General features: G+C 44.8%; 5 protein-coding genes, 1 non-coding gene and 1 pseudogene across 8 annotated transcripts in view; 2 read left to right on the top strand and 5 right to left on the bottom strand.

The window, feature by feature from the left end:
* The window catches only part of LOC133908552 (mitogen-activated protein kinase kinase kinase 17-like), a 1,550-nt gene extending 43 nt beyond the window's left edge, over positions 1-1,507 (bottom strand). The window contains exon 1 of the mRNA XM_062350627.1: positions 1-1,507. This exon is cut by the window's left edge and continues 43 nt beyond it. Coding sequence (XP_062206611.1) covers positions 1-1,406 — 1,406 coding nt within the window. The 5' untranslated portion in view covers positions 1,407-1,507.
* A 9,421-nt stretch (positions 1,508-10,928) lies between these two features.
* LOC133908553 (mitogen-activated protein kinase kinase kinase 17-like) lies at positions 10,929-13,061 on the bottom strand. Its single transcript, XM_062350628.1, has one exon. The coding sequence runs from the start codon at positions 12,715-12,717 to the stop codon at positions 11,320-11,322; it is 1,398 nt and encodes a 465-aa protein (XP_062206612.1). The 5' UTR covers positions 12,718-13,061; the 3' UTR covers positions 10,929-11,319.
* A 13,468-nt stretch (positions 13,062-26,529) lies between these two features.
* LOC133910036 (uncharacterized) lies at positions 26,530-27,599 on the top strand. The gene is made up of 2 exons (XM_062352560.1): positions 26,530-26,709; positions 26,842-27,599. Exons 1-2 carry the CDS (start codon positions 26,631-26,633, stop codon positions 27,273-27,275), a joined length of 513 nt encoding a protein of 170 aa, XP_062208544.1. The 5' UTR covers positions 26,530-26,630; the 3' UTR covers positions 27,276-27,599.
* A 24,717-nt stretch (positions 27,600-52,316) lies between these two features.
* LOC133908551 (zinc finger BED domain-containing protein RICESLEEPER 1-like) lies at positions 52,317-55,766 on the bottom strand. Of its 3 annotated transcripts, none has more exons than XM_062350623.1 (3): positions 55,608-55,766; positions 52,906-54,976; positions 52,317-52,815 (listed from the first exon to the last, which is right to left on the bottom strand). In XM_062350623.1, exons 1-3 carry the CDS (start codon positions 55,737-55,739, stop codon positions 52,745-52,747), a joined length of 2,274 nt encoding a protein of 757 aa, XP_062206607.1. In that variant the 5' UTR covers positions 55,740-55,766; the 3' UTR covers positions 52,317-52,744. The 3 variants fall into 3 exon arrangements, with proteins under 3 accessions (XP_062206607.1, XP_062206610.1, XP_062206608.1); XM_062350626.1 differs by having other exon boundaries at positions 52,906-54,957; positions 55,608-55,718; XM_062350624.1 differs by lacking the exon at positions 55,608-55,766 and adding an exon at positions 55,084-55,571 and having other exon boundaries at positions 52,906-54,957.
* Positions 55,767-56,385: 619 nt separating this feature from the next.
* On the bottom strand, positions 56,386-61,287 carry LOC133908550 (uncharacterized; annotated as a pseudogene).
* On the bottom strand, positions 58,401-58,464 carry LOC133910375 (small nucleolar RNA snoR101). Its single transcript, XR_009908542.1, has one exon. It is a non-coding gene; the product is annotated as a small nucleolar RNA snoR101 (small nucleolar RNA).
* A 6,074-nt stretch (positions 61,288-67,361) lies between the features above and the next one.
* Positions 67,362-68,452, top strand: LOC133908549 (uncharacterized). Its single transcript, XM_062350622.1, has one exon. It carries the CDS (start codon positions 67,453-67,455, stop codon positions 68,176-68,178), a length of 726 nt encoding a protein of 241 aa, XP_062206606.1. The 5' UTR covers positions 67,362-67,452; the 3' UTR covers positions 68,179-68,452.
* The last annotated feature ends 2,895 nt before the right edge of the window (positions 68,453-71,347 follow it).

Here is a 71,347-nt window from a genome sequence, read left to right as displayed (position 1 = left end):
ACGTTTCTGGAATCGTCGCATCGTATCAGTTCGGGAGTTCTAGATTTTGCCAGATCAATGTGAATCAGATAATCATTTTGCAAGACAAATGGAACAGAAGAACGAGTAACTGAAAGGAGACAATTTAGCCGTAACAAAGACTTTGACATTTTTTTAATTTCATGACAAGTATCAACTGGAAATACTGATGGATTACTGGAAAGGTCCCAACACGGCCCTTCCTGCCGCCCAATCGACACAGCAGTTAATCCTACAGCTACAGTACGCTCAGGATCGCCACCCTCTGCATCGACATCGCAGAGCTCAGCCTCTGTTTCAAACACTTCACTAAGGACACATTCGTCCTCGCCGGCCATCTCCTCGGCCGCCTCTTTTGTTGGTACCAAACTGCAGGCTTCACATTGCTCATTGAGCACTTCGATCCAGTCGTCGTCGGAATCCCAGTCCGGCAAGGCCGAGCAGGGCCCTGACAATGCTTTGATTCTCTGGGCGGGGCTCTCTGACACGTCGTCATCCTCCTCGTCATCATCGTCGGTGTCGGACTCCCAGAGTACGGCATCCAGCATGCTCTTGGGGGACACCCATTTCGCCGCCACCTCCTCTGCCTTTACGCCGCAGCCGGCTGACGCCAAGAATGGGTGCTCCAAGAGCTGCGCTGCCGTGCACCGGTCGCGTGGGTTCCTCGCGAAACACCGGGCCAAGAAGTCCTTGGCCTCCGCCGACATCCACCCGGGCACCTCCGGCGCGGCATCGGTGTACCCAATCCGGTGCACCGCCGCGAGGACATCGTCCATGTCGCTCCACGGGGCGCGGCCCGTGGCCATCTCGACGACGGTGCATCCCAGTGCCCAGACATCGGCCGCCGGGCCCTGCTCCTCCCCGCGCGCCACCTCCGGCGCCATGAACGCCGGCGTGCCGCCGATCGGGCGCGCGGAGCCCACCTCCCTCGCGCACCCAAAGTCAGCGAGCTTGGCCCGGCCGTCGGCGCCGACCACTACATTCCTCCCCTTGACGTCCCCGTGCACGAGCGACCTCCCGTGGAGGTACGCCAGGCCGCTCGCCACGTCCGCCGCGTAAGCCCTGATGGCGCTCTCCTCGAGCCGCCCGCCGCTCCTCGCCGCCACGTCGGCAAGCGAGCCGCCGGGCGCGAACTCGAGGAACAGCTGGCACTCCGCGGCGCCGGCGCGGAAGCCGAGGCAAGGGAGGACGTGCGGGGATCGGAGCGCGGACAGGATGCTCCCCTCGCGCTGCAGCTGCTCCGTGGCCCCCGCGGCGCCGGCCGAGGCGGACTTGACGGCAAAGAGCGCGCCCGAGGCGTCGTCGGCGGCGAGGGAGACCACCGCGCCGGACGCGCCCCGGCCGAGCGTGCGGACTCGTGTCCACCGGCCGCTGACCGCTGTTGCCATGGCCCTCTTTCTCTGTCTCTCCGTTTCTCGGCGCTCGCTTGTTCGAATTGGTTTTGTGCGATTTGCCGCTGTGTGCGTCTCGGCCGTGTTCGAAGTGAAGCGCGCGTATTTATAAGTCGGGCCACGAAAGATGTCGAAGGCTCGAAGCTGCCGTGGTAGCGATTCCTCCGCGCCGCGGTGTGGCGTGGAAAGCATGCGACGGGAGGGGCTGGCGTGTGGGCCGCTGCAACGGGCGGCATGGCAAGGCTGCGGTGCGGGGGCTGACCGGTCGGGCGATGGGCAACGTGGCTGGTGGTGAAGCACGTGGGGATTTCCGGTTTTGCGCGGGGGAATTGGGAAAACGAGGTCAATTTGGGCGTGAGAGCGGGAGCACTCGTCTCCGCTATCCGCGGACCGCGGGGAAGCTTCTTTCGATAAAGCCGCGTCATCGCTGCCCTCGCCTCGCCTCGCCTGTGTCTTGTAGGTTCGTACTGGTTGATGGTTCACTGAAATACGCCTGGCAGCACAAGGGAGAGAGCACCTGTGAACATTATCAAGTCCTGTTGCATGCTTTAATACGGAAAAGTTAGTCATATACAATGGTTTCATGTCATCGCAGTCAGATTGAGCCACGCGGATAATCACCAATACTAACGGGCAGACAATTTTGAACAACCCTCACAGCCAATGAACACTTGTACAGTGTATCTATTAATGTATCACCAGCGGCTAATCAGAGATTCAAGAGTCATCGCGCGAGCATGTCCGTGTCAAAACTCAAAATGATAGTAGCATGTCTCCTTCCACCCATCAGATCAGATCGTTAATGATTTTTTGGAAAAAATGTAAAACCTCTAAAAATCACTTAAATTTTGACTTTCCCTCCAAAAATTGTTTGGTTAAAAAACCCCCTAAAGGTTTAGTTTTGTTGCAAAAATACCTCTAAAAATTCAAAAAAAATTAAAAAAGTCACAAAAAATTCTAAAAAACTACAGACAATTCTAAGACCTTTTGTAAATTTGTTTTCAAAAATAATATCCTTTGCATCATATTTCATGGAGAGTAAGTTTGAAAAAAAGAAAAACGTGTAGCTCATTTATTAATTCAAGTTAAATGCATAATTAATTATTTACTAATTCAAAAATCATGAAACAAATTTTTTAGTCTTCTTATATGATCCTCTATCTTCTAAAAATACATGAAATCTTGAAATAGTTATTATAACGTGCAGAATTGAGTAAATATGTTGTAGATAGATTAATTCATAACTAATACATAACATCCTAAAATTAGTGAAACCACTTTTATTAGTTTACTTAAACAATTATTTGTGTAGGAAAATTAATGGTAGACATGACAAAGTTAAAATAACATGAGTTAATAAATGAGCTGCATATTTTTCTTTTTTTCCAAACTTCCTCTCTATAAAATATGATGCAAAGGATATTATTTTTGAAAACAAATTTCACAGAATGTCTTAGAATTGTCTCTAGTTTGTTTTCAAATTTTTTATGATTTTTTTATTTTTTTAATTTTTGAGGGGGTTTTCAACAAAGTTAAACTTTTGAGAGTTTTTTACAACAAAATAATTTTTTGGAGAAAAATCAAAATTCAAATAACTTTTAGGAGTTTTGTATTTTTCCCATGATTTTTCGACAGCCACCTGCGTTTCCCGAGAGGCGAGCCCGTGAGCAAACCACGTTAGCCGCCTGTGCTGTTTACCTGCGAGCTGGCAGATGCCGTCAGTTGGCATCAGGAATTCAGGATACACCTGTTGTGGTTGGGACCCTGGGACAAGTGTCAAATCCACGTGTTCCCTTTGTTTATCATGTGTTCTCCTTCTGGAAAGCATACTTCGGTGCTCGGCTAATGCCAAATGACGTTAGCAGTGGTTTATGCCCAATTGATGCCTTCATTTAGGTGAAACCGGCAGGGCTGGTTGTTCAATAACTGTAAAGATTTCTAGAAATAGTACTATTGCTACCATTGAGAAGGTTGCGTCCGGTCCAGGGTAAAGACGACGACGTGGGCTAGAGGTTACCCCACTGAACTGAACACCGAACCAAAACGAGGCGCTGGAAGAATGGGAGACGAGCAGAGAGTACGCGCCAAGTCACGCTTGGACGCGTTGGAGTTTATTCTGGCGAGCCGAACGCACCGATGCGTTCCATGCGGCCACGCGCGTGGCGTGCAAGAGCAGACGGAACGGTACACGTATCCGCCCGGCGCGAGATTTATCGGGTCCGCAGAGCCTCCGCCTGGCGTGCCGGACGAGGACACGGCGAGGAAGAGTTCGGTGCGCTCAGTGCTGCACATATGTCAGTTGGACGTTTGGTCGAACACCGGCTCATTTCATATATCCACAGGCAGGCGGCGCCTGCAGCCTCATCGCATTCGGTTGCGCTGGCCAGGAAGGATACGTAGAGCCCCTCTCTGACCCTCCGGCACTGGGGCCGTGTGGCAGTTGGAAACTCCAAATTCTAGCATATGTAGGTGGAGCCATCCACTGAATGTGCATCTCCAATCCCTCCGGTGGCCATCTAGTAAATAGCAAATGATACTTCCTCCAATCAAAAATAGTAGTTTTTTAATCTTCGAAGTTAGATTTTAATTAAGATTTTCTCATAAAATATATTATTTATAATTACAAAACCTATATAAGTACATGTGAAATTATTTTGAATCATGAACTAATGTATACGGAAGTTTACATGCTACGGTGTCTACTGATTTCTACTACAGTACATTTCAGTTCCTTTTTAGTTGATGGCATCAACTTTTATGGTTTCTAGATGTAACTCTAATAAAAAAAAATTGTAAATTTATATCAACACTCTATACTAACAAAAATATTAAAATGCCTTGATGACTTATTTTGGTATTTCTGAATAATTAACAATTAGATGAAATTCAACCATTTTTTGCACACAACATTACATGTCTTTTTAGACAACAATACATGGCTTCAGTACACATTACATTAATTTGCCAATTTGATCCTAATTTGACTCATTTTTTCATTATTTAGACACAGTGCTACCAATCAGACTTGATACACACACAACAAAACCATCATTTAAATAAAAAATAGAGAAAAAAGAAAGAAAAATCCCTCCAAGCCTACACTCAACCACTGCCTACTCGTAGCTGGTAGATTGAAGGCGACATTGGGGCTAGAGGCGGCGCCTGGGCTGAAGAAGAAGAAGACGGGTTAAGGGGATCAAGAGAAGGAGAGAGGGGGTGTAGGTCTAGACAAATGGCGCCATAAAACCGGATGCCAACGCCCCCAAATAGCACATCTGGAGGTAGGGAGGTGGTGCTGATGATGGCTCTAACCGCCGTCGACGTGATCTGTGTGATGCACAACTTAGAGAGGTAGATGGAGGAGGACATCACCGTGGAGCTCCAGCCAGGAGCGATGCTACTCGAGGCGTTTAGGGAAGGTGGGAGCTCTTCGATGATAAAATGGAGAGAGACACGACGCGAGTGTTGTAACAACCCGAGGACCACCACAAATTTGGAGTGCTACCAACCTACCTATAGGACCGTCGAACAAGAAAATTTCGGCATCATCTCCTCTATAATTTAAAGTTTAACTGACACCTCAACACAGGTAGATAGATAAGAATCATCACACTAATAGTATATCAAACATCCTAGCAACGGAGGTCAAGACGCCATCATACATCACCACCATGACGATACACACGTACAACAAAAACATCCAAAGGTTGACAAGCTGACATTACAACACAACTAAACAAAAGATGAAAGTGAACATGCAAAAGACGTGCTTCTATCCATCTTGCTGTTCGTCAGCTCAAGGCAAACCTAGGTAGAGAGATAAAACAGTGAGATAAAATCTTAGCAAGCAAATTGCTATAACAAACTATTTAAATTATAAGTTGATTAAGTGACATCTTAAACACATTTTGGCTTTATTACCATTATGATCATCATGCTAACCGTTTTCACATGAGTAATCTTTTTTAGACTACATGATGCAATTACCCAAAACTACTCATACGATAAAAATATGGGTATCAGCATTATCATAAATATAAAGCTTACCAAACTATTATATTGAACATCATCTTAACACATCCTGGATCATATGGCATCATGAACCAAAATAAAATCTCTGTGAGATCACATGGCCAACTCCACAAGTTTAAACAATGCATAGCCATGTATCGTGAACAAGCAGAAAAATTATTCAAATAATCAGCATATGATACCTCATCCACCATTCCACTGCATAAGTACTGTTGTATTGAAAAGATGCATTTAGTCTACATTCCTAATGCAAAAAATGTTGTTGCATTGCAAAGATGCATTCATTCCACAATTCCAACATAAAAATACTGTTGTATTGCAAGGATGTATATGAATATGCATAGCATGATCTTTCTCACCCTTACCCTTTAGGATGTGCACCGTACCTTTTCTTGAGTAACATACAGTATCGTACCGGTACGATTGCAAATGTTGTGCGATAAAAACTTTCAATACATGAGATGCATATGTCAAGCGTCATGCATAAATGAAAAATATTACTTCCAACATAAGTATATACTTCAAGAATTACATACAAAGATAAAGAACAACCGTAAAATGGCATAACATGTTTCCTCTACCTCATAATTTGAGAAATCATTAAATCTTCAAAAGGTAGAAAGTAAGTAACATGCTCATGTTCAATTTAATAGATTAATAGAACAACAACAAATAAACGATAAAGATAACCAAATAATAAATTAAAGCGTAGCACTTGTATAAGAATGGCTAAGCAAGTGCATAAAACATACTCCATTTTAATAGTACTTCACAAAACATATTCTGATCTTCATCTTTTCTATGTGAATGAAATATTAGCAACCAGCCTCATCAATGAAAGACATCATAAAAGTATGAGTCTCAAATGTAAGTGCTACGCACATGGTATGCTTCATATGACAACTATAAATGATGCATAATTTGGACTCCAATAATTTCATATGTGAACAATAAGTAAACTCCGTTTTCTATGCAGGGCGTAGTAGCGACAAATACTTCTCCCACATTTAACTTCAAGAACATCATTAAAAGTAGTAATGATGCTAGAGAAAGAAACTCATCATATTCCAATTATTAAGATCATCATGTGTGCTTTATTTTAAAGTGAAGGTAGAAAAAGTAAAAAGTTATAGCTATAGTAACCACCGCTATGTTTATTAGTCTTTTACCAAAGATGATAAAGAAAACTTGCCTAAGCACAATCAGAGGCACTACCACCTATACAAGTATATTATCAGCACCGAAATACAACAACTACCGCACAAACCAAATGCATGCTCCCTACGTCCAAAAACCCCACATACAAGGCATTACCGAAGTTCACAAAAGATTATCTACCACTTTGCTTGCAAGACATTGGGCGTGAACTTTCTCTAGATAGGTCAAAGAATGATGAAAAAAAAATTGCACAAAAGCTTGTCAGACAACATCACTGTTATATCGATTACTACTAAATTGTTTATCCAAAAGGAACAAGACCAATTTCATTGGAAAGAAATCGATGAGATACACAACTTTCTCTTATGTTTATGGATGAATTTGACACCAACTAATCTAAATTTTTAACTCAAGCCGCTACACACTAAACAGACCATCCAATCTAGAACTCCGAAGGCAAATCCTCCATCCAACTTAATCTACCATCAACTAGGAGCTAATTAGAGATCACCCTCATAGGGAGATCATAAATCAACCACGATTTTGGCCAATTACACAAAATTCCCCTTTCCCCTTTGTTGTTCTCCTCCTCTTCTTTCTCCTTTCTTTTCCCACTCTTCTTTTCTTCCTCTTCTTCCTTCTATTCTTTTCCTTTTTTTTTCCATTCTCTCTCTCCTTCCCTTGCCTTCAACTGCCCCTGTCTTGGCTCCTCGCCGACTGGCGGTGCTTTGGCGAGAGACAACAACGACCGGGTGAGCGATGAGATGCAGCACGGACGTGTCTATCGGTGACTAGGCTAGGGTTTGGTAAGTGCGGTCGGGCGGCAGGCTAGTGGATGGCAAGAGCAGCCATTTTATTTATTTTTCTTTCCTATCCAACGGTCTAGATGTCTTGCACTCGCTACGGGTTCACCAGTTGTCCAAATAGAACATTTTGATAGCGAAACAGAATTGTCTCGACATAATTTACACATCCACGGTCTCGAATAGTCCATCTGAAAAACAGAATAAAAAGTCAAAAAATTGCACTTCTACGAGTCACGCGGGCAACGCCCTATTTGCAAATATTCAGGTATTTCAGGTGTGTAGATCTGGATGGAGGGCAGCGGTTCTGGCCATTGGAGACGAGATTAGGGTGCCCTTTTATACTGTGGCATTGCTGGGTAAATAAGCTGAACTTTGATGACAATGCGCAAAATTATGAACGCGCAAAATTATGAAAAGCAGTCCAAGCCGGATTTTACGCTTCTTCGCTTATAGTTGTTGTGTGGATATCGTGTCCGGCGGAATCCATTTAGAATTAGGTTGTTTGGCACACATTTAGGCTTCTGAAATGGGGAAGCTAGGGTAGAATTCGTGCCAAACAGGGTTTAGGATCACCTTTGCTGGAAACCTGTAATCAAGGCGTGCGTTGTGATTTGCTTGTTCCAAAACTCTAACAAAAAATCAAGCAGAGAGCCCAGACCCACATCATAATCAACGGAAACGCCATTTCAATCACATCTTGATGATAAGCACCAGCCCCGACCCTTGCCGGTGAAGTGATGATCCCCTTAATTGCCCTCGCATCAACCGAATCGTTCCCAGTTCGAGTAATTTTTGACTGGTAGATGATACTTAACCTGGTCTCCCATAACCACAAGAGGACGAGTAGTAATATACTTATGCTGATCTCCCGTAAACACCCGTGCTTTCTGCTTTGCTACCTGTGCATTGCAGCGCGAGCTATTCGTTGGCGAGAAGGCGGCTGCCGTGGGTTTGGCAAGCGCTCCGCTCGGACTACCTGCCGCACTTTGCTGCCTCGGCGAGTGTCCGGATCACAGGTTTGCTCTGCTGTTTTATTTGTTTTCTCTCGCGTCCAGGAGAACTGGTGAGTAGCTGAAGCCTCTCTGTTCTTTGCGGTGCAAAGTGATACGTTGCACCGTCCTAGTGGATGGGATACACTGGCCGTGCCTCGAGCTTTAGGAGCTGTTTGGTTTAGTGACCAGGTGGGCAAAGCCCTGAAATTTTGACATCTATTTGGATTGTAGCCTAACTTTAGGTTTGTCTTAAAAAACATTAGCCACACTCAGCTACAGTTAACTGTGAAGATGGACAAGATTCCAGTTAGCAAAACAGCCCGCCCGACGATTTGGCTTGGCTGTGCATGGTGATATGTTGATGTGTCTGCTGCGGGTTGTTTCTAATAAATGTTTTGCATCTTGGATTTATGACCTTTAAATAGCCATATTTTCTAAACCATTCAGCCAATTTATAATCGTTTGAATTTTTGCACTCCTTGTAATTTAATCTATAAAACAAGACCCTTGCTGACTATATTTAAAAATAAAAATAATAATAGTAACATATAGACTCACATGTCATATTAATATTTTTAGCACTGCCTAAATTTAGTTTGGTCATAAATCAAATATCATATCTATAGTTCCAATTTTGACCTTACCTCAGTATTGGTCATAGCTAAATTTTGGTCAGGCTTACTGAAGCCATAAACTAAACATACCGTTAGAATTTTACTGTCCTTTCTTAAAAGAAGTGCATAGGAGCTTCGGAGTAAAGCTGACCAAGTAGATCAAACTAAATAGTCGGTACGAGGCACGATGATTTTAATGTGACCTAAGCAGAGTCTGATCTAGTTAAACGGGCTTGCCCTGCTGTCTCTTCCCACGCCGCCCCATCACGGATCGACCTTAAACGTGTATTGGCATGACACGAGCAAACCTAAACAGGCTATACCGTTATAGGCCTGTGCCGTACCGTGTCGTACCCCCTATTTGACTAGGTCTGCTCCGGAGCATGAACGGGAAAAAAATAAAACGGCACGGTACGGAGCTGTAGGCGTCAAATAAAACACGAAGAGCGACCAGAACTGTCGAGATTAAAACAGCTATCGGATGGTCACCGTAACATGGCCGGCGTCTACACTGTGCTTCATTGTCTTTCTTTATTCTATGATGTTTGACTTCTCTATGGTGATTCTGTAGCACCGGTAATTAATGGGAGCAAGCATGAAGTCAACCAGTACTGCTACAGTGCTTCTTTATGACCCATGGGTGCTGCTTGAACATTAAAACGGGAGATGTGCGTAGTAACGCACTGGCAAGTGGTGCGAGGAGAGAAGACACGTGTGCTAGTTACTGGTAGTACGTAGCTCGAGTTCGATCACCAAACTGAACGGTTCGGAAGACTGCTCAGATGTTTGGAAACTGTTAAGCCTTTAATCACCGGGCATTCTACAGGTATCTCGGTTTAGTGCCACCAACGCATTAGCTCGGACGCTGAGTTGGTCATAACTCACTAAAATGGACGAATCTGGAGTCCTCTCACAAATCCATTTGAGTTTACATCGACAATTGTTCTACTTCTAGATATACACAGTGGCTATCGTCTCCAATGGTGCGCTGGAACGTTCCAAGCCGTTGACGTCACTGAATCCTCACCTTCCAATTTCAAGAAGAAACCCATCGACACAGGGAACAAAATGTTCTGGACCACTCTAAAACCAAGACACCATCGGTTCATCAGATAGACCAAAACGTTCTCGACCTCTCTAGAATTTCAATGAAGTGCTCTCCTCCAAGGTTCTACTTGTGTCCGAAAGTTGACGCGAAAGCGGCAGAAAGCACAAAGTGGCAAGACGAGCGCCAAGCGGAGACCTGAGAAAGGCAACCGAGAGCCGTGGACTCTTCCGTGTCACGAGCTGGCAGCCAAGACCCTCCAAATGCCCTCCGCCGTGGACTCCATCCGAGCTCTGGTCTCTTCTCCTTATCCCGTGTGGCCCAATCGGACGCCGCCCATTTGTACCCCGCGCGCCCAAAGGCTGCACACACTGGGACACCCGACCCGAACAGCCTGATGAGTTCCTGACCGACACGCGATTACGGACTCCAGCCACGCCTTCAGACCAGCCGGCAGGGTTTGGACGCCACGGCTGCCTGAACCTGACTTTCTCCGTGTCGCGACCGGCTCCACACGCGTCGCGGGCAACCAGTACGTGACGGTCGGACGACCGGCGGGGGCGGCGGCTACACTGACCGCCACGGTACCGCGGCGAGCCTAATTATTGCGCCGACCCAGGCTTTGACCGTGTGGGTCTAATAAACGGGAGCCGGATGAGGCCCCCGCCCGCATAGTGCGCCGTGATGGAACCAGTGATGCGGGCGTCGCGTCAGCCGGTGCCGCCGTGCCGCCGGCCCCATGCGTGACCTCACGCACGCACCGACGCGGCGGACACCCAGACCCAGGGCCGCACGCCCAAGCCGTCAGCGCCATGCGTACGTCCTACGTAGTGAGGCGCCGCGGAACGCAACGGATATCGTGGGGCGGTGCTGCTTGGCCGGTAGGGGCCCCGCGGCGGCAGGCAGTCGTGAGGCGTATCCCGTTGGCCCGTTCCCTATCGAAAGGGTCAGATGCGGCGCTGATGCGGATTCTTTTTCCCGTTCGCGTCAGCCGACGCCGCCGGTCGTGGTCGATGGTTTTCCCGGCACGGTGGTTTCCCCCTGGCCGCGCGATTAGTTTTGTGGAGCGCCAATACGTACGTGTAGGCTGACGCTGGCGCCCCTCGTGTCGATTCGGGGAACGGAAGCCTCCACCTGTTTCGTGGTCGAGAAGCCGTGGATTGGAACAAACGCACAAAAAATGGAATAAGCCCAGGTGCTCTCGAATGTTTACCGTTCATGCCGTGGTGTTCTTGAGACTTCTAAGTTCTCTTTACGGCGCGGTTACTGTGATAAATTATCACCGCCTTTGTGCGTGCGAGTGTTAAGTGTGGAACATAACGTGGTCTGTCTTGCTGGCTCAAAATTAGGCAAGAGCAGAGTATGAACGGTCCAAACTGAACAGAGCGGCACAGCAAAATTTGTGGGAAACCATAACTTCATTGCATTAACTCCGTTACAAAGTAGTACTAGTTGAAATGAGAGTACAGCAGAGTCTGAACTCAAACAGCGTTTACTCTGACGGTCAACTGAAGGATCAGCTGCTGGAACGTCGCCGCCGAATAGCACATCCTCTGTTTCCAGTTCATCGCTGGAGAGGCCACCGCCGACAATCATCTCTCCAGCTGGCACTGGAGCGGCGCCGGAAACTTTGCTTGGCCCGCCGCGCGCCACATGGACCTCACCGCAAACCTCGCTCTGCTCGCCGAGCACATCGATCCATCCTTCCTCGCAATCCCAGTCTGGCAATGCCGAGGCGGGGCACGCCAATGACTTGATCCTCTCCGCCGGACTCTCTGACACCTCGTCTGCCTCGTCTTCGGTCTCCGACTCCCAGATTGCGTCGTCCAACGTGCTCTTGGGAGACACCCACCTGACCTTCTCGTCAGGGCAGGCTAATGCCACGAACGGGTGCTCCAAGAGCTGCGCCGCGGTGCATCGGTCGCCGGCTTTTCTCGCGAAGCAGCAGGTCAAGAAATCCTTCGCCTCCGCTGACAGCCAGAACGGCACCTCCGGCACGGCGTCTGTGTATCCGATCCGGTGAACGGCGGCGAGGACGTCATCCATGTCGCTCCAGGGGGCGCGGCCGGTGGCCATCTCGATGACCGTGCAGCCGAGCGCCCAAACGTCGGCCTCCGGGCCCTGCTCCTCCCCGCGGGCCACCTCGGGCGCCATAAACGCCGGCGTGCCGCCGATCGGCCGCGCGGAACCCACCATCCTCGCGCACCCAAAATCGGCGAGCTTGGCGCGCCCGTCGGCGCCGATCACAGCGTTCCTCGCCTTGACGTCCCCGTGCACGATCGACTTCCCGTGGAGGTACGCCAGGCCGCGCAGCACGCCTGCCGCGTACACCCGGACCGCACGCTCCTCGAGGCTTCCCCCATTCCTCGCGACCTCGTCGGTTAGCGACCCGCCGGGGGCGTACTCGAGGAAGAGATGGTACGACCCGTCCAGCCCCTCGCCGCCGCCGCCGCCGATGCACCGGATGACGTAGGGCGAGCACAGCCCGGACAGTATTGCCTGCTCCCTCCTCAGCATCACCGCGCCAGCCGAACCCGCTGACTTGACCGCGAACAGCTCCCCGGACGCACCGTCCGCCGCGAGCGACACCACGGCGCCCGACGCACCGCAGCCCAGCGTCCGCAGCCTCCTCCAATGCCCACTGACGGCAATCGCCGTCATGGCTCGCTCTGTGTTCTTGTGGTTGATTGCTGCTTTGCAGATTGCAATGTGGTGATGAGCTGGTGATCTTTTTGTTCGGCTTGAGCTGGTCTTGTGGCTTGTGAACCTTGGCGTGGGTCACTTGCGAGCGTTTATATACTAGAAGTGGGAGGGGTGAAGAGGGGAAGGAGAAGGCGAACACGACCGGGAATTAATTGGGTTGGGGATTAGATTAGGAAGGAGGTGTTTGGTGTGCGTCAAAGCCCGAGTTGGGTGGTGGGATTAGTGAATCGGCAAGGGGGAAGGCGTGCGTCCGGGGCACGCGCGGCATTTGGACGGCGTGCGCGCGCGCCTGTGCGTGCTTGTGGGTGGGAACGCGCGGCGCGGGCGGTTGGTTAATTAACGAGCGCCTGCGCCTCCCGCGCCTGACCCTTCACCCTCCCTCGCTCGCCGGTCGCCGCTGCCGGCGTCAACTCTTTTCTACCCCCGTCTCCTTGACGGCGCATGCATCTCTTTTTTTTTTGACAGAGAACGAGCTCTGTTTGTATTGAAAGAAAAATAACGAGCTAGATCAGGAGGCATATCGAGCTAGTAAACTCTAGAGACACACAAAAGCACCATGCCAGCACTAGTTCACCAGAAAACATCACGTGCAAGACACACTAAGTCATACTCGGGTTCTAGAGACATGTATACACAGAATATATATATCAAACAAATTACGACTCGATAATATTAGATAGGATAATATTACTCGGCTGGAAGTTGATGCACCACTCCACTAGATGATCAAGAGCCGGGTTGAAAGTATCTCCTTGTCGCCCTTCTTGAGCAGGATTTTCTAGCTCTGCAAATAAGAAAGATTTTTTAGTAGAATATTAATTAGCTTGTTGGGTAATGTCTTTTCGATCGCTATCTTGTTATGAGCACACCATAACGCCTAGATGAGACTTTAAAAAAGACACAATTTTATGGGTATATTCATATTTTGTATAAACCGATCAAGAGCAAGATCATAAAGGACTCTAGGTTGATCCACTGGCCACAACACTCTCTAATTACACTCCATATGAACTTAGCAAGAACACACTAAAAGAAAATATGCTTAACAGTTTCGTTTCCGCTACATAGACAGTAAAACTCGTTGTCCTTTCAGCCTTTGTGTTTTCACGTGGTAGCAGTTTAGAGTCTATCATTGAATATTTGTCAAACAAAAATCTTAATCTTATGAGAAATCTTGCATTTCTATATCCTCTCACTAATCTTGCTTCTTATCTCTCCGTCAAAGATAAACCGGTAAAAGAACTTATAATGATGAAATACACCAGTATATGCCAATGGTTGACAGTTATAAATGAAAATGCTATGTATACGATCCGGCCGTCTGACTAGGTTCTGACTCCACGTTGCTACAGTACCCGGGCTAGTCCGAAGTCCGAACGATCGGTCGGATGGCCGGGTTGTACTATAGCAGTTCTCAGTTAGAAAACCTCGTCCTGTGACACGAACGGCCCTGCTCGTGTTCCTCGTGTGATTAAATGCTGCGTGTGCAAGAAACTATTGGAGTAGCATTTTTATTGGACTAAGGCACTATTTGTTTCAGCTGTAGATTATGAAAAACAGCTTATAAATTGTGGATTGTAAGAAACTGAATTGTAAAATCTAAATTGTAAAAAGCTGGATTGTGGATTGTTAGAATCTGGTGGAAAGCAGATTGCTGGATTGTTACAATCCAACTTTTTCAACCAGCTGTTTGTTTCAGCTTTTGAATTGTGATTAGAATCCAGCTTTTACAACCAGCTGTTTATTTCAGCTTTTAGATTATGATCAGAATCCAGTTTTTACAATTCAACTGTTTGTTTCAGCTTTTAAATTTTGATCATAATCTAATTTTTATAATCTAAAATAAACAGGGACTAAAACGAGTACGAAGCTAGTAATCGCAGGAGAGAATAAACGAGTACGAAGAACGAGCGTGTTTAATTCTTGTCAGTTGCGCTAATTAATCAGCGGAAGCAACCGGTCAGGATGTTTAAATGCGGACCAGTACCGCCGCACCGGTCAAGACTGGACGTACAACGGCCGGCCAGAGCAACCAACCGCAACGGCCGCGCGTCGTGGCCGCTTCTCGGTCACAGACAAACGCCGCGAAGGTGAACTGTAGCGGTCGTAGCGCGGTTGGTGATCCGGCCTGCTCGGCTGACACCGGGAGACCTCCATGTACAAACGTGTCAGGGCGCAGGTCAACGCGTGCGCCTAAAAGGGGGTTGGGCACTCTAGGCTTTTGGGGACATGGTTGCTTCCTGCGTCGACATTCTGGCCTGTGACTGTGAGGGCATATTTAACAATGTTGTCGACTACTAACTATAAAAAAATGTTTATATCATCCATAACGCATTAGATAACTTCTCCAATAAAACTACTCTCAATGGGAGATTTTATATTTCTATTTTCAAAAATGCTATATAAGCAAAAATACATTTAATTGATAGTTAAAATAGTCTTCTATAATTCATTTTATTATATCATAAGCAACACATGCAAGAGAGTAACTATGTTAGAAAGAGTAGTCAGATGATTTTATCTAGATGAAACTTCTTTCTTCTCTCTTCATTACTTATTTATTACATCACCAAAATACTGACATAACACTCTATCTCATTACAAGTAGCATGCGCTAGATAAAATATAGCACACCTTTCAAATTTAATGCGAGTTCACATGTAATAGGATATTAAAAATTTATATGTATCTTGGAGCACATTATAGATTAATTACTAATTAGTAGCTAATTTTTATCTCTTCTTGTATTAACCTACCGAGCGTGGATCCTCTGCCATTGCGAACGGCTGTTAACACGCGAGGCCAGACTCGCATGTCAGCGGAGGTGCCATACTGCAGAGGATATGCGTCCTAACCCACGTAACTGTGACGTGGGCATCTTTATAGCTACCAGCTAGCTGACTCTTGTAGTTGGAGACACACTGAGTTTGCAACAGAGCTACGGTAATAGTACTATAGGGTAGGGGCAAGCAGCGTTTGTTCCACCAAACCCACCGGGGGACCGAGCAGGTAGGCAGTTGACTTGTACCGTTCTACGGTTGTACCATACCCTCTGCCACCAACATCTCGAGGAATTTTGAAAAGGCTATGAAGAAATTCGGGTCAAGAGAAAGATCAGAGATCAAGTTGGCTGAAGTGACCGGTTCCTCCCAGAGTAGGCGCACAAATTCACCTACAACCAACTGCTGGCGCTAATCCTATTTTCAGGCCGTGCAATGCGCTGACATACTCCGCACTAGGACAGTCTCAGGCTGTGCACTGCGTTCAAGTGTTCAACAGCTGTCTGCTTAGTGCAACTAGTTTTCTTGTTTCCGGCCGTGCAATGGTGGACTTCCGTATCTTGTTTCTTGCTTGCTCGTACGTGACAAATCGTTGGTGTTATGCTCTTGCCCCCACCCGAAAAGGAAACACACAGCTCGCGTAGTAACGGGCGCTTGTATCTTGCGGGCAAAAGGGCCAGGCCAAGCAGTAAGCACGCTGGCGCCGTGGTTTCTATTCCGCGGCGAGCATGAGACACTTCGCCGTGCGGCCACCCTGCTGGTCCTTCGCTTTGTTTGCTCCAAAACGAAGGTGGGTGGGACGCGTCGGACGAGCACACCGCGCGTACGTGCGCCCCAGCAAGACCAATGCAAGCAGACTGGCAGAACGGCGTGTGCGCATCGGCCTCATCGTACGAGCGCAAACGCACAGAAGCTGAACGGGAGGGAAACAACAGTGCCAGTCCGATCCAATCAGACGCCAGATATCGTTCGGCAGATTGGAGCTTGAAACCGATCGGTTCGAGTTTGGCCCCAAACCACACCTGTCGGTGTGGACTGCCTGCCAGCACGTTGCGAACGCGTCAGATCTGGCGACGCGGACGGAGGCAAGCGGCGTGGCGTTTCTCAGGAGGCATATGCACATGAACCGAACACCTCGAGATCTGAGAGATCTCGCCTCGCTGCCGCGCCGAACTCGGCGTTCGGTTCAATGGTTCACGCTGGCCCAAGTCAACACACGCCCGGCCGGTGTGCAAGCAACCGGGCAAGTCAACATGTTCGGTACGGAGTTTAGTTTAAACCTACAGGTTTTTAGTAGCCCTCACCATCCTATGATTATATTGTCTTCCCATGAGTAAACCAACCTATTCGTCCGGGGTTCTAAGACTGACGTGTTCACCGGACATTTGTTAAGCTCTGTGCTATGTCACAGACCCTGGCGAGGTTCACCGTCCACGATCAGAAATCAAAAGCAAACGAGGAAGAAAGAGGTCGAGGGATAGGGAGTGTAGAGCCGTGTCGGCTCTGTCCGGTTCTTCTGTTCACCGTTATGTTCTTTTCTGATTGGTACAGAGTTCTGATTCTTTTTTACATCTCTCACCCTGCCTGAGCGGTGGACTCATGCACACGACTCCACCCAACAACTCGATGCCATCTAATACTATTGACAAATGGACTCACTCCTTTGTGCGCCACGCTAGCCTTTCTCATCCAACCATCAACACCACAACTATGTTGTCAGACGACTTTTGATAGGCTGTTACATCCCCCTCCTTCGAAATCGGCTTGCACCCAAGCCGGTGATGTAGGGAACCGTTGGCAGAGAGCCTCGATGTCCTCCCAGGTAGCCTTATTGTCATCCAAGCCTTGCCATTTGACAAGCACCTGAGCAATGGTGGGCTTGCCGTGTTTCACCAGTTTCTGCTCAAGAAAACCTTAGGTATAATGGAATCCTGCAAAACAGATGGATGAGGTGGAAGGTGTAGACTGATAGTGGTACCTAGTTTGATTGCGCGCTTCAATTGAGATACATGTACAACTAGATGGATTTGACTTGAAGTGGGTAGTGTCAGGCGATAGTCCACCGGACCAATTCAGGCTTCCACTAGAAAGAGGTCGTAATACCTGAAAGACATCATCTAATTTGGTCTGTGAGCCACTGAGGACTAAATATGTGGCTGTAGTTTGAGAGAGACTTGGTCCCCAATTTGGAATTCACTATGAATACGGTGCTTATCTGGCTGTTGTGTCATTTGGTTCTTAGCTCAAGTCAGATGTTGATGCAGAAGATGCCTCATCATTTCACGCTTTTCCATCCAGGTGGCCAAATCAGGCACTATGCATTCATTGATTTGAGGTGCTCCCAGATCTCTCGTTTTGTAACCATATAACACTTCAAAGGGAGTAGAACCAAGAGAACTATGATATGCAGTATTATACTAGTATTCTGCTAAGTGTAGCCAATAGAACTAGCTCTTTAGATAGGCATTAAGATAACTTTCTAAGCACTTGTTAACACGCTCGGTATGCCCGTCAGTTTACGGGTGATAAGAAGAACTGAGATGCAACTTGGTGTGAGATAATTTGAAGAGTTCTTGCCACAAGGTGCTGGTGAAAATCCAGTCTCGGACTGAAATTATAGCTTGAGGCAATCCGTGTAACTTGAGTATATGATGCATATATAACTTGGCAATTTGAAGAGCAGAAAATGGATGTGCTAGAGGCTAGAAATGAGCATATTTGCTGAATTTGTCGACAATTACCAGCATGGTGTCATGGTGTGCAGATTGAGGTAGGCCTTCGATGAAGTCCATGGTAATGATAGTCCAGGCTTGTGTTCACTTTTGGCTTGCTAGCAAATTTGATAAGATTGAACATATTGTTTTTCAGTCTGGTCCAAGCAAATAACCTTTTGACCCTATGACAAGTAGCAAAGAACCCCGAATGTCCCCCAAGGGCACTGCTATGTAAAGCCCCAATGATGTGATTTTGCATTTCAGTATTAGCCCCAATCCAGATTCTACCTTTGAAATGCAAGACTCCATCTTTGAGTGTATAGTCAGAATGAGTGTTACCTGGTAAAGCCAATTCTTTGAGAAGCTGTTTAGTAAAAGGATCTTCACTATAACTTTGTGTGATAGAGTCCATCCAAGCTTGTCGACAACTCATGATGGCTACCAATTCTTCAATGGAGTCATGGGGACGTCTTGATAGAACATCAGCCACTTTGTTAAATTTCCCTTGCTTGTACTAGATTTGGAATGTATGACCCATCAATTTTGCGAGAGCACATTGTTGAATGGGTGTATGAATCCTTTGAGCAGTCAAATGGGTCAAGCTTCGGTGATCAGTTCTCATGGTAAATTCAGTATGTTGTAAGTATGCACGTCACTAATCAACAGCTAAGATCATTGCCAAACACTCTTTCTCATAAGTTGCAAGCCCTTGACTACGAGGTCCCAAGGCTTTGCTGAGGAATGCTATAGGGTGATCTTCTTGCATCAACATAGCACCTATACCCTTATCAGAAGTATCTGTTTTCACCACAAAATGCTATGAAAAATTAGGTAAAGCCAGGACTGGGGCATTGGTGAGCCTGTGCTTTAATTCTTGGAAGGCCTACTCAGCTGTGGGTGCCCATGTGAAGATAGTGTTCTTCTTCAGGAGCTCTGTCATGGGCTTGCTAATTGGTCCAAATTCCTTGACAAACTTCATGTAGTAGCCAACTAATCCCAAAAAGCTTCTAAGCTCTTTGATATTTTTGGGTAATGGCTAGTCCTGAATTTCTCTGATTTTGTCACCAAGAGCTACACCAGCAATTGAGGTAACATGTCCCAAGTAGGCTATCTTGTGCTAAGTAAATGTACATTTGGACAATTTCACCCTCAAATCATGTTGTCTCAGAATGGCAAGGACTTGCTGCAAATGTTCTCTATGAGACTCCAAGCTTTGGCTATAGATGAGGACGTCATCTATGAACACTAGTACATTTTTCCTCAGTAGAGGAGCTAATATCTCATTTATTGCATTTTGAAAAGTGTTTTGGCCATTGTAAAGGCCATATGGTATAACTCTGAATTCAAAGTGTCCATTATGGGTGAGGAATAATATCTTATGTTCATCTTCCTCCTTTAACCTGAATTGGTGATAACCAACTCTCAAGTCAAGCTTAGAGAACCATGATGCCCTTGATAGCTCATCTAGTAATTAATCAATCACTGACAATGGGTATTTGTTCTTCATAGTGATAGCATTGAGATGTCTGAAATCTACAGAACCTCTAGGTGCCTTCTTTCTTTTTGACTATCAGCACAGGTGAAGAAAAGAGACTAGTACTTGGTTTGATCAGACCTGCCTGCAACATTTCTGCAACTTGCATTTCAATCTCATCTTTATGTTCTGGAGTGTGTCTATAGGGCCTGATGCTCACTAGGTTAGTCCATGGAATGAGAGGTATGTGATGATCCCAATGGCGATGTGGAGGTAGGGACTTAGGTTCTTCAAAGAGATAAGAGAATTCCTACACTAGCTCCTTTACTGTATCAAGTACGGCACTTGTTTCAGGCTCTTCTGCAGTTTCAGCTAATTAGACAATGTGTTCAATCGAGTTCCTCATTAAAAGTTGATTTAGTTGAATAGTAGACAAAGCTTGACAAGTATCCAATTTTGGAGTAATGACTTGTAACTGAATCATCTTCCCCTTGTGTTTGAATGTTAGACGTTTCAGATCCCATTGGCTCACCGTATGGCTATTTACTTCCAATCAATCCATTCCTAGGATCATATCATAACATTCAAGTGGTAACACCCTCAAATCAGTGTTGAAAACTTCCCTTAAACCCACCATTCACATTTAGGTGTCATGCTGTTATAGCTCAGAAATCCTCCTCCAACAATCCTCACTTTCATCTCAGGTATTGATGTTCTCCTTTTCTGAAGCTTAACAACAGTGTGTGAGTTTAGGAAATCGTGAGAGATTATCGAGTCCATCAAAATCAGCACCTCTTGATTGTCAATCATCACCACCAATCGAATGGTTTTAGCACAGTTTTCTCCAGTAGTAGCTACCTTGGAGATGGACATCGCGCTATCTGTATCAGATTCTTCTTCTGAATGCGTTACCTCCACTGTGTCTCGGTCTTGAAATAGCTCTAACAACTCCTCAACCACATGAATTTGGATCGTGGATGCACAATGGTGTTGCTGTCCCCATTTCTCTCCACATTTAAAACACAATCCTCTCACCTAACGATATGCATGGAGAGCCATCAATTCATTATCAGATGATTTTTTGTCAGGAGCTCGAACACTTTCAACCCCTCCCTCCATCGCCAACAGCTCCCTCCATGCCGGGCCATTGCAGAAGATGGCTCACACCCAAGCTTTTGGCATTCCCTCGAACACTTGGTGCTCCTTCACCACTTTGTTCTCCTTTAGTCCGCACAAGTGCATTGATGCTTTCATGCAAAGATGCCAAAGCATACACAATATCTAGATCCTTAGGACGATGTAGAATGATCATAGCACAAACCTCGTCAGGCAGCCTATCAATGAATATGGTGGAGAAAACACTGGATCAAATGATGCATTGCGCGCTGATAGAACGTGCATGACCGGTTCAAATTGAGCCGTGTATTCTTCCACCGAGGTATGCTGCTTCATATAAAAAAGTTGCATGGTCATCTCTTGGTACCGTTCTTGTCCGAAACGGTGGCACAGTCTTGCACAGTATTCATCCCAATTTGTGGTGTGCTTCTGAGCTTGCAGCCAGATGGCCGCGTTGCCAACGAAGTGATATGATGCCATACGCACCTAGATCTCTAGCGGCACCACGTACACCTCAAAGTAATATTTGCACCTCTTCTTCCAGGCTTGCCCTCAAAACAAGAAAAGTCTAGTTTGAAGTGGTTACTCACTGGTTCATCAAACTTTCATAGGAAGATGAGTGATGAAATTGCTCATGAGAGGCGCAAGGTGTAGAGAAAGTTGGGTTGTAAGGCGCACCTGTGATCGGGGTTGGCATGAGGGTGGTGACACCCCCATACGCCAATCCTCGGTGACTATGTGGTTCGTGGTGGCCAAATTGTCCGAGCCACGTTTTGGATGAATTTGCTCCCATCGGAGAGAGGTGATCGCGAGGGTTCGCTTGGAACACCATCTCCGTGTTCACCTTCGGTGGTGAGACGAGCATGCTCTTCTCGATTTGCTCCACTTGATGACGTAGCATCTCCACCGATTGATGCAGATCAACCACCCTCGTCTCCAAGCCTGGTCCCCACTCCTCCATCGATCTCTGTAGAGCTTCGATGCGCTCCTGCATAGTCTTGTTGTCCTGCCGTTGAGTCAGTCTTCATTGTATGACTTCAGGAATGCCACTAGTTGCTCCTCCATCGTCTACTGCTTCAATTGTTGGCGCGATTGGTACCATGACTTGGTGTAGTGGTCCTCCACCGTGGTGAATGCAACGGAATTTTTATGAGTTGGGGACGAAGGCTAGAATACCAGATGTCATAGACCTTCGGTGAGGTTCACTGGCCATGATCAGAAATCAAAAGCAAACAAGGAAGAAAGGGGTCGAGGGATAGGGCTCTATTCGGTTCTTCTGTTCATTGTTCTGTTCTTGCCTGATTAGTACAAAGTCCCGATTCCTTTCTACAACTCATGCCCCACTTGAGCGGTAGGCCCACGCACACGACTACGCCCAACAACTTGATGCTAGCCAATACTTCTGACAAATGGACCCACTCCTTTGCGCACCACGCCCAACCCTTCTCAGCCAACCATCAGCATTGCATCTCTGTTGTTGGAAGACTTTCAATAGGTCGTTACATGCTAGTTGGAAGTGAGCCAAAATGTATGAACGGGTCTCCTTTTCATTGAACCAGCTGCTTTTGAGTTTGGAGCAGATCAACCGTTTTGACATTTCTGTTAGAACTTGGGGGTTGTTTGGTTCTTTCCTCCAAGAAGCCAAACTAAAATTTAGCCACGTCTAGAAAATTTGGCTTCTATTTAGTTCAACGCCAAAATTTGGTCATGCCTCAAAAAATTTAGCCGGCCAAATTTTTTCTATAGCAAAGGCAGGTAAGATTTTGACATCCAAAATGACGGCTCTGATTTTTGGTTGGCCAGAAATTTGACTTGACCTCAAACTAAATATTACTTGGCATCACTAAATTTTTGCCGGGCTTCATGAGGGCGAGAACCAAACAACCTCTTGGTCTTATAAGTAGAGGGAGTTGACTTTTTACTGTTTGATTAATGTTGGTGTCCATGAACAATGGAACGTGGACCGTAGAGTTGACAAACAGTGCACGAGATATTAAGGTCGAGCATGCTATCGATTTGGTCAATGGTATGAAGCGACATTTGATTTTAAGGAGATTACGAAGCAATGGACACGGATACTCTGAACCATGACTTTTTTTAGTGGCTAAACCATGGCTTGTTTTTTTAGGTAGAACCATGGCTTGTTGAGGAGCAAGTATTGGAGGCGGTGACTGGAACCCTATCTGAAGTGCCATGCTAGGGATGTGTCGCAATAAACAACCCATCCTTATGGGAATGACGTTGCACCCATCATCCAACAAGTCGCCGCAATGGTTCTCTGCAGCTGTAAAGGGACAATGGAGATGCAACAGTAACCTAACTCTGGGATGAATACAGTGCTGAGACGCTGCTTCTCATTATACTATTTTTCTTGTACTTCGCTTCACATATCATGCGTCGATGTTTATCGGCTTCGCTACGAGTTGAGCTGTTGAGAGAAAAATAGGCCAACTGTAAATATGATTTTTTTTTTCCTTTTCAGTTTTTAAACTGAGCCAGTTTCAGTTCAAGGTTCGAAAGAACAAGGATCGATCCAAGAGTTTCGGTTCTTTTTTAATTTTGAACACAGAAGACCGATTACAAATTACTAGTTTGCTTTCTTATCCTGATGCAATGATAAATTATGTTTCGCTTTTGTCCCTGCGGCTAAAGGCAACTTGAACACTCTCACTCGTGAGGCATGTCAAAAGAAAAAGGAAGCGCACATCTTCTTCACTGGCCCATAAAAAAATTCAGATTCCTGCAAAACTCAAAGATGGTCTTGAACTTCTTGAATTGTCAACTAGGCGTTGACATTGCCGATTGGCAGAGCTTTACAAAATGTTGCGTAGTCAACGTTAAGAGAAAGAAAAGGAAAATTAAAAAGTAACAAAGAAATAAGATATCATTAACTTTAGTCAATCTCAATGGACATCGACACGTATCCATCGGCGGTGGGCGACGGTGGCAAGCTACTTTCCTGTCCTCGGCACTGGAATTGACAACTTGGAGAGATGAAGTTATTCTTATGGCTTTCAATAGTACTAACTACCCTGATCGCAATTGAAATATCTCTTGGCCTAACTCCATCACACTCCATAGCGTTTATAATTAAGCGCAACTGGCTCGATGGCCATTACCTGCCGGCAACTGGATAACCAGCTTGGCTCAACCCTTGGGAATCCGGGGCAGGTCAGCAGCCGGCCGTTTTTGGTTGGAGCTGAGGCAGGTATTTGCCCCCTGAGTCAAGAAGGCATTGTCTAAAGCCTGCCTGCATAGGAATGTCATTGGGGATCTGATCCTGATTTCTCGCGAGGAATTACCTTATTAGGAAACGGAGATGGAGAGATTTTATCCCCCGCAAATTTATATGGGGACGGAGACGAGAAGATGCTCCCCATCCCCGCTCCCCGTTATATCCCTGATATCACATATATACATATTTTTCTTAGTATATAAATATACAAACATTACATTACGTAGAGTAAATAATAAATTACTCTTATTCTTTTTTATCTAACATACGATATTTAATCAATCTTGTATTAATTACCCTCGTATACATCAATAAATTACTTATTTATACAACATACGTATAATTAATATATAAAAATAATTAAATATCATTCAATTTTACATCTCATTAGGAACCCGATCCCGTAAATTCCCCGTGGGAATAGGGATGGAAGAAATCTTTCCCTAATAACTAAATAAAGATGAGAATGAAAAAACATTCTCCGACAGAAATTAGCTCTGTTGCCATCCCTAAGCCTGCAGCAAGAGGCTCACTCGTAGGCCTACGTGCTAACTAGCTGCTAGGCTGCGTCAGTTTGCTGTTGCACACTGACGGTGAGGCTTCGACGTTCAGCAAATGGCTTCGGACGAGCACTGATTGCCTTTTGAAAATTCAAAAGCTAGTAATGTAGTGTAGCCAGTGCCCAGTCTTGATAGCATAATGTTTTTTTAGAGGTGAGGAAGGTATTGATCGAGTAGGGATCTGTTGTACAAAGTCTGTCTCTTCAGAATATCGTTATGGGGCATGATTGGACCTGGAAGATTCCTTCCAGATCGCCTCATGATTTGTTTAGCTTAGTTTTTGCCTCGAACAAAATATCAATAAAAATATAAAATACGAGGACGCTAATTTGCGCGCGCGATTACGGACAGCAAAACGACGATCGAGCGCATGAGGTCGCCCTCCGCGTGAGCACGCCCAGACGCGGCGAGGTGAGGAGGACTCGCTCGGTGCGACACTAGCCAATCCGGGGCGAAATGCGGAGTTGAAAACTGCCCCGCTTGCCCTCCCAACTAATGCAACCATATCGTACATGATGTGGGCTTTGCGTCGGCCGGTACGTAGGGATCCCCGTCTATGGAGTATGGAGCGAGGGCTTCTTTTCATCTAAAGCACGTGCCAACTTATAGCGTGCTAATTCAAATGTGAGAAGTTTTAGAGAAAAAGTTTTGAGGAAAAATTTTGAAGCAAAAGTTTTGAGAAAAATATTTTGAGCAAAGTTTGAGAAAAAGTTTTGAGCAAAAGTTTGTAGCAAATGTTTTAAGAAAAAAGTACCGAGATAAAGTTTTTTAAAGAAAAATTACTGAGAGAAAGTTATCGAGCACAAACTTTTCGCTTGATCCCACCCAGTCCCCCCCGCTAGTGCTTGTGATTAGCACAGACAATGGGCTAGCGGCAGGTGTCCCTGCGTAGTATGGGCCGCCATTTGCTCTAAGAATATAACAGGTGCAGGCAACCAGCCCAACAGAAGAGTGCCTTGGGTCTGACCTGCTATTTCCCAGATTCGTATCTGTTTGTCAACTGAGTCTAGGGCCCAGATCGCTCGCCATTGATGTTCACGCGAGAGAGGAGCAGAAGGATGTGATGGGCAGTGGCCGAGGACCAGTGTTGGGTATGGTCGGGGCTGGGGCGGCTAACGACGGGGTTAGCTGGCGGCGGGTGGAGGAGGAAGATCGGAGCGGGGCCGGGAGCACGGTGGAGGATTCTCGGAGTCGATGAAGGAGACGGCGTAGGTCACGGGCGACGGAGAGAACCGGGGAAGAGAGGTCGAAGAAATGGACTGTGGGCTGACCGATTTGTGGTATCAGTCGGTCAATCGGTGTACAGGTGCCCTCGATATTTCCTACACCGTCGACGCTGACGCATTTGCCTCTCAAAAATAATCTTTCGTTTAGGTACGCATTTTACCCGTGCGTTATAAGCGTGTTTGGTGGAACGAAAACGAAACGAGAGCACCTTCTCGATTCCTTTAGCTGCAGTACGCGGTAGTTCGATTCAACGTGGGACTTGCTCAACCGACACATCCCAGCGTGGAATTGAATATGGTTAAGTTGTGTATGCCGAACGGCAGTACACTTTTGCCGTCAGTACGCGAGAGGTTCTGTGTATGCTGACCTGCACACTGGTCAATGTGCATGCTCTCAACGTGACAGTATGTCGAACGGCAGTACACTCTTGCCGTCGGTACGCGAGAGGTTCTGTGTATGCTGACCTGCACACTGGTCAAGGTGCATGCTCTCAACGTGACAGTATGCCGAACAGCAGTACACTCTTGCCGTCGGTACGCGAGAGGTTCTGTGTATGCTGACCTGCACACTGGTCAATGTGCATGCTCTCAACGTGACAGTATGCCGAACGGCAGTACACTCTTGCCGTCGGTACGCGAGAGGTTCTGTATATACACATGCTCATTCGAGCTTGCTGGGCACAGAGCACAGATAGCCCTTGCTCACTCGTCTCTCCTCGCCCGCATCGTTCGTCACCAGACTCCTAGTATACCGCAGTGTTGAGCCATGAAGAGGTCACTTCCATCAGAGCTCGTTGTTCTCATGTTCTTTCTGGTCATTCCACTACACCAGGCTCGACCATTTGGTACCTACTTATAACTGGTCTCTCAACATGCCTCAAATCTCAATCTGGCCACATTTAAAGTGGCTCCGTTGCAGGACTATTTCCTGCAAGAGGGGACTAACATTTCCTTTTCGGTGTGCTCCCATTCTTTAGGTGTGTACGAGGAAGATGCCGATCTATCGCTGTTACCTCCCACGATCAATGAAGCTTCAGATGAGGCTCTGCTTGGCTACATAGAAGAACCTGAACGGAGCAGCAACAGCGAGGACGTAGTCACCTCAGGCTTCGCGTTGCCGGATGATGCACTGCTCCGGCCCGCGCGCTCGCCGCCGCCACCTCAGGCGAACTCCCCGCCGCAACCGGCAATCCGGGAGCGGCGCTCGTCCCACGCTTGTGTAGGTGGGTTGCGCAGGTCGCCTGCTCCCCCGGCGCCCACAGGATGCAGGTCGCCGCATCGGTGCCGGTCAAGTGAACAGCCGGCCCCTAAGCTGCTCAATGTGTTGGACGAGATTCTTCGTATGTTAGATAGGCTGATGAGCCAGAGTAGGGCAGTTGAAATTGCGGAAATCGTTCGACGTGCGTGGTAGTCGAAAATCGTGTTGACATCCCAGTTCAATTCTTAGCTGTTTGGTCATGTACTTTGCTTGGCGATCGGTGCGCATAACCCAATTGTTGAGCAGCAATGTGCATGACAAACAACGCATGCACTAACGCTGTTGTGCTCCCCCAATATGAAGCATGTGGATGCAGTGTCTAGCATGTCGGTCATGTTTCGGCTGCAACAACGATGTCACTTGCTGCTAGCCTCGCGACGTGCACATGCACCGACGGTACACGGGAGCAGGGGTGAAGCCAACCGAGAACGTCATCGAGTCAGCTCCATTAAACATGGGATCAAGCTTAACGATAAACAGCGCATAACCATGATTTCTCACTGATTTTGCATAAAATTGTCGGTATCAGCTGACCTGACAAAAGGACCTGCTCCGCCCCTGCACGGGAGGAGGAGGGACGGTATGGATCCATGCGCTGGCGCGGGGAGTTGCGGCCTTGCTGGCCACGAGCCGGGGGAGCGACTGATACGCGCGCACGCGCTGCTACACCTCAAAACGCGCGCGCGCGCGCGTCCTATAGCCAATGCGACGAAGCGGCGTAGCACTGGACCCTGGACACTAATCAACGCGAGCGGCGCGGCTAGAGCCGAACAGCGCCCGCGCCGGGGCTACCTAGCGGCGTATGTCGCGGCTTGGCGGCAGCTCCGTTGCCACCAGAGCCGCGGAGCGAGCGCAACCGGCCGGCGGCGCGCGCTTCAAACGTCGGGCAGCTACTCCGTTGCCATCTGCTGGAGTGTTGAATACTCAGAGGCTCAGACAGGTACAATCTGGAATTTCACGGCCCAAATGCACCGGTGACCCGAGCATCGGATGGCTGGGTTAGACGGAGCAGGATCGAAGTGACGTCCTGGACACGGTTTGCGTGTGTGATCCGATGACCAAGTATCAGCAAACTGTCTTTAGCAAATTTATCTTCGAACCACAGATGGAAACATACTCGTGCTACGAGAGGAAGAGGTAGTGATTCAAAACAGTATTAAAGAAAACACTCCAAAATCTTTCCCAATCTCTTGGGATTCGGGCTCCTCCTCCCACGGACTTCACCTCTCTCTCTCCCCCCCCCCCCCCCCCCCCCGTAGCTTTACCGTTTCCTGAGAGACTGAGAGCCTGAGACACGATAAAAGCAAGCAAAGCAGGGGCCACCTACGGCTGCACGCAGGGAGACGGAAGAGAGAGAGAGAGAGAGAGGCGCAGCAAAGCAAACTCCTTAGTCCCTACTGTGCTGCGGCTGCTGCTTTAAAGCAACATGCACACCGCGCATGCGTCGCGCGTGGGCCACGAGAAGCCAAGCCATACGGACAAAATTCTCTCTCGCATGCACAACAGGACAAGCATGGCCCACTCTCAGTATTCGCCCGGCCGTCACCGATGCCTTTCTTTGCTGAGGTGAGATCAGTAGCGGCCACGGCTGATCTTGACGTATCAAGTTGGCATAAACTTATTGATGAGTTATTGTTAATATTGGATTTGAGTTAAATTTGTTTAGTATGAACTTAATTATGCGTGATTTTGTTTAGGACTAATTTGGAGTTGGAGTTTTTATTTTAGGAAAAAAATGAATTTACCAGAATATACGGTGTCTGCAAAGTTGGCTTCATCGGATAATCCGGTATAGTGCTAAAGTTGACGCCGGAGCAATTATGTGCTCAACCAAAAATGAAGATTAAAACACTGAATTATCTGGCGATAGGCTTAGAGAGCACCAAACTATTTCCTGCAGAGAAGAAATTTTCGATGAAAAATATAAGATCTCATCGGATGATCCGATGCAATGCTAGTAGCGCCGGAGTATTTTCCAGTGTACAGGAAAATTTGAAATTCGATGTTTGATGCTGAATCTGAAGAAGTCACCAAATAGTCCAGTGTGGGAGTTTATGAACATCGGATAATACATCAGACTAATTTTTATAGAGAAGTTGCAGAAGGAGAGTTTGGCAGAGATAAAGGCGTCCAATGGTCCAGTGCTAGAAAAGTGAGCACAAGAGCTTCACACTAGACCAATTCTTGTAGAGAACATTTTTAAGTGCGTTGAATGGAAACACACTCACTGGATGTTCCGGTGCTCAGTAAGTGAACATGTCAGAACATCTAGTGCTCACATTTTCTGCAGAATAAGTTATGAACTGAGGATTTGTGTTATGAGCTAATTAGAGATATCCTTGAAATTTGGAGATATATGCTTGCTTGTTTTATAGTGTGCAAGCGATATATGCAACTTGACAGTCGATAATAGGATGATCGGGGCCAAGCGGGTGCTTAGTAACAGACGATCAAGGAGACTGGACAGAGTCAATGGTAATCCTAGCGGTATATGTGGAGTCGAAGCAAAGCATGGAGAGGATGAAGGATGAAGATGACGTGTGACAAAGTTAAATGAAGAGGATACTGGTGCAAGTGATAAAACAACCCGATAGATTGGGAGCGGGAGAGACTTGCCGGCGATCAAGATCGTGAGACGAAGGACACACATCAACATCTAAGCTCTTGCTCGAGGCAAAGCAAGTGGCGGCTAGTCATGCTTTAAGAAGAGTGCTAGGGTTTCGCGGTTTGGTCACAAAACCACGAGAGGACTGGAGGATCGCATGGCATCATCGTGAAGTTTGCGTCAAGGTAAAGCTAAGTCATGAAGAAGTAGTGACCATTCGATGGAAGAAGCAAAATCTTGATCAAAATACTCTAGTGGTAGGTAGGAGTGTACTACCGTGAAGGATATTTTGAGAATAAGGAAACTTAAGGACAATGGCTATAAATAGAGGAGTAGAGCTGTAAAAGAGTTTTGAGTCATCTATTTGAGATCCTTGTGATAAATTTGGAGGAGATAAGAGGATAAACTTAGTCCTTGTAATAGCCTAGAGCTTTTATGAGAAAAATAACTTTATAATCTATCAAAAATAGGATTAAATTCTGTTCCTAATGAAGATTATTTTCTTACATGAGCTTATGTTCATCTCCTTATAGTCTCATTCTTTTAGTTTTCTTATCTTTGGTGCAAGTTTTTTGTTTTTCTGGTTGATTTTCGTTTTTACCGTTGAGTTGCAATTTTTTAACCTTGGAAGTTGTCGCTAAAAACATAATGTTCATATTCTTGCTAAAAACATAATGTTCATATTCTCAATATATTTGAGAAGGTCTTGAATCCCCTTACCTCCATCAACTTGTAGAGTTGCTTCTTTCGGTGACTGTCATTTGCCTTACCTCCATCAACTTATAGAGTTGCTTCTTTCGGTGACTGTCATTTGCCTTGTTCTTCATTCAAGTTTCAAGTTTTTGCGCATAAAGATATATGGAATGGTCTTAAATAGAATCTACGGTTCATATTCCATCCGTGAAGCTATGTTACTTTAGAGTTTTCTCTCACTTTGTCTCTCTAAAATTTATATTTCTGTTTGTACGTTTTTAATAAACATTAGGTGAATAAAATGTAGGATATCTATTTTAAAAAATTTATAAGATATCTATTCACATTCACAGCTCTGGTGCCTATCTCAATACTACAAAACTGGTGACCGAGAATTCCAAGGCAGGGGCAATGAGGGAAGACGTTCTCTGCATTGCTGACAGCGGGTCCCGGTAGCCAGCACGACCCACCGGCAGTAGAAGAAAATGAGCGACGAAGCGATCGTCAGTCTAGACCACCTCGGTTAAAAATGCTTTCGTGTGGGCTTTATTAGTGGCGCGAGTTGTAGCGACTGGCAGGACAGCTTGATCAAGGTATGTAACCAGAGGGCCCAGCTTTCATTGACCGTTTGGCTCGAACAGACCACGGCAGGGCTACACGCGCATGCGCACCGATTCCGCTGCTTGTGTCGTGTGTGAGCGCGCGCTGCTGCGGTGGCAACGCCGAAGCCAGCACTGTGCGGTCTCGAGAAAAAGAAGGGAACGTACTGATGATAGCCATTGCTCCCTCCTTTCCTTTTGGCTCCACCCGTCTCTCTTCACCCATTTCCTTGGCTTTTGCTCACTCCAAATGTGACATTACGAGCTAATGTTTAAAAGTTGTAATATCATATGGACATAAAGTACACATAAACTATCTTAATACATTATATTTTAAATAAAATTCACATAATTAATATGTGTTTTCCCCTTACATCACATCATATTTATGCTATATCCATCCCTTTGGTTTTAAATCTAGCTAATATCTTATAGAAGACACTAATTTATTCTATTTCTTTCTTTGTTTAATTTCATGTCACAATCTTTTGTCCTACCTACCTAATACCAAGGTTCACAAATTAGTTTGGACTCCGAAAATCGATCCCCGATGGTAACCAAAAATACACATGTTGGTAACTAGGGTAACAGAACATAAGGATGGGCCTTCGATTTCTCAGTGGGAATCAAATGCTTTTTTTCTATGACACAGGATTACAGGAACTGTGCAATATTGTTAATGTTATGTGTCCTTTCATTTACAATGACGGTCTATTTATATCCGTACTCAACTACTCTTAGTTATAATTTACAACATTACCCCTCTAATTGCCATATTCCCGATATATTCGAGGGTATTTTGATACAATCATAAGTATATTAGCATATCTACAACTATACCCTTCACCATCACATGGATTCCAGCGAACACCGTGCCTTCGCCCGAGTTCGCAAAGGTCTATCGCAAATAGGACCTTCGACGTACTTTCGGTTGGCTTCATTGTGGCGTCGCAAGTTGGCCTTCGGTTGACCTTCAAAGGCCCACAAGAGGCTTCGACTGCGATGATACTGGGCGTCACGACTTTGCCTTCATTTGACCTTCGAAGGCCTGAGTCACTTGCTCGAAGGGTCCATTTATCATCTAGCATTTCCTAGAATAACACAACTATATTCTTCATCAGTAAATAATATTCACCAGAGGTCTTCGACTCACCATCCAAAGGGGCGTGTGAGACTATTCCCCAACAGCAACCCCCACGGGTAAGATTCATCTTCAATGGGCCGAACCTGTGAATCAAATGGTACGACCGGGCGCCGTCCCCTTCAGCCTGTCAAAGACTTCTGGTGACTTGTTTTACCTTTTAGTAGATAGCCCCTCTTTGGCCATTCAACTATTTTTATTTTACTGGGTTGACGATTTTGTCCCCGTGCAACATTTAGTATTCATAAACGCCAGTTACTGTCGGTTCGTACCTAACCATATTTTATGACAACAATTAAATTTCCAATGCGCACCATTTCAACTACCGTTAACCTTGTTTTTTTACCACTATATATATAATCTACCCTACAACTCACTTTTTACCACGTGCCCTCGTTAAAGCACATGCTCTCGTACGAAGATTCTCACACCTCATTCCGAAGCCCTGCGAGATCCAATGGCTCCGAGAAGCAAATCCGGCCGCCCGAAGACGTACTGGATCGGGCAATCAAAGGTTAATGAAGAAGTTATGGTCAGACTAATCAAATAAGGCTTGATCAGTGACAATTTCAAGGTTAGACTCCTGAAGGACCAGGAGACTCCGGCGCCCGGAGAAGACAAAGCCATCGTTTTTGTGGGCTATTTTCGAGCAGGGCTTCTCCTTCCCTGTGACGAGATAGTGTTGGAAGTTCTGAAAATGTTCGAAGTCTACCTCCATCAGTTGACGCCGAACGCCATCATTCTGCTCAGCCTTTTTGTTTGGGTGGCGCGGTCAGAAGGAGCGAAGGCCTCAGCTAGAGCTTTCGTTCGAGCTCACAAACTTCACCACCAGCCGAAGCCATTCTTTACGTCCAGCGTGCAAAATGAGGCTCACTACGGCTATGCGAACTTTACTTACCACGCGATCTAGTGATGTCTATCATAGCCTACAAAAACAAATGGCCAAAGGACTGGGCTCACTGGTGGTTTTACCATAAGGTAGACCAAAATGAGTACCTTGTGTCAAAATGTGAATAATACAAAGGTAGCTGAGCCCCAGATGTACAGTTGAAAGAATCCCAGAAGGCGGCCTTCGAAGCCTTCACTAGGTGTGCGAAGCACCTGAGAACGCGCGACCTCGTAGAAGAGTTCATGGCATCTAGGGTGTGGCCTCGGAGCGAAGGCTGGTCAATCCCAACCTTTGGTGCTAAAGGGCCGGAGGGTCTCTGCCACCTCTAACCTGATTTTAGAAGTTTCACAGGTGTGTACGTTATCCTGTTCTGTTAATCATGCTTTTGAATAGATTTGACAGTGGCACCAGACCCTTAGTTGTTGTCTCAATTGGATTTTTGATCTGTGGGGGCTTGTTTACAAGTACAAGCTGAAGTTGTCCCTGTACTCCATGGGTGAAGCCAAAGGTGGACACTCCCAAATGCTGAGACTGGTGAGGCATGTGCTACTCAACACCAGAAAAAAGAGGAAAAATGAAGACCCTTCATCACAGGGAGCTAGAAAGAAGAAAGCTCCATCTGTAAATAAAAGGCCTCGCCCACTGGCCTTTGATGACTTAGTGGGTGTGGAAGGTCTCGAAGGCTAGTGGGCGAAGCCTTTTATTTAGAGATGGAGCTTTCTTCTTTCTAGTTCTCTGTGATGGAGGGTCTTCATTGTGAAAATACATCTAGCCCTTATATGTGGTTTTGGTAATTAATGACAATACTTATGGACTAATAATGGTGTTGAGTTTGTTAGTAGGTTATTCCATAGGCAATGCATTGAGAGATATGCGTGAGCTATAAGTAAATGAGGAGATTAAAAATGCATCAAGATAAATGAGCTCTAGGTTATTTCATAGGAGATGCATAAATGATGAATCATGAATTTTCTGAGAAATGCCATGAGAACAAAATAAATGCATCGTTGTCATTGAGCTCCCAGTAATGCTCATAAGGAGAAGGAAAAGCTCAAAAAGATTGGCAATAAACTTAAAGACTAAGTTACTTGTGGAGATCAAGTAACTAAAGGTATGACATTGTCAATAATGTGCTTAAGAATGAGTGGGGTTAGGTTCTATATGAAGATTGACAATATGCGTAAAGGATAATAAGTTACGTGTGGAGATCATAGTAACTTAAGGTACAAAAGTTGTTAATTAGGTTTTATAGACTAACCCATGTGTTTTGTGCTTGAAAGTGAGATGGAGTTAGGATCCATAAGAAGGCATCAGTTGAATTGAAATCATATATGCCAAAAGTGAAGAACAAGAGTGGACTCTGTATTTGATAAAATAAATTCCTTGAATATGTCGAATACAAAGTGGTTTTCTATGGCAAGACGGTGAAGGGCAAGTAAGACTCGGCTACGATGGATCATCTGTGGTGAAGGGCAAGCAAATGGTTTAGCGCCGAAGGACCAAGGTGGTGGTGAAGAACGAGTGAAGGATTTACGCCAATAGACCGTGTGAGGACATGGGAAGCTATGAGTGATTCACATCAATCATGTGAAGAATCAAGAAAAGATGAAGTGAAGAATATATATGAAAGTTGGCAACCCTCAAAGTTTGAATGGAAGAAGTGATACTTGAAAGTATTCAAATGCTCAAAGTGGTTCAAATGAGTTTTATCTTTGAATTTAAGTATATGTATGCCGCACTATTAAGAGGGATGCAACATGAGCTAATTTTTATATCTCAGTGCTCAAGAGTTTCTAACCAAACTCATGTGAGAGTTTCTTTTTACAAATCCGGAGCGAAAAGTGTGAAAGTGTCCGAATTAAGTTTTGGAGTATTTATAATTTGATTCTATGTATTTTAGGTCATGAATTTAGTTGGGATGTGTATCCCTCTGAATAAGCTTCCCATAGAGTCTAAAATCGTCAAAATTGGACTTCGGGATCAAAAGTTATCGCCGTTTTTCAGTGGACAGTTCTGCTGAATCCGGATACTCCGGGTTGACCCGGATATTCCAGGTTGTCCGGAGTCTCCGGGGAGAGGTCTCGGTTTGGGCTTTTCAATTGACTCGGTTACTCCGGGTTGACTTGGATACTCCGGGTTCCGGATACTCCGGGTGAGGTTTTGAGTCTGGGTGCTCGGTTTTGCCTTCTTTAACTTACCCGGATACTCCGGGTTGACCTGGAGACTTCGAGTTAGTACAGAAAAGTCTGTAATGGCTAGTTTTTTGAGGTGTCCTATAAATAGCCTCTCACCCCCATCCTTTGGGGTTGCTGCAAGGGCACGAAAGGAAAAAATTGTAGAGCCAAAAGAACTCATTTTCACTCCATTTTAGTGAGAGATTTAACTCACTTGCACTCAATCTTTCAATCTCACAACCCAACTGGCTAGTTTTTTGAGGTGTCCTATAAATAGCCTCTCACCCCCATCCTTTGGGGTTGCTGCAAGGGCACGAAAGGAAAAAATTGTAGAGCCAAAAGAACTCATTTTCACTCCATTTTAGTGAGAGATTTGAGAAGAAAAGTGAGTTGGGTTGTGAGATTGAAAGATTGAGTGCAAGTGAGTTAAATCCAATCTTGAGCACTTGAGTTCATCGGTAAAAAGTTCGATTGCGTTTGTTACTCTTGGAGTTTTGAGCTCCTAGCCGGTTAGGTGTCGTTGGAGAGCTCCCGTGCTTGCGGTGAGCCGCGGGAAAGTTTGTGAAGGCTTCGATTTCGCCTCCGCAAGGGAAGAAATTAAGAGTGTAAGTCAAGCTCAAGTGTGACCGAGCTTGGAGAGGAAAGTGGTTGAAAAATACCCGGCTCATTAGAGCTTCCTCAACGGAGACGTAGGATTCACGGTGGTGAATCCAAACTTCGGGAAACAAATCTTGTGTCTCCTCTCTTGTTCCCTTTCATTTGAGTTCTTACTTAATATTTGTGCATTTTGCTCGATCTACTTATTCGTGTGTATTTGATTGTAGGTTCTCTGTGAGTCTACTCGAAATCATCACTTGGAACACATGATATCACTTGATTTGAGCTAGAACTCTTTAGGCTTACTTTAAATTCAGTTTCGAGCTCAATTCTGTACAGAATCCGAAGAATCCGGATTTACCCGGAGGTTCTGGAACTGTATAACTCGGAGACTCCAGGTTGACTTGGAGTATCCGGTAAACAGTATTTTCAGCCTCGTAAACAGTGTTTTCAGCCTTTTTCAATTAGTGCTTTCTTGCATATCTTTTGTTAGAATTGAGTAATTCTTGCCACCCTAGGATTGTAACTTTCACATTTATTTAGGGTGATTGTGCACTAGTTGAGCCTAGCATATTTAGATTTTTCTCTTGTGAAAAATCCGTTAGTTTATATTCCGCTGCAAGTTTAGACCAACAGTATAATGGGATGAATTTTTGTAAAAACGTCTATTCACCCCTCATCTAGGCAACATCATTGTCCTTTCACTCCAAAGCCATTCATGCAGTGCCTCTTCGATAGGTGCCCTCGAAGGACATGCAAGAAACATCCGTCGCTTTGCTGAAGCCTGTTGCTACTGCCCCAGTGGACCTCGCCACCCTCATACTCAGCGAGTACGAAGATGACAAACAACTAGATCCGCACGTTGCTGTAGACACAGCGAAGGGAGGTGGCGAGGAGTTCAAAGGAGCGAAAGATGCCGAAGGAATAGGAGTTAGGTCACCCTCTAGCTCGTCGTCCTTTAGCTCTTCTGCTAAGTCTAGCTCCTTCGAGGGCCATAGGGCCACTGATACCAAAGGGGAGCAGAGCGGTTTGCTAACTCCACCTCGCCATTCCAGCAAAGGTCCATTTTCTTTTAATGAGGTGCGCAATGCTAAGGTAATCAAAACCGAAGCATTGAAGCTTGCTTCCTTTGCGCCAAGCTCTGGGAAGGTGGAATATGTGAAGAAAATGTTCAGCAGCTTCGCCCTTCCCGAGCTTGAGCTTCAACCTGTGCGGAAGCCTTCCACTAAACTTTTGGACGCTTCGGATGTTGCTACTGGAAAGGTATTTTGTATTGTTATTTTGCTATCATTCGCATACGCATGCTCATACTGTTGTACTGCCATAGGTCATGCTTCTCTCACGTGCTCAACGCAGACATGCGCAGAACCTAGATGCTCGTGTGAAAAATGCCGAAGCTCTAAGGGCCATGTACCAGGCACAGACGGAGAAAGCTGAAGCCCAAAAGAGGGATTACGTGCGGCGGATGAAGGAGGCAGATCTGCGATCGCAAGAGCTCGAATGAGAAGTGGGCGCCCTTCGCTCGGATAAATTAGGCCTAGAAGAAGAGGTAGTTGTTCTTCGCAAAAACTTAACGGCATACGAAGCTAACATGTCAGAGCTTTAAGCCCTCTACAATGCTGAAAAAATTGAAGCCCAACAGCTGCACGAAGAATTAGAGCAGGCGAAGCAGCTGTCTAACAACACTGTTAAAGAGCGGTTAGAGATCTTGGAGATGAAGGTTGTTGCGGCTAGCGAAGCTATCAATAAGACCTTTGAAAAAAATCGGTGCTTCGGCCGTTCCTCCAATGCTTAAGGATGTTCGACTTAGCGGCCTCCTCGGATGGATCAATGATACTAGCAGCAGCCTTCTGCTCGCAGCTCAACCATATGGTGACTTCTACGCCCTGGTCTCAGCCAGAAGCGTAGTCCAATCAATTGAAATGACTAGCTGTGACCATCACACAAAGCTTCAGAAATCATCATTTTGCTATCCTTCGGATATGTCCACTGTGGCTGTGACGAAGGCGTCGAAGGCTACTGCATGATCATTGACCACCAATTACTGGTGTAAATATAGTCGTGAACCAGACCTCCGAGAGATGGAGAACAACCATCTACGAGTAATCTCCTTAGCTACACCTTCAAAAAAAATTTACTATCTACTCGCATATGATCTTTTCGTCTTGCAGGCAAAAACGAAGGGTGGCGCCTCTTCTGCAAGACCTTCTACCCCTCCAACCTCACAAGATACTGCTTCGCAAAACGTTGGGGACACCATAAAGGTGGTCAAAGATAGAGGGTAGGTGTGAGGAATGAGCGATGTGTTGTTTTAGACTTGGAACGCTATGTTGCTTATTGTAAGATATACACTTATTTTTTGTTAAATATTTTGACTGCCATCGCTCTCTGCATAGGTCCTCCCTCCGGACACTGCACATGTAGCCGAAGATGTCATTCCCATCACTATGATGCGGGACAATTTTTTTATGTCCTGTTCTTGTTAGGATTCCTTCTACCGCCGTCACCCAGCCATCGAATTTGATAGGTACTAGAGAGTGAAGTCTAGGGCCTATGATAAGACGAATGCTAAATGTAAAGCATTTTAGGAGTCATTTTGTCCTTCGGTTTTAGAGATTCTGGGGGCTGAGCGAGGAACCCGTAGGATAGCACATAGAGATTTCACGCCTCTGCATACGTTCGTCGAACCGAAACCTGATCCGAAAGACGAAAATTATGGACTCTGGTCTAGTAATTTTCAATTTTGCTACCATCGGGGGCCTGAATCTTCACAAATAATGCAACATATCGAAGATAGAAGTGCTTCACCTACGTCCTAATCTAGCACCTCTTTGTCTAGCTATATTGGATCCCCGTTAGATCCAACACAACCTTTTCATTCTAGTCAGGGCATTACCTGTCAATTTGGTTTCAGCTGATGGTATAAGGACTTTGTAGATCCTGACGTTGATGAATTTACGGAATAAACTTGTTAAGCTTGAAATGATTATTATCTTCGGCCATTACATGTTGAACATATCTACTGGGTTGCTGCTCCCATTATCTTCTGCGTCGTACGGGCAGCTACGTGCGCAAAGCGTCGAAGGAAGGAACTCCATCCCCTTGACTTTTAATCCGTACGAACCTTCGACGGCTACGTGCGTGAAGCGTCGATCGAAAAAACGTCGCCTGTACGACGCTTTTTGGGAGCAGGGAACTTCGTTTCATGCTTCGTTTGACCTTCATGTGTACAGTTAAGATCGCTCTTGACTCCGTCCGGTCTCTTTTATCCTCTAGCACCCAGCATCCACTTAGCCCCGATCACCCACCATCGACCGCCAAGTTGCATCTATCACATGCACACCATTAGACAAGCAAACACATTTTTTTAACTTTAATTCCAGTTAGTCTATAATCAAAATACTCAAACCAAGCTCAAGCAATACAAATCTCGACAAACCAAATCGATAACTTTATCAATCACTCATCACATATAAATTAAGACACATTTTAATTTGGTTTCTCGTTCTTAACATAAGTTAACAAATGAGCTGTATGTTTTAACTTTTTTCTTTTTTTTAAACTTCTTCCCTATCAAATATAATGCAAACGATATTATTTTTAAACTTTTTAATATAATGTCTTAAAATTATCTCTAATTTTTTAAGATTTTTTAATTATAAAATCGGTGTAGACGGATAAGCTCTGAAATCGTAGTTATCGACAGGTAACCGACAAATTTTCAATACACGGCCTAACACACTGTACACGAGTGGAACTCCGCTTGCCTTCTTTGCGAGACACACGGCCCTCCCCTTGCCCAGCTTGCTTGCTCCTCACTCATCTGTCCGCAGTAGTGCCGTGCTCGCCAGATCCGGTGGAAGGTCGAGGACTAGCAGATGGGCGCGGATGGTGACCACGAAGCTCCCCCCAGGCCGCCATGGCCTTCTCGAGAGCACGAGGTGGACGCAGAGGAGAAGGTGAGCTTTTGTAGTAGCTAGCTGCATTTTAATTTGGTGCCTCAAATCTCCATGCTCTGCATTTTTACTCATTCTCCCTTGCTGTTCTTGAGCTTGTTAAGTTGTCCGTGGTGAAGTTCGAAGTAGAGGGACTAATGCATCTTGGCTATGCATTGGTGTTTATGGTTGTTGTTTATAGCTAGGTTCTTTAGAAAAGGTAGGCATGGCATATACCAGTTCGAAGAGGGAACACCGCTTTAGGCTTCTTGAAGACACATTGGTATTGATGATTGTTGTTTCTAGTTAGGTTCTTTCACAAGATAGTCATGGTATATACATCCATGTAAAATCAACGCCCTATTTCATTGAAGTACATGGTCATATAGATGGTGACGGAGCTTGAAGAAGATTGTTAAGAGTGTTAAGCTAAGAGATAGATCCAAATACACACTAAATTTAGTGTTTTAGTATATAGCTGATGAATATTAGAGTTTTCTAAATAAAATTTTTAGCCAAAGAGAGGCCAGGGCCACCTCTGGCCACAAGGAAGCTCCACGCCTGCATATAGAGGGATTTTTGTTTGCAGCATGGTTCCAACTTTCAAGAAACACAGAACGGGAGATTCGTGGCTACTGGCTAGTAAGATTCGTTTTTGTGATGTAAGAATAGCTGACAATACATTTTACTCTCCCTGATTATAAATACACGTTGTTTTAAATAAAACATAGTCTCTCATGCATAATTTTGACAACTATTTTTTTATTAGAATATATATATATTAAATTTGTGATATTATGAAAATATTTTTTTAATAATCTACACATATGATTTTAAGGTTTCCAAACTAAATATTTTTAAAGCTATTGTTTGTTAAAGTTTTAAAATTTTGACCAATTTTTTTTTTAAAATAACATATATTTATGATTAGAGAGAGTATTTTAGTGAGGACTAAGAACATCTTTATGACAATATGAGCTAGTAGTAGTACAAGTTGACCATTAATTGGATTGGTTGTTTTTCATCAGTCTCCAACTGCACCTTATTGCAGATCGGTGGTCACATAGTTGGTTGTACCGCTCTAGTACACCGTAGATTTTGTTGGTGAATGCTAGTTTTGCACTGGATGATGGTGTGCCTTGTTAGCAGCCATTGCATAACCAGTGGCCATCCCTTGTGTTCCCTAGTTCCTCATTGGCTTCACATATATGAGGAATTTAGGAGCCGTAGGAGTTAGGTCGTAGATTGTGATTCTAATCTGAGTCTTTTCTACTCCTTTCATCAATATAGACTACCTGAGGTTGTGTTTTAGTTTTCTCCCAAGAGGCTACAGCGTTGTATACATATCAGGATTGAATTCTGCTCACGTTTAGTTTTTTCTCCTGCTGAAAAGTTATTTGCCAATGTATATTGATAACTTAAGCTTTTGTGGGGTTCAATCCACAACGTAATTAGCATGCCCTGTCTGATGTGTATTGCCATGTGGTCAGCAGGATTAGAATGTTACTTGTTCTACACCGCCTTCTTGTCGGTGATCGTTGTACTTTCTCCTATTGAGACTTACACCTGTGATTATTATTTTCAACAAAAAAAAAAGACAAGACAGGGCTTATAACTACCCCTTTTGAAAGAAGTAAATGAAAATAGTTGTACTTTGCATCCTTATGTTTACAACCCAGTACATCATTAACAAAGCTTGGCATCTCGATACAAAGTCAGAAATGTGCTTTCGGTGCAACAAATGGTTGAAATGGACCATTTCCCCCTAGGAGCATCTCCAACAGCCACGTTATCACATCCTCAATCACCAAAATAGCGTATGTAGCGCAAAAAATCATCCTCCAACAGAGACACTATAGCACACGCTATTTCTAGAGCCCCTCCAAATCGTGCTCCCCGCATGTCAAATATGGTGTGTCCTCTCGGGCTGCCATCGAGCAACCGCCGCCTTCCCTCCCGCCTTCCCCATCAACTAGCTGCCCGCAGGGTCCCGATTCAGCCCGCATGCCCATGGTCGTGCGCTACCTCCTGAGCCCCAGACCCAGAGCCATCCATGGAAGAGTATTGGCCGCGTCGGTTGCTGGCGGGCGAGCGATTCATCGGAATGTTCTCATCATTGTTGCCCTCGTCTTTCCCGATGGAGCCCTCCTTCATCACTGGGGACATGCTCCATGAGGACGAATTCCTCTTCTTGTCACCGGATGCGCCGCCACATCACGAGCCTATCCACCCCCAAATCGGATGGATCTTCAACGGATTCCAACGTATCTCTTCGGGAAAAGCTTATTTGATTTGGATTTCGTTTGGATTCATGAGGGATCGGGTCTCTATCCCTTTGATTCATCTCTATCTCTAACCATGCCTATATATGGAGGGGAGGCGTCAGTTGAGAAGGGGGATCCATCTATTTTTGCTTTGGCCGAAGCCCAACTGTTGCCGCCTCGATCAAACCGATGTGTCACCACTGCTTCCATCGTTGTCGCCATCGTTGCCCTTTTGTCGTCAATGGCGCTCGGTTCCATCGTCCTCATTGGTAAGTCGGGTGTTGGTGTGCGTGCTTGAGCTTCTGCCTTCCTGGTTATCGATGCTTGCGGAGTTTAGCTCCGGTCGACCGAGTGGTTGTGGCCGTCAAGGTAGCTCCGGTTCGATCTACATTGTTTTCTTGTGGTTGCGGAGTTTAGCTCCAACTCATCGCTGTGGCCGTCAAGGTAGTTTTGGCCATGTTGGTGCTCTTGGTTTGTCTCCGTCTTATTGGTGTTCTGTGTGGCATCGCTGGTGTCGAGTCGGTCTGATCTACGATGATCCCGCTGCCATTGAGATGTCTATGCTCCAGCGCGCACATGTGTTTCCCGCCACCGTTGAGATTTGTGTGCTCCGGTTGAATATATGTTCATCGTTGTTGAGATTTGTGTGCTCCGGCTAGGTATGTGTTTATCGCCGTTGAGGTATTTGTGTCTTGTGGTCTCTCTCTATTCACCATTGTGCGTTCAGGAGATGACCCACTAACTCCCTTAAGAGCAACCAAGAGCACACAAATATATGGTTAGTTAAAATAAATTATTAAAATATAGGATAGTGAAATATGAAGGGTAAAATATAGATAGTATGTTGAAGTGGGAAGAGAAATGGAAGATGAATCTTTTTGAAATATGGAGGGTACAATATATGGTTGGAGTTGCTCTAAGCTATCATTGCTTATGTCATTTTTTACTTTTGATTTGATATATCATTGAATTGTACCCCAGATAGCACGCAGGCTTAATAGATTTTTGTGGACCCCATAGGTCCTTCTTTGAACCCATTGTCTTTAGCTTTTTCATGCAGATGATCTGCACGCTCTATTTATGGGATCCGCATGGCAAAGTCAGAGGTGCTACAGTAATTCGTGAGTGTATAAACAGCATGATGCAGTTTGTTACTGTAGCAACAGTTCTGTTGGAAAGGGTACTGTAGCAGTATTGTATCACTGAAATTCGGACCATCCCTTCGTGATCTGACGGACGAGAAAGCTTGAACTGCAAATTATTGTAGCACCTCTGATTTTACCGAAGCAAAATCATAGGATACGAATCCATATTTATGGGCCTCTTAAGCATTGACTTATTTAGTCACTTTAAGAGGTTATACAAAAGGAACTCGTGGTACCAATATTTTGCTGTACTCTCTCCGTTTTCGAATTTGATGTCCTACAATTTGTGTCATCAAACTTTCTAAAGTTTGATTCACAAGCTTGTAAGGTTTGCCGCCAATATGTTTAAAGCTATACATATTGGCTAGATGAAAACTATATTACTTGTATTGTCATTAAAAATACTTTCACAATATTATAGTTTTACTGTAGGATATCGATATAAATTTATAAAATATAATGGTTAAAGTTTCATCTCGAAATTATGAAAAGTCAAAAAGATCAAATATAAAACGATGCCAATAATGTATATTGGGAGTCTGACAGTGCTGATTTTTTGAAGATTTATTTTGAGCGGATAGAAGCAGTTTTGTTAACCTATGTTGTTTACATGTAAACATGGTAAGGTCTACAAAGTTTTCTTTAGGTTCTTTTTTATATCTCTATTGCACCAACAATGCCCTTTTGCAGTCAGAACTTGGTACAACAATACTTGCTAATTTTGATAAATTAAGGAATTGATTCTGCTGTTGATGCTTGCAAAAAGTTTGCGTTAACTATCGAGTGGCAATTTCTGGCAGAAGGAAATATTGGACTGTGTAGTGAGTTACCATGCACATTCTTTTCTGCGCACTTCCTTTCTAAGTTTTTCCTTTTCCCCTCTCCCCTAAAAAAAGGTTTTTCTGTATTGAAAAGATCTTTTAGTTATTACTAATAACTCAAATATGTTTCAGCCCAAAATCTTCTTTCTCAGGCAGACATGTAGGCTCTGCTGCGACGATTTCTTGTTGTCAAATTGTTATGCTTAAGTTGTGGCTGACAAAAAACGTAATCCTGTAGGCAAACCGTTTATCCACATGCCTTTACCATGCACATGAAGTTGTCCTCATCTTCTTGTTCTTATGCATGTGTTTGTTTAGTAAAATAGTGTGGGAGTATAACTTGAGTTCTGAGCTCCCTCTTGAGGCAATTGGTGGTTGGATGGATTATTTCCAATGGTCTTTAGCATCTACGCTAGTTCCAGTGCTTTGGTTGTCTAGCTAGTATATTAATGATATGTTTGGCATGACACTAACTTCAGAATTCATAAATAGAGTTTGTAAACTAAAATAAAGTGGTTTATATATTTATTTTTAGTATAAAATATAAACAGTATATCTCACCCAAACATCTCCAATTTGTCCTCAACTTCAATTTCAAGAATTCCTGAAGCTAGGAATACCTTACCCTGAGAATTGTTAAGAGTTAGAACTCTACCAAACAGACTCTAAATCAAACAATTACCATTGCAATCAAACTTTTTTTTATCGGCACTGTAATCAAACTTGACAATGGTGCTTGCTCACTTGCAGGTCCCCAAGTCCATGGTGTTGAGAGCCGCCTGATAAAGGCCAATCGTGACGCCTGCTCGCGCGAACGTGGAGGGGTAGCAGGGAATGGCTGGAGAGGTAGGGAATGAAGCATCTTGGTCCGGGAGCGTACACATAGTTTTCTTTTTTGCGTGTAACACCGACAATATACCAGATAAACTTTTCCAGTTTTTCAGGCAGAGGTTAGTAGCAGTAGTACGTAGCTAGGCAAATTCTTTCAATGGCGATTGTGCCGCAAATCTTCATGATGGACACCGATGAGAATGTGTCGGTTCTTTGCTATCCCAATCATATTCTTGGTCCACTCACTCCAGCGGCAGCGAGTCTGTCGTGCCGTGTCGGCGCGACGGTGGCCATGCCGGCACAGCAGCACGGCTACATGGGCACCGTGGGCACGGGCGAATACTACGTTCGTCAGCAGTCGGCACGACGACGGCATGGTCGGCGTTGGTGGCAGTGGCCGGCCACCGCCCGGCATTTGGAAGGGGGGAGGGGAACACGCGCGTATGCCGTAAGCGCGGCGGAAAGCTGCAATGTCCGGTACGCATGTGCTGGCGTGCGTTGCCGTGTGTCGGCACTCTGCAGCACATGTCCCGTGCTCGCACGCGGAACTGCAGAAGAAACGCTGGCTCGGCTCAGCGAAGGGCCGGGCCCGGCCGGGGTCAGACGTTGTTGCACTGCGAGCTGAGATTTGGTTGGTTTGAATCCCTCCCGAAAAAAGAAGAGAGAATTGGCTCAAATAACACAGATTCTGAGATGATATTCCCTCCGTTTACAAATACTTGTCACTGTTTTTTACTGTAACAAAATTTGACCGTACGATTTTTTATATAAAATATAGATAGTTAAAAATATATAATACTAGTAAAGTTTGTTTCATAATAAATTTAATAATATAAAAGTTTAGTATATATTAATCTGTTTTAGAAAAAATGTATAGTCAAATTTGCTAAAATGAAAACTCAGTGACTAAGTATTTGTAGACTGAGGGAGTATGTCAGTACAGGTAGTCGGGTATGTTGCCCAGGTGTCATTCTCTCCCTAGCTTGCCGTAGGTTAAAGCCAAAGCTCAGATGAGACAGGTAAGCTACATTCTCTTCTGACAGGTAAGCTACAATTTTACATAGATGTGAATATGTGATCACGTGAAACAACCATTCCCTTAAATGTATGCCCACCTCAGGTTCCTCATAGACTTGGATAGTAGAAATTAGGTGTCATCTTTTCATGTGTTCAACTCAATACTGTCTTGAGTCCAGTCCTGTCCAGTGCATGCGTTCCAGCCATCCATGCCATGCATGGTTCATCCAGAAGAGCACTTCGAATCAATACTATAGGCATATTTGATAGAACTATTTCTGATCTAAATTTTTTGTGGTGAGTGATTCTACGAAGAAAGTGATTTTATATTTGAAAATAATTTTCTACTAATTCTCTAAAATAAAATATATGGAGAAAGTGATTCTATGCGGAAAGTGAATAAAAAAGAGCTGCTTTTTTAGCTCTCAGCTTCAAGTTCATTTCAGATAATCACTCCCGCAGATTCCACTCAAGGAACTAAAATCTAAAAGCTGTTGTTTAGCAGAACTCTTCCCTGATTCCAGTCGAGAAGTTGATCTGAGAGCTCAAACAATCCCTATATACTATGAGATTGGCGCGCTCATAGTACCCATGCTACTGTAGCAGGTGGGGCCCCACCGTTGTGTGCTGCAGCTACTGTAGTAGGTGGGCCCACCACCGTGTGTGTATATGTATATATATAATATACATATATGTATAATATAATTTTTTTGAGAAATTTCAGAAAAATATGAAAGGAAAATTAGTTATGTAGATAAATCAATTGAAAGAATTTAAAATGCAAAGGAAAATACAAAAACTCAAAAAAAATATGATTTTTTTGTTAGGTTCATATTACTGTCGTAGCTATTGTTCACGAATAAATTATGTATCTACATATAAATATATATATATATACAAATATATATATTTATAATTATATATTTATATATGTATATTACATGCATGAGTCCATAAAAAATCAACGTTCCCCATCCGATAACATATACTAACATGAAAAAATCAACATGCTCCCATGCCACTGCTAGCTGTTACTGTTGCTTAGCATAAAAATCTAAAATAAAAGAAAAAAATCTCAAATTAAAAAAATACGAAAAAATTTGTTAGGTTCATATTACTATCGTAGCTATTGTCCACTAATATATTATATATCTATATATAAATGCATATGCATACAAACATATACAAATATATATTTATATATGTATATTACATACATGAGTTTAGAGGAAATCATCGTCCCTCCTCTGATAACATATACTAACGGTGGAAAAATCAGTACGCACCTAGGCCACATGTTACTGTAGCTCTAACATAACATTTATTCGAGATGGTGCTAACCCAAATAGGGTCGTCGTTGCCATAATGTTGCCCACCTCGGCCGTCGTTTCCTCACATGTGCCTCGCCGCATCCGCTCCCGACACGCCGCCTGCTATCCGATTCGAGCTACCACCGCCACCGGCTCCCTACGCCGTGTGCGCCTATCCGAGATCGAAGAAGACACGGTCGGTGAACGTGCGCCCAAGGTTCGGCTCCTCCGCTGGGGGTGTGTTGTGCGCGTGCGTCCTATGAATCCATCCAAAAAAAAAAGAGGGTTGTTGTTTCTGTTCATGTCTGCCTTCATGGCATCCTTTAGGAGTCCAGGTGCCATTCGGCCCCGCGCTGCCTGATCTTCTTCAATGGCACCAACTGGGGAGAGTTTGTGTTTCACATGGAAATCCACATAAGTGGTCAGCAGCTATGGGGCTATCTCACCGGCGAGCGGGCACATCCTCCTTGTTCTGCTCTTTCGACTCCACCTAGTTACCCATCGGAGATTGATGATGATATCAAAACCACACTTCTTGACGCTTTCGAGACTGAGATGGAGACTTACCAGTCTGACCTCGCCATCTACGAGACCTGGCTACATAAGGAGGCATGTGCCAAAAGGCGTTCTTGTTTGCGAGCATGGAGGTTGAGCTCCCGATGTCTCTTAAGGGCATCGCCACTACGCAGCTAATATGGGCACACCTGTGCCGCAGTTACGAGATTCTTAACAAGGCGATGTACCTTGCTGTAGTGGAGGAGGCTCAGTCACTTCTTCAGCTGGACTCCGCTGTGGAGGAGTTCCGCCGTCAAATACTAGCAGTTTGGCACCGCCTCGACAGCTTGAGTGTAGAGTTCTGTGGTGCTGGCACTTGCACGTGCTGTGACCGCCACATGAGTCAGAGAGAGACTCTTTGGCTTCACGAGTTCCTCTCCCTGCTCTGTCTTAAGTTTGAAACAGTTAGATCACAGCTACTAACACATCGTCCGCGCCCATCGCTTGATGAGGCGATGCCTAAGCTGCGGGTTGAGGAGACACGTCTTCGAGCTAGAGGTGTGAGCAGGGTTTAGCAGTCTGCCTCCATCCTGGTTGCTTGAGTCCATTCTTGGCTCCCACACCTTCCTAGGTGCCTCCGTCTCCTTCGACGCCACAACTCTCCCCAGTGGTGGCGGGGCCCCTTCTAGTGTCGTATGCTACTAATGCGATAGGCCTGGGCACCTTGCTAAGGCATGCCGTAAGAAGCAGCGTGACAAGCAGGCACGTTATGGTGGCCGCTCCTCTCAAGGGTCAGGTGGACCCTTCACTCAGTCGAGTTCTCTCGTGGTGTCTGCTGTTGAGCAGGAGGTCCTCGCGCAATTCCGCTGTCTGACTACTGTAGCTTCTACCTCAGCACCGAGGACTAGTTCTCAGGCTTCTGGTTCCACACCAACTCCTTCTTCCCACACATGTATATCATCCAAATGGTTTCTTGATTCCGGTGCCTCCTTTCACATGACTCCAGATTCGACTCGTCTATCTTTTGTGTCGTCTCCCAGCTCACCACTCATAGTTCAGACTGCGGATGGCACCTCCTTTCCTATTGCAGGATAGGGCATTCTCTCTACTTCCTTTTATGTTCCTATAGTTTCTCATGTTCCTAAATTCACCATGCAGCTTTTGTCTGTTGGTCAGATCACTGATCATGGATGTCATATCATTCTTGAGGCTGACTCTGGTTGTGTTCAGGATCTTCGTTCTGGGCTTCTGGTGGGGTCTGGTCCTAGGCGTCATGACTCTTAGCACCTCTAGAAGCTTCATTGACTGCGTCTTCCTTCTGCTATTTTGAACAACCAGTCATCCAGTTCTCCTGCCTTCATGTCAACTGCTTCCTCTATCACCACTTTTGCACAATGGCATCTCCGTTTAGGACATCTCTTAGGTTCTAGACTTGCCACCTTGGTGAGTAATGGTGTCTTAGGTCCTGTTTCTAGTAACGTTGCTTTTCATTGTACGGATTGCAAGCTTGGTAAATAGCTGTAACTCCCTTATCTTTCTAGTAATTATGTATCTCAGTGTCCTTTTGATCTTATTCACTCTGATGTACGGGGGCATTCTCCCTTCATTTCAAAAGGGGGTCACTCATATTATGTGATCTTTGACAATGATTATTCGAGATTGACTTGGATTTACCTTATTTCTTCTCATGGCCGTTCCTTTTCATTTACCAGCAATTTGCTACTATGATTTATACTCAGTTCGACTCTATCATTCAAGCTTTTCATGCCAACTCTGCTGGTGAGTACATCTCAGATGCTCATTGTCGCTATCTCATTGATCAGGGCACTCTTGCTCAGTTCTCCTATCCTATGCTCATGCTCAGAATGGAGTTGCAGAGCGCAAGCATTGTCACATTCTCAAGACTGCTCGTGCTCTTCTGATCTCTTCCGGAGCCATCCTCTGTTCTTCAAGGATGTACTCCTTATGAGCACCTCTATGGCACACCTCTTGGCTATAGTGTCACCTTTGGTGCTTTGGATATGTCTGCTATGTTCTTCTTTCACCTTGTGAGCGCACTAAGCTGACTGCTCAGTCAGTTGAGTGTGTTTTTCTTGTCTACAGCACAGAGCACAAGGGTTATCGTTGTTATGATCCAGTTGCTCGTCAGATGAGGATATCTCGGGATGTCACCTTTGATGAATCATGTTCTTACTATCCTCGTTCTTCCACAAGTTCTCCATTCACTTCAGCAGAGTCTCTCTCTTTCCTGACTCTTCCTAATTTGTTTTTTTTTTCCGCTACCATCCTCACATCTTTCGTTGTCATCCTACTCCACACAACCACCACTCTCCCAAGCTCCTTTGCCGCAGTCGCCATCATCTCCACACTCACCACCTTCCGCTCCACCTTCAGTCGGTTCACCACCTCCTCCGGTGATTCCTCCTCGTAAGATCACTCACTTCTACGCTCATCGTCCTCGACATCCTCCACCGCCTGACTCCTCTCCGTCTCTTCTCAGTTTTGCTCCGGAGTCTCCACCTCGGTATGATCTATGTGATCGTCATACTATTTAGCCACCTAAGCGCTATGGCTTCACAACTGCTGCTCACCGAGCCCACGACCTATCGAGAGGCCATTGTTCACTAGGAGTGGCAGCATGTTATGGCTGTGGAGATTGCCGCTTTGGAGCGTACTAGCACTTAGGATCTTGTTCCTTTGCCCTCCCATGTCACTCCTATCACTTGCAGGTGGGTCTATAAGGTCAAGACCCGCTTTGATGGCCCCCTTGAGCACTACAAGGCTAGTCTTGTGACTTGTGGTTTTCAGCAGGAACACGACCATGACTATGATGAGACTTTTGCTCAAGTTGCTCACATGACCACTATTCGAACTCTTCTGGCTGTTGCCTCTGTTTGCCAGTGGTCCATCTCTCAGCTAGACATCAAGAATGCTTTTCTCAATGGTGAGCTGCATGAGGAGGTTTACATGCAGCCATCACCAGGATACTATGTTCCTGATAGCATGGTTTGTCGTCTACGTCGTTCGTTATATGATCTCAAATAGGCTCCTTAGGCTTGGTTTGAGCACTTCTCTTCGGTTGTTACTGATGCTAACTTTAAGCCTAGCAACCACGACCCATATCTCTTTATTCACACTTCTTCTCATGGTCGCACGCTTCCTCTATATGTTGATGACATGATTATCATGGGTGATGACTCTCAGTTCATTGAAGGCTCTAAAGAAGCGTCTCAGTGACAAGTTCTTAATGTCTTACTTGGACCCCTTTCGCTATTTCCTTGGGATCGAGGTCTCTTCCATGCTTAACGGCATCTACTTTCTCAGGAGAAGTACATTCAGGACCTTACTTGTGCTGCTCTCACCGATCATCGCACAACTGAGACACCTATGGAGCTTGGTGTTCACCTGTGGCCCACTGACAGTGAGCCTCGTGCAGATCCCACTCGCTATCGCCATCTAGTTAGGAGTCTTGTCTATCTTAGGATCACTCGTACTGACATTTCTCACTCTGTTCACATCCTAGTCAGTTTGTTTCTGCTCCTACTCAGCTACATTACACCCACCTTCTGCGTGTTCTGCGCTACGTGTGGCACCACTTTTCGTCATCTCTTCTTACCTCACTCCAACTTACTCCAACTTCAGGCGTACTCTGATGTGACCTGGGCTAGTGATCACTCTGATCGTCGTTCGCTCTCTACCTAATACGTCTTCCTTAGATCCTCTTTGATTGCCTAGAAGACCAAGAAGCAGACGACAGTTTCTCGTTTGAGTGCAGAGGCTGAGTTATGAGCTATGGCGACGTTGATAGCTAAGGTCACCTGGTTACAATGGCTACTTGCGGATTTCGGTGTGCCAGCTACTGCACCGACTCCTCTCTCTTTTGACAACACTTGTGCGATTAGTATTGCTCCGGATCCAGTGAACCATGAACTCACCAAGCACATTGGGGTTGATGCTTTCTATATGCGATCGTAGGTGCAAGATCAGGTTGTGACTCTTCAGTATGTGCCTTTAGAGCTTCAGTTAGCTGACTTCTTTATAAAGGCACAAACAAGAGCTTAATATGGATATTTTCTCTCCACACTCATTGTTGTTGATTCACCATGAGTTTGAGGGGGAGGAGGTGTTAGATGTATATGCATAGTGTGTACTTACTCTCCAGTATAGGGTGCTTTCTGCATATGTACCATACCCATACCCTGTATCTCCCTTTTTGGGCATAACAATACATCTGAGTTGTCCAGTTCAACAATAACTATATAGGCCCTCATAAATTAAGTAGGTTCAAATGCATAGCATAGAATATCCTGAGTCCCAACAACACTGCCATTGAAATTGATTCAAGATTTACTGCTGAGAACAAGAGGGCAAATTCAACAGAATAAAATACGCTACTAATTAACAGATGCCATTACATGGATAGTCCTTGTATTTTTAGTAAGAGACGTAAAGTGGTTGAAGGTAAACAAAATTGGCATTAAAACTAATAACAATAAGGATTATTATTGAGAACTAAAGACATAGAAAAACTAGTTGGCTACAAGACTTCAATAATCATGGTCCACAGGTCTCAATTCCAGCAAATGGTGCGTCCAAGTTCCAACATCTAATAAAATATTTGGTACTTTCATGCCTCCTTCATCAATAGTGACCATACAGTTCAAAACATGAGTTCAACTTTATAATAGGCATTCATAAGTAGTTCTACCATGGCAACTGTTGTTATAATCATAGAAAATTATTTATACATAATTTTCCTGGTAAAACTTATCAAGTGACTCGAAATGCCAATGCATGCTATTCAGGTTGTTGGTACTCTCATCTGTTGAGGACACAACTAAATATCATTCAAAAACAGACACTGTAGATTGTAGAACTACTATATTATTTAACACCTTAACTGCACCACATAGGTTTGTGCTTTAGTGCCTTTTATGGTTTTCTCACATAGACAAACAAACGGCAAGAAAGTATACAATGACAAGCTTTTGTCAACTTTTTCTCGCCGGAACATCTCGTGCATGCACATCTTCAACAAGGGCTATGATAAAAAGGATATGGGAAATAAACTGGAAGCAGTGCAGTGGTTCCAGTGTATTCACCTATTTAGTTTGGCACCACAATAAGTTCGTCACCACGTGGTGCATTGTCATCTGCATGATCACCTGAACCGGCAACTGCAGAAGCACAAGGGAAAACAATCACTATTTAAGTAAACATGAATCTTTACAACAGTTAAAAGAGAGTATATGGTAAGACTTTGATACCTTCTGTGTCTTCTCGTAACCAATCTTGTGCACACACCAATCCCTGAACTGTTAAAGGGTCCATAGTACTGAGATACTCATTTAGTGTACGGGCTTCACTGTCCAAAGGGATGATAGATACAGGGATAGCTAAAATATCACGAGCCATTTGAGAAAGTACAGGATACTTGGCTGCAAAGGACTTCCACCATCCCAGGATGTCAAAATTATCCTGATTTCCTTCTTTTTGACGATAGACTGCTTCCTCGAGATACATCTCTAAGTCAGACTTCAAGGATTGGCCTGATGATGTCTCCTGTATATACTGATCGAGTCCCCGTCGAGCATCAGATAATGTGATACGAGAGAAGGTCTTAGAATCATCCCCATTGCTGTACCCAGAGCCCATGCAAGAGCCACTGTTCCTAGAGTAACAGATAACAGATGGATTCTTCCATGAATCTGATGATTGATGTTTGTAATCATTATACAGATTGTGAAAGGTATTCTGAATGACATCTATCATTGTCTTCGCTGTAAATTGCTCATCAGCATAAATGAGCCTAAAAAAGTATTCAAGGGACTTCATCTTGTAACGAGGATCAAGAATAGATGCAAATGCCATTACAGGCCTAGTAAGATCCCAGAAGCCCTCAAATTTAGAGAGCATCTGGCTAGCCACTTTGGCAACAACAGGAGACGGACTATTGCGCCAGGTTCTCAAAAGAACATGAATCTCACACATCTCATTAAAATAGAGATTTGCAGTTGGGTTTTCCACTGGAAACTTCTCCATAGCATGATAGACTACATCTAGTATTTCAGTGAGGGCTTTCACATCAGCCCAATCATTAGCAGCCAGAAAAGCATCATAGTGTCCTTCCTGTTCTGCCAAGCGCACAAGCACATCATGATAGTAGCATGCAGACTCAAACATTAAATAAGAGGTAGACCAGTTATCAGGAGAATCAACAACTAACAGCTTTTGATCCATATGAAGCGCCTTTGCAATATCCCGAAACTTTTGGAACCTTTCAAACTTCACATAGTTAATCATCTTGCGGACCCTACCGGATATATCGGATGCCTGTTCCCAGCTTTCTTGGATTGTGAGATTTAGAATATATGCACAAGAGCGAACATGGAACAGATCCCCATTTAATAGAAGTCTCCTAGGCTGCAGAACTTTCAGAAGCTCTCTGGCAATAATTTCACCGCCAGTGCAGTTGTCTAGTATAACAGCAGCTAGCTTTCTGTCAATACCCCAACTGTGCAACTTCTCTAGAATGAGATTAGCAATCTGATCAGCTGTAAAAGGTGCCTCCATATTGACAAAGTTGAGAATTTTTTTCTTAACTTTCCACTCATCATTGGCATGGTCAATGTAGTGGCAGGTCAAGCACAAGTAGTCCATCTGTGTATTCGACCGCCACATATCAACTGAGATGCTAACCCGGCAGGGGGTCTTAAAGAGCACATCTTGTAGCTTAATCCTCTGACCTTCATATATTTCCATGCTATCAGCCCTCACTGTGTCATACGACACCATCCTAAACTGAGGCTGGAGGTTCTTGACAAACTTTTGGAAGCCCACATCATCCACTATTGAAAACCGGTAGCCATGCTGGACAATCATGCGCACAAGGTCTCGGCGGCTGAGTTCTTGATCAAAGTGTGTGCCCTTGTTGTCATGGTCCTCGCCAGAGGTGTGGCCATCACCAGACCGCCCATCAGTGGACGTTTTGCTGTGGAGAATACGGCGCACAACAAGTTTTCGTCGCTTACCAGCACGGCGTGTGGAGGTGGTGGTGCAGATTGCGAGGTGGTTGCGCAGGTGCGTGGTGCCTGACCGGCTCGTTGCTGTGAGCTGCTTCTTGCAGTGGTTACAGACAGCAACGCAGTTGCCATCGGCACGGCGCTCCTTCGTGAAGTCCTGCCAAACTGCAGACCGCAATTTGCGTGCCCGTGGATTGTGAACCACAGGCACAGGCACCACTGCATTGCTCACCGAGCCAGGAATTGGCACTTCCATTGCTGTTGGCTCCAGCATGCTATAGCGTATACGATCATCCACTGCAGCACATCCCGAGAACTGCATCATATAACAATAGCAAAGGAAAAGCTCTCATTTTTTTCTCTCTTTTACCAGAAAGAAAAGATGAACAAAAACTAAAGACTGTCTTCGTTATCCAACTATACCTTTCGTCATACACCGGAAAGCAATCGGCAACCTTTCACCCATAATCAGACCAAAATCTCGCCAAGCTATCTCCTAACTCAAAGACTGCAAAGCTAGCTTGAATGCATGCGCAGCTACAACTTCGCGGAAACTGCTAATATGCTAAGCAAGCAACATTGCACAAGCACTAATGAACGCCTCTGACATCTTGACATCAGAGAAACACTACTAATATTCCGCGATACGATACAAGCTGCCATGCCGCTCGGTCGAAGAAAAAAACACGAGTGCACCTCCTTGCACATCCTGCGCAGATCCCTAATCCCTCAAAACCACGACACAATCAGCTCCAACGATCAAGCTATCTCGCAAACCCCCGCCAAATCGGGGCCCAGCAGGGTCCAATCCCCCCACACTCTTACAGTCAAACCCCAGGAATAGGGCATGGAATAGCTCATCGACCGCGCCTTTTAGATAGGGTTTATGGCCCGGGTAAGCGGATCCGGTAAGGAGGAACAGGCAGGAGGGGGGAAAGGAGACTGACCTCGTCGGTGGCGGCGGCGGCGGCCGGAGGCGAGCGGTGGTGGGTCGGGGTCGGGGGGAGGGGACCCGCAACCCGATCCGGCGGGGGCTTAGCAGATCGGAGCCGGGGGACGACGCGTGGGTTGAGACCCATTCGGGCGTGCGGGGCCGTGGTTTTGTTGCCGTGGTGGGTTTCGGGTCCGCGCCTGCGCGAATGGACGGCTGCGATGCAAGCCAGGCGGCTGCGGTGGATGGGTGCTTGGGTTGGGTTTGGGGACGGGCGGGTGCTGGTGGACCACCTGGACGGAGGTGCGGAAAACGGAATCCGAGCCCGTTGACGGATTTGGCTTGGGTTGGGTCGGATTCAACTGGATGCATTTGATTGGATCGGATGCCTTAATGCGGCTTCTACTTAACATCGTTAGCCTATACGGGCCCTGAAATTTTTGGGATACCCTACCCCATATATATCCCAAACAGACGAAGTGTCAGTTAAAACGGAGCAGTCCCATAAATCCCAAACAGACGAAGTGACAGTTAAAACGGAGCGGTTTCCTGATACGTGAAGATCCAAAATCTACCGAATTCACCACAACCGATCAATGCGCTGTCCTCAGCAAACAGATTGAAAAAACTCCCGTAGCAGAATGAACTTCACTAAGATATAACAACTTATCATCTGACCAACGTCCAAAAACGTCATAAAATGTTTGTAGTAGAAACACCGATCGTATGGAAACAGCCTTTACCAACTTAGCATGCGCATCATTGGTTCAAACAAAATGGACATTTGAGCACACAGTAGGAACTTTTGAACAAAATATATTAGTCGATAGAGGAATGGTTACCGAACAGACTGGGTTACAAACATTACATTGCTAAGCACAAGATATTACAGGGTATCCAGTAGCATCGCTCTGATTTTTGCTCTCAGCTCACTCGGCACTTCAGTTGTTCCATGAGAAGATTGAGCGGTATCACCAGGAGGCTTCTCTGATTCGATCTTAATACCTGATGTGCTCGGGGAGGATGCTGAGCGACCTAGAGTTTGTTCACTCTGATCTCGGTCATCCTCATGCTTCCTTTTAGAACTAGAGTGATGATCCCTATGGTGTCTTCGTGACCTCCTACAATCATCATCAAAGTATTGATCATGGTCCCTATGCCGATGCTCATGCTCATCTTCTGAAGAGCTATGTCGGTGCCTTCAATGACTGGATTCCTCATCCTTGGAGTGACTCTTGTGCTTATGTTTGTGTACATCCTTACTGTGGCCTCTTGAATGCTCTGATCGGTGCCTCTTCCTTGAGGGCTTAGAGCTTTCCTCCGAATCATCTTTCTCCTCCTCCGACTCTGGGTAATGTTTCTTTCTGTACTTCCTCACCCTGTTCTGTTCATGATCAGAGTCTTTCTCCTGCTTTGCTGTGATTGAACCTTCCCGTTCAAATGGCACAGAGCTACCTTCACGTTCCTTAGTCGCAGGTTGCAGATCAGGTGCATATACATTCATATCAGCAGGAGAGGCATTGGAAGGTTCATCAGTTGGGTCAGTTACTGTAGCCAAATCGTTCATCCTGTCGCCCCCACTCTTAATAATTGCAGCAAACATCTTTGCACGCCCAAGCCTCTCAGCTTCCAGCATCTGCTCCTTTGTCATTGAAGCTTCGGAAGAGTCGGCCTTTTTGGAGGCCCCAACAGCAGCAGCTTTTGCAATAGTGTTTGCAATCCAATCATCATCAATAATTCCAGTACATTGCTTTCTTAGCTGTCCACTACTTGTAAGTGAAGTATCAGTCTCACTATTTGAAGTGTGTTTGGACGTTGCATCTCGGTCATGTAAAGATGAGAAACTTCCAATTTCCAAAGCTGGAACTACGAATCTAAGATCATTACTCCCTCGGGTGTGAACATTGTCTCTTATTTCTTTTAGGGTGCTAAGTAATTGGCAGAACCCAGTCCACGTGTAGCTGCCATTACAATAGCAGCAGCTTCATCAGCAGTGACCTTCCAAGGAGGTTCCTTCTTAGCCCCGCAAGTGACAATCTGGAACTTTCCCTTGCCTTGCTGGTCATACAGCTGTTTCTCTGATGGCTCTTCTGAACTTCTATCAGAAGCAGTGGAGTCCATACCAGTAGTTGGCAATGCCTTGCTTCTTGTTATTTCCTTGCTATGAATGCTGTCTTTGAGCTCCGACGAGCTTCTTCTGTCCTTGCGCTCTGATGAGCTTCTTCTGTCCTTAAACTCAGGACTTCTGCTGCGTGACTTGGACTGCGAAAACAATAAAAAAATGAAACAGAGTGCAGTTAAAATTTGCCATGGAATACAAGCCCAAAAGGGGCCAAAATACCCCCTAAATAAACAGTCTTGTGTAACGTTCAGTAATTGTGTTTGGAACACAGTTTTTTTTTTAATCCTGCATGAACAGAACTGTATCTTGTAACATTTTTGTGTTCCGAACTGAGCCTAAGTTTACAAGCAGCACAATCTAGTCTTCCCCAGAGCACAAAAGAGAGGCATTAACAATTAGAAACAAATCATGATCTGGGTATTCAGGTCATTCTCCACAAGAGCTCCACATAATGAGCTAAAAAGATATTTAAAAAGGGTAGTATAAATTCAAATAAGAAAACCAAATAACAAAGAGATGTACAAAAGCAAAAATTAAACAAAAGAAACTGATTCAAGTAATATACAAAATGACTGTCAGTAAATCAAGTGCATGAAGAAGATCAAGAACCTTTCCAAAATAAGAAGGAAACATTTTTAGTAGTGATTGGGAATTTCAGCAAAAAAAAGAAGGGGAAAAGGTAAATAGTGCATCAGTGATAGATAATTTCCACATATGAACTTACCTGAAGTTCAGAGATCAAGTGTAAGACATCATGTGCACTTTAGAACCAAAAAACACAGGCACTATTGGCATAATTAAGCAATCAGCATTTGGAACAACAGAATAGAAACACATCTCACATTTCAAAATTTCAAAATTTTAAGCATCCCAGAGAAAAAATAACAGCCAGTTGTTGAACAAAAGAAGCAACACTAGAAATAATGTGCATAGCAACTGTGAATTTTGGACGCAAATTTTGAGTCCTCGAAGGACATAAAGCAGCTAAGATTAGAAAAAAGTTAGTAACTGAAGCAATAAGACGATTCTTAATCAAAAAGAAAGAAGCTCGATAAATGAAGAACATACAGCCATCATTTTGTCGTTACAATATTCCTATAAATTATGTGAACATATCTAGTGGCAGAAAGCTCAATCAGGTTTAGATATGATCAATAATTGAACAATAAACAAATGAAAGGTGTGAAGACCTGACAAATATTTAGAAAAATAAAACTATCCCAGAGGAGAGGGTAAAAGCATGGAATATATGTTGCAATCTACTTTTATAGAGAGATCTAATTTCTTTTGGTTTCTACAAAATAGTAGCAGAAAAGGGGTAATGATGCATATCTTACAAGCTTAAAATATAAACAAGTGTGACTCAAGTTACCTCTTGGGTTCCCTGGAGCATCTTGAGATAATACGAGTGATATGGATTAGATGACAGAATGAATGGAAACCTCCCTGCTGTCCTGTCTTGCTCAATGAGTTTTCCTTCAAACTCCTTCCCATTCGTGATAATAAACTCCAACTATTTTCTCCATTGAGCGCTTCATGAAAGATGGCGGTTCCAGAATCATTTCTTTTATTTCAGACAAGCCTGAATTCAAGTCTTGCGGCAGTGGTTGATGCTGTAATTATGTCTTTTAACCTTTTCCCGATAAGCAGCAACAATGTTGTCCCCAGTAAGCATTGGATTCTTCTTCGTCAAAATCGGTTTACCCTTAACTCCAGTAGCTGCTGCTGCTGTCACTGCCCCATCTTTCCCTACTTTATTATCATGTACAATGAATGTAGATTTTCCATGGCCCTGCACATTAGGGGACGTGTTATTTCCCGGATCCATGCCTTTTGAACTAGCTGGAAAAGCGCCTTCATCCTCATCTCCTGAGTCATATGTGGTCCCAAGCAATGATAAAGCCCCGCTAGATGAGGCATGCTTACTTTCACTGTTAACAGCTTTGTTACCTTTATTCATGTTGACAACATCTGCACCATTTTTCAGCAGTTGAGGATGATCGACAAGGTACCAGAAGTAGCTGTGGAGATGATGATCAGGCATCAAGAATCCAAATGTTGGATTATTTCCATGCTTAGCCCTTAACACAATCTGACTGTCCCCCATGCTCACTGACAAATAGAGCTGTTCTTGCAATTATCTGATGCACCTTCTCAGAAGGAGGCTGAATTAAAAGATATTGGCAAAAAAATACCATCTCAGTAATGGTCACAGAGCACAAAAGCACAAGATTATATCTAGACAGAAGAATCATTATAAAAACTGGTATATCGTAGAACAGCCATCCCATTTCAGTGCTTATTTTGTCATATGTACCATTTGAATCATTCTAATCCCACCTGCCTATTCCTTACGTCAAGATACATTGCAAGGAAACAATGCGCATCACTAGTAGGAACTTCATCTCTCCTCCAACCATCTGAAATAAGCACTTAATCCTTAGAAAAACATATGCGCTTTGGATAATTATTGCTGAATCAACTGAAGAAGATTAATAGCAGTGTACAAAGAAATAAACTTCAATGTCCACCAACATATGCGCCTTGGATAATTATTGCTGAATCAACTGAAGAAGATTAATAGCAGGGAGGGTAGGGGTGGTTCGGTGGCAATTGCAGGTAATTTCCACCAACTTTAATGTCCAGGTTCGTTTGTCCATCCCACACAATCCAACAGAAGCTAGGGAGAATTGGATTGTGGATTGTGGCACAATCTGGCCCCAAATTGTGGATTGCAAAATCGAGCCATTTGTTTCAGCTTTTGGGTTTTGCTACCAAAATTCAAAAGCAGAAGAGGAAACAAACAGGCCCCAACTCACACAATTAACACGCAAAAAGTGTCCAGATCATGAATCACAACAACACAGTGTGTACTACCAGTGTTCCTGCTTGATTCACGACCAATCTAGTCTGATCTCCTACAAAAAAAAAATCATTTTATTGCATATCAGGCCGATGGCAATCGAAAGATCTCCAGCTTCTACAAGGCGTGATTGTTCTAAGCGTGAAGACCTACACTTGAAATGGTACAAAAGTGCATACTCGCGCTCCACTCGACCAAATACGTAAAAAGGGCAGGACAGCAGCTGATAGTTAGAGGGAGAGGAGTGCAAAATACATGAAGGGACCGCATCTCGGGTTTCCTCGTCTCCGCCGCCACCGTCGTCGATGGGGAGGTCGAGGTAACGCTCGCGATCGAGGGCCTCCGATACGCCGTCGGGGCAGGGCGCGGAGAGGAGGGCCGCGGAGTAAGAGCGGCGCGGTCGAGCGGGCACGCGGTCGAGGAGGTGGCAGACGTCGTGGCGGTCGAGGAGGAGGTCCGCCGCGCCGACGGTCGCCCAGCTGGCCCAGGGGACAAGGGAGCCGCCGGAGTTGGCGACCTCCGCCATTGGGTCGTCGTCGAACAGCAGGGCGTGCCGCCCCACGATCTCCAAATCCATGGATGAAGGTGAGGCTTGCAGGCAGTCGCCTCCGGTTCGGTCGTTTCCGCGAGGCGGCGAGCTCCTTCTAGGGTTTCGATTAGAAATACGCGGCGGAAGAGATTGGGGCCTCGGGCTTGGGCGGCGCTGCTGTGCTGCGAATCCAGGTTTACGCCTTCATCTTTTTGCACTGGACCCCCTGTAGTTTTTCGAAAATAGAGGAAACGGCCCATTTCGGTGGATTTGAGAGAAAACGGTATGCCAGCCCGGTCCAGTTCACACTTCACGCATGCTCATATGGGCTCCACGAAACGGCCCGAAACATGATGGTGGGGCCCATCAAAGGCTCCACCAGCCCTGCCTCGGGCGTGCCGGCAACACAGGTCACGTGCCCATCAGACTTGTGTGTCTATAAGACCATCTCCAACCATATTCTCTTCATTTCGTTCCCTTCCCGATTCCTTTCCCCGTTCTCATTCCTTTTATTTCCTCTCATCTCCAACAGCTTCCCCTCGAGGGGAATCGCGAAGGGAAAGGAGAGAGAATCCCATCCTGAAGGGAATGACCCTGGGAATCCCGTCGTGACGGGAACCGTGAAGGGAAACCGTTGAAGCGCTGAAGGAAACGAAAATTCCGCCGTGAAGGGATTTTGGTCCCTGAAGGGAAACTATTGAAGATGGTCTAAGGGTGGCGGTGGACAGGTTGTACCAGGCCCTATGAGTTTTAGACTCAGCAGTGAGAGGTTTAGATGTGAAAACGGTCTTGAAGGGTCATTGGGTCGGGGCTTCAAATCGAGTCAGGTTTGGAGTCAAGGTGGCTTTGCACTCACAGATGCTATACAACCTCCGAAATCCCCACGGCCCACCTAAACCCTCCGGCTCATCTCTAATTTCCCACCTTTTCACCTCACACCTCCACAGTCCACACTCCATACAAGACACCACACCCTCACGGCCCTCCCCAATCTAGATCTGTCGGTCGCCGCCACCACTACCTCCACCACCGTGAGGACCAATAGGACAGGCTGAGCGACGGCGACTGCGCCTCCCCCTCCCTTGCTCGGCTACTCCCAATCCGGGGCGAAGCTGAAGGACATGGCGGTCGTTGGGACGATGAAGGAGAAAGGGTCTGGGAAAGAGAAGAAGGTGGTTGCAGTGTCGTGCTTTATCTGCCTCGACCCTGTGGTCACCGCTAGCGGGGAGAGGTACACTCGCTAGGCTACAGTGCGTCCTTGAGTTCCATCATGAGTGCAGCCATTTTGTGGGATCGATTTTGATATCCAGAGCATGATTTGGGAGTAGGCACAAGATAACTTTGGATCAATTTGTGAACTTTTGTGTGGTTTCATTGGTTCAAGGTGGAATTTTCTTTCTTTACCCGTCGTGGGGCCCTAGCTCCCTACCGTTGACCCGACTGTCTCCCGCCTTGTCGCCTGCCTCCATCTCTCACTCTCTGTGGCTGTCAACACACTCCTCGCGCTCGGCAATGGCACGCCCGACGCATTTTCTTCCGTCGCCACGCTTAGGGGCGCCAGAGGGATGCCTAGAGTTGGGCTCACCACGCTTGGGGAAGGCCAGATCTCAGGTCCCCGCCGGGGCTAAGACTGAGAGTGGGTTTGCACCTGGTTTGGTTTTTAGGTCCGCGTCAGGTTTCATATTTTGGGTTTTTAGTTAGGTGCGTTCTTGCTCCACCTAATCCCGATCCGACCCGTTGCTACCCTTATGTGTCCATTTCCATAGATCACTAACTAAGTGCTAGTGGTTGCAATAAAAATATAAATATTGAACTTGATAATATTAAGTATAAACTCAAGTTATAAAGATATGGATGCGCTATGGGAGCGTCGCTGAATGAATACGTACGGAGTGATACCGTGGTTTGATTTTAAATGAGATTAAAAAAAGAGAAGGATATTATCAGCTAATTTCCCTCATAATTTTTTATTCATTTTTATTAGTAAAATGAGTATCATATCTGTAACCAGAAATAAGATGAGAGTGAATAGCAAAAGTAGTTAAATTATTTGAATTTTAAGAGTTTATATTATATAAGGGGAGAGTATGGGAAGAGCTGGCACAGGAACCTAACTCATGTTTTATATAGTACTAGCTGAGTGCCCGTGCGATACAACGATTTTTAAATCTATGTCCAATATTATCTATTTTATTTTTTACACAATGTTAACAAAATATATTGTTAGTGACAATAGTTAGTTTCTTAGGTTTTAAATGTACAAACATATATTTATTCTTAAAAAATAAAGCAGAATTATAGGTTAAATTTGGATCATGTCTTCATGGTATATTACTCATTATACACACTTCAGAACTTTGTTCTTCCAGAAAAGTTCAAACATGAAACAAACTTTCAGATCTTTTGAAGTATTCACACAATAGGTACAAAGTGCAAACATACTATGAAACACATAACATCAACTTCACAAAAGGATATTATGAAACACATGTTCTATAAAAAAATTACAAATTTCAACATGTGCACATCAGATCGGGCATTTCTCCTTTTGTACAAGAACATGAACTTCACACAAAAAAAAAAAGATAAAACAATCATAGCACATCTCTGTCAAAATGCCATATATCACTTGTTGCACATTCTAAAACTCCAATGAATATGAACACAATATATTCTTATGGGCATCTGTGCATTCTCATGTTTATCACACTCCGAAAGATGTGCATTATAAAATTTAACATTTCCATATCTCCTTAAAGTCTTATCATGTCAGCCTCTCTGGCATGTCTGTCTTGCTTCACTTCAATTTTTGCACATAAAAATTCAAACATGTTTCATATCCTTCAACTCATGGTTCCAACAAGCCACAATTTGAAAACATATTCTCTGTCAAAAAAGATTAAAACATGCTACAGATTCAAACAGAGTAATATTCTCTCAATCATGGTTCAAGTAAAATTTCGAAATTTAAACACACCAAAATTAATGTACAACAGCCAAAAAATGAGTCCACAATTTCATCAAATGAACACATGAACAATTTTTTTTAGTGTGATGAACAAATTTAGACAATTACATGTGCACTACAAACCAAAATGTACATGCAATTAGCTTATTCTGTTTTGATAAGACATAGAACGATAGAAAAACATATATAAGCAGTGAATTCCTTTATGTTCAATTTGAGTGGAGATTGAAAAAGTAACTAAAGAAGCTAAAACAGACTCTACGATTTCACCATTAAACTCTATGGTGTAGAAGAATAATATTGGACATTAAGCATGGAAAGTGCATAATTAAAAAGAGCATTTTTTGACAGCAAAAGTAATCAGCGCAGACATGTCACGGAGCATGATTGAGGAATATAACGAACTGAGAGATGATAAAAATGAAACGAATCCAATTAGAGATGTCTAAATGTAGTTCCAATAAAGAATGGCAGTAAAATTGCAGTGCCATTGGTTGATGCTATGATTGCCAGCTTCAAAATTCGCCCACATACAGATCAACCGATTCACTCATTCTTCTCTACTACGAGTAGTCTTTGCTGATGTTGCCCTGCCTGATCTTGTAGTTGGAGACAAGATAATTGTATCTAAAATTCAAGATTAGATAACATACATGATCGTATTTATTGAAATAGATAATATATCGTCGTATTTACAATTTTAGCATTCGTATTCAGTACCTTGTTTATCGAAAACTGACTTTCAGTACACCGTACGCCGAAAAAACACGGATACTGTCATATTCGGCACATGAGGTGTCAAATATGGCACATTCGATACTTCATATACCAAAAATCAGGTGTATTCGGCACATGCTATCATATTCGACACATGAGGTGCCAAATATGGCACATTCGACACTTCATATACCGAAAATCAGGTGTATTCGGCATATGAGGTGCCAAATATGAGTTACAGTGCCGTATTCGGCACCTCGTGTGCCGAATATGGCCTATACCGTTTGTGGGCACTTTAACACTATCATTTTATAGCGGGACCTCATGTGCTAAATACACATGATTTTTGACATTTGAGGTACCGAATATGAGCTAATACCATATGCCGAATACACCTGATTTTCGGCATATGAGGTTGTGAATATAGGTTACAGTGCTATATTTGGCACTTCTTGTGTCGAATATGGTTGCACCCGCTTTTTTTCGGCGTACGGTGTATCGAAAATCAGTTTTCGATAAATAAGATACCGAATACAGATACTAAAATTATAAATACGATAATAGATAAATTATAAATATGATAATATATTATCTATTCGATAAATATGATCATAGATATTGTTTAATTTTGAATTTTAGCCGATAGTTACGAGACTGTTGGAACCTCGAATGATGTACATGTATAGCCATGGCTCCGCCCATGCCAGCGTAGTCTTCTCTACTACGAGTAGTCTTCTCTAGCTCCATGAGCACCAGCGTGAAGATCGACCATTCATCACACAATCCAATGAAGGACATACGATCTTTGAGTAAAAATATAGAATGTAAGTCTGAAAATATTTGGCACTTTCATGCTAGACAAACACAACCGATTACACTATATTGCTACACATGCACTCTGAAATATTTGCAGATCAATCCACCAAACACAACTGGCATTTGAATCTCATTTGAACTGAGCAAGAAGAAGAGTTTAATAACAAAGAGCACAAACCTGATAACAACTGGTGACCGGGAGGGTAAAAAAATGTTGCATCCAACAGAGCATGAATCATAGAGACGGATCACCAAATAAATACCTGAAGAACTGAAAACCATTAGATAATTGTTAAGAAATTGATTGACGTAGATAACACTATTAAATACCCTACTAATATACCTATTTCTTCTTAATAAAAACCACCTAGCTCTTTTTAGGTTGGTCTAGTTTTCTTTTCCCAGTATTGCATCACTACTTTTAGAACATACATCACCACCTCCAGAATATCCATCATATGAGAATGAGAATTATTGGAAGCTCATAATAGGTCGAAGATCCATAAAAGAAGCTTAAATAGCAAATGAGAAAAATGAAAAATTGATAATTAAGAGAATTCGTACTCCAACAATGGGTGTTGGTACTCAAGATTGGATCTTTTATAATAGATTCGTTTACACTCAATACAAATAATAAATAAAGAACACTAGCTCTCTTCAAAGCATGGATAAAAATATAGAAATTCGAGATCAATAAGAATTACTTGTTGTTACCTTCAGACAAGAAAAGTTTATTGATCCTGTGCGAATGGGGATAAGGAGAGGCATGACGGTGCTCAATACTACGTTACTTCCCCGGAAACGGGGTAGTCGTTGGGACAGGAGGCCATGGGTCATCAGAGCAGAAGGATTTTTCCGGGTTTTGTTTTTAAAAAAAATTGTGTTTTTGATTTTGATAAAAAACTATTTTTAGATTTTAGCTATTAAGTTTTATAATTTTTTTCTTCTCAGCACACTGTTTTTTTAAAAAAATATTCTTAACTAGTTTTTCAATTTCTAATTCATTTTAAAAATCACTTTTTAATAAATCTATTTATTTAGTCATCTAACTTCTGGTTTCTGAAAGAGATCGGTTTTTCCTGATTGTTTGTTAGACCATCTCCAACTATATTCTCTTCATTTCGTTCCCTTCTTGATTCCCTTCCTCGTTCTCATTCCCTTTATTTCCTCTCATCTCCAACAGCTTCCCCTCGAGGAGAATCGCGAAGGGAATGGAGAGAGAATCCCGTCATAAAGGGAATGACCCTGGGAATCCCGTCGTGACGAGAACCGTGAAGGGAAACCGTTGGAGCACTGAAGGGAACGAAAATCCCGTCGTGAAGAGATTCTGGTCACTGAAAGGAAACCGTTGAAGATGGTCTTATGTGGGTAGTGGGAGAGTGACGCAGGAACCCATTTCTGCTTTACATAATAATAATACAGAGAAGATAGATGTGTTTCGAATTTTGAATTGCAACTTGCGATCCGGGCCCACCCATAATGCAGCGCACTACACGTTCACAGGCGCCGATAACGGCGTCCGTTCCCCGGCACCAGCTTCCTCGATACGCAAGCGCCAGCCCACACACTGACGCTGGGACCCACCACACCGCCGTCGCCATCACTCGCGACCGTCACAACGGTTGCGAATACTAGCTAACATGTGTGGCCGCCGCGTGACCCCCGGCTTGTGCCCCACCCGTCATTGACGCAAGGCGAAACTACCCTTTCAGATATTTCTCGACCCCCTCACCAGAAATAGGAAAGAAGCCTCTCCTTTTCCACTGCGCCTTTCCCATCCCACCCCTGCCCGCCGCCCCGTCAATCACACGCACAGGAACCGCAGCCCAAAACCCACCAATTCCCAATGGAGAACGGCGACGAAACCCTCGCCTCCCCCACCGCCGCCGCCGCCACCTCCGAGAAGACCGCGCCCAACGGCGGCGTCGCGGAGGAGGAGCAGGTCCCCGTCGCCCACGCCACCAAGTCCTACGCCGCCGTCGTCGCTGAGAACGCCGCGCCCAACGGCGGCGTCGCGGAGGAGGATGGGGTAACCGCCACCCACGCCACCAGGTCCTACGCCGCCGTCGCCGCCCACGCCGAGATCGAGGACCTCCGCGCCGCCAAGCTCCACCTGGAGGAGAAGCTCGCCGAGGCCCGCCGTGAGAACGAGGCCATCGCTGCGGAGGCGCACCGCATCGAGGGGATCTTCATGCAGGCCCGGGAGGAGGCCGACGCTGCCGAGGACGCCGCCACCTCTTCCGAGAATGAGGTCGCCTCGCTCCGCACTGAGGTCGAGCGCCTCCAGGCCGTCCTCAAGATCGAGAAGGGTGAGCACGAGTTGGACAAGCGCAGCCACCAGGAGCTCGCCAAGGAGGTAGAGGCCGTACGCCAGGAGAAGCTCAACCTCGAGGAGGAGATCAAGGCCCTGAAGGCTTCCGACGCCGCCGCCACTGCGAATGAGAGGGAGGCTGCTCTGGCTGAGGCCCCGAAGGAAGTGGAGGTCGCGTGGCAGGGGATGGCGGTGGCCGCGGCTGCTGGTGCCGCCGCCACGGCTGCCGTCGTGCTGATCTATCTCCGCCTTAAGAGGTAATCTGGTGCTCGGTTGCGCAGGAAGTTTTCGTGGTGATGCTGCTAATACTGAACGGGGAGTAATATGACTTCTATGAGTAGTTGCTTAATAGCCTACAGAAACATAGCGATCTGGAGACTGGTTACGTTTGATCGCTGTTTTCTTTTACTAGTATCATTCTCAGCGCTTTTGGTGGTGACACAACAATGTTTGGACACATCGGATGATGTGCAACTGAGGAATGCTGTACGGTTGGTTATCTTCTCGTTTTATGTTGCTGCGACGGTTTGTCGTCTGCTGATGAGTGCACTTTCTTATACTTGAAATTGCTTGATGGTTTGGAGATGATGTTCTTTTTAGAATCTGTTGATGAAACGAGCTCAATTGTTGACGTGTGTTGCAATTGATCAGCTAGCTCTTTGGGCATTTTGCACTGCTTGATGCTTGGAGGTTGTACTAGTGGGTTCTGCTCATAATTCTAGTATCTGTTCTGTCAAATGACTTGAGTTTCTCTGCGTAGCTACAATTTGGTGATTTAGATCAAGGGCCATGGTGCGTGTAGTTTTTTGCCATTTTGCATAAGCAATGTATATGCCTTTTATGTTTTTTTGCAAGTGCAAGCTGACAGCTAATATAATTTCTGGAATAATTAAGTGATTTTTGGGAAATGTGGGGTTCCCTTCCAGAAATATTTTAGTCACTGCTTTTTGTGATTTTGCATTGCTCTTGTGTAGACTCAGTAATTTATTGATATTAGTTTTATTCTTCTCTTTGTGAGCAACGTGTTTGTCAAGAGCTGTTCTCATTGTGTTAATGGCTACAGATGGTTATGTCTTTGTTGGGGTCATAATTGTCATGCCATTTTGTAATTGTGTGGTGGTTTCTTTTGTTGCGCTCTGTCTATCACATTTTATGCTTGAGACATGGTGCTGGTTGTGGCGATCTGGTAATCTTGGCAGTTTATACTTGGGTTTCTGATATGAGACGCATGCTATGGTATGTTTTGCATCATGGATTAACAAGGGCATATTATAAGGTTTAGGTTAGAGTCGAGTTATGCGCACAGTCTTGTGAATGTTATGAAGCTTTAACAGAAATGAGCTGTAGAAACTTGGATCCATTTCTTGTTGCTACTATTTGGCCATTTCTGAGGAGAATTTAGAGTACCTGTCAGGTTTATCATCTTATCCATACTGCATGACCATTTCTGGCCACCATCGAGTTAGTTTTACTGTACTTAACCATTGAGAACCAGAGGAGGGTTAGATTCTTATTGATTCTTGCTGTGGCTAGAAGCGACGTGCTCACAAGGATTCATTAACATACTTCTGATTCATATTTGTAAGTGTCAATGAGGTGGTATAAGAACATATGGTAGAAGTAGAATTAAGCTTAAAGAATGTGATGAACCACCCGAGGCTTGCAACAGTATTGCGTGTCCAATCATATCTGTTCATATGGCCTATATTGTTGAGTGATAGTTTTACATCTATGCCTGGTTTCTACTTTGGACGTTGTTTTGAACTCTGATCCCTAGTTTTGATGGATCTTGTATTGCCGGAATAGTGATCTTGAGTGCCCATGACGGCCACCATTTATTGAGTCTAATGGTCGGGTCACTCGGACAGATCTCTATGTGCCAAGAAGCTTGAGATCCCTTACTATGAATTATCCGTACCATCGATGAGGGCTGTTTGCGTAGCTAGGGATTGAATCCAAATCTTCGGATTGCCAGAGAAATTAGATCATTCTCCCTCACAATCTGAAGGGATTGGTCCTAAACTCCTAATCCTCTTATCCAAATAAGCCACTCAATTTCACAACGTTTATCATAGCCACCATGGCCACAAACTACAGGAGCGCAAATTGTAGAACTGCATGCCCCGGAATGTTGTGAGCTTGGCTCCGATTAAATTTCTTCATTTGTAGTGACATGCCCTGGAATGTTGTGGTCTTTCTCCATTTTATGTTAACACGATCCACTATTGGTGCATCTCTCGCTCCTGTGGATTCATTCACTGCGTAATTTCTGAGAAGTACTTAAGTTTTAAATCAAATGAAGGTAGACCCTAGTCTTATCTCTCGTGGTCTTTGTGAGTAGGGTGTGTGATTCTTGTAGTTCAGTCGTTAACTAACACTACTGCTAATATATAAAAAAGATAACACTACTGCTCTTGCTAATCTAACTAAGCACCTAAGCCAAGCCAGGCACAAACACTGACTCACTGACATCTCGGCCCCAGAATCCCCTTCTGCTCCTCTTCCAGAAAAAAAAACCCATCTGAGCATTTCTAGCCGGCTGGTCGTGGCGCTCGCTATAGCAAATATAGCGATAGGAGGAAAAACCACCTTCAGTGGGCTCATCGTCAGACGGTGATGGTTTGACTTCACAGCGGAGTGAAGTCAGTCTGTTGTGAGCCGTTAGATTACGAATGTGCTAGATAAGATCTAGTGCTACAATATAGTATTTCATAAACATTAAATTAGCATAGTATTTTTATGACGGGGAGGAGTTCGGTGAAGCAAATTTTATAAAACTCTATCTGAAAACACTTCTCCTCTATGATAATATATATATATATTTCTTATCTATTTTTCAGTTTAACTATTGAATCAGATAATAGATAGTATAGATAAGATCTCATGAGTATAAAATTTGCTTCCGGAACTCAGCGGCAGTGATTTCTCTGACTTCCGGAGCTCCTAACGAGAATCTAAATAGGCCTCTTCTTTCATAATGGCAGCATCATTTCTCTAAGGATAATACATATAATAAGCTATCCTTCAAACTTGATTTAGACATTTTAGTTGTCCATTCCTTGCAAAGGTTGGCATTTATATGCCCATTTCATCCAATCTTTTGTTAGAAGTGCAGAAAGCAGCCTAGATTAAGAGGTCACAGCTGGTCCATCTCATGGAATAATCTTGGAAGGGTTGCCCCAAGTGATTTGGTTTTAAAGGACTCTGAAGTGTCAGGGAAGCATGCTCGGATAAACTGTAATGCAAAAGTCAGGAACTATTTATGTATCTATTGTGCCTTTGACTCGATGCTACTTGCCTGTTTGAATAAGTTTCGGCTGGACCGGAACCGGAGGCCTCCAGCCAATCCAGAGTAACTATTATTCACTCGTGGGCCAATCTCGTGAGTCGCGGCAGAAGCCTTCCGCCACATCGAGCCGCACGGTGGCGC

This window comes from Phragmites australis, chromosome 2, assembly GCF_958298935.1.
Source record: "Phragmites australis chromosome 2, lpPhrAust1.1, whole genome shotgun sequence".
Classification (NCBI taxonomy): domain Eukaryota; kingdom Viridiplantae; phylum Streptophyta; class Magnoliopsida; order Poales; family Poaceae; genus Phragmites; species Phragmites australis.
This window is presented reverse-complemented; position numbering and strand designations above follow the sequence as displayed.

Coding starts and splice junctions, on each gene's coding strand:
- LOC133910036 (XM_062352560.1), top strand. CDS start 26,631: ATGAAGAGGTCACTTCCATCAGAGCTCGTTGTTCTCATGTTCTTTCTG. Junction 26,710..26,841: donor ACACCAGGCTCGACCATTTG/GTACCTACTTAT, acceptor CCCATTCTTTAG/GTGTGTACGAGGAAGATGCC.
- LOC133908551 (XM_062350623.1), bottom strand. CDS start 55,739: ATGGGTCTCAACCCACGCGTCGTCCCCCGGCTCCGATCTGCTAAGCCC. Junction 54,977..55,607: donor CCGCCGCCGCCACCGACGAG/GTCAGTCTCCTT, acceptor TATATGATGCAG/TTCTCGGGATGTGCTGCAGT. Junction 52,816..52,905: donor GTTACGAGAAGACACAGAAG/GTATCAAAGTCT, acceptor GTGCTTCTGCAG/TTGCCGGTTCAGGTGATCAT.
- LOC133908549 (XM_062350622.1), top strand. CDS start 67,453: ATGGAGAACGGCGACGAAACCCTCGCCTCCCCCACCGCCGCCGCCGCC.
- LOC133908553 (XM_062350628.1), bottom strand. CDS start 12,717: ATGACGGCGATTGCCGTCAGTGGGCATTGGAGGAGGCTGCGGACGCTG.